At 40.4% G+C, this 72,089-nt stretch overlaps 2 long non-coding RNA genes across 12 annotated transcripts; one reads left to right on the forward strand and one right to left on the reverse strand.

Annotated features, from left to right (window-relative positions):
- Nucleotides 1-3,504: 3,504 nt before the first annotated feature.
- Nucleotides 3,505-42,517, reverse strand: LOC140532690 (uncharacterized). 11 transcript variants are annotated; one of them, XR_011976619.1, is made up of 6 exons: nt 42,470-42,516; nt 40,013-40,099; nt 38,894-39,075; nt 6,854-6,953; nt 4,561-4,646; nt 3,505-3,820 (listed from the first exon to the last, which is right to left on the reverse strand). It is a non-coding gene; the product is annotated as an uncharacterized lncRNA (long non-coding RNA). The 11 variants fall into 11 exon arrangements; XR_011976623.1 differs by lacking the exons at nt 38,894-39,075; nt 40,013-40,099 and adding an exon at nt 7,450-7,633 and having other exon boundaries at nt 42,470-42,515; XR_011976622.1 differs by lacking the exons at nt 38,894-39,075; nt 40,013-40,099 and adding an exon at nt 8,488-8,630 and having other exon boundaries at nt 42,470-42,515.
- LOC140532691 (uncharacterized) lies at nt 42,467-45,501 on the forward strand. The gene is made up of 3 exons (XR_011976628.1): nt 42,467-42,902; nt 44,791-44,895; nt 45,036-45,501. It is a non-coding gene; the product is annotated as an uncharacterized lncRNA (long non-coding RNA).
- The last annotated feature ends 26,588 nt before the right edge of the window (nt 45,502-72,089 follow it).

Genomic DNA, 72,089 nt, shown 5'->3' on the forward strand with positions numbered 1-72,089 from the left:
CTTACCACTTCTTGATCCCCTCCCAGATATTCCCCCCCAGTCTTTTTTTTTTTTTGTATCTAAGTTTGTCTTGTTCCTATCAAATTTGTAGATTTCCTAGAAATCTTGCCTGCCCAGTCCATGTATAATAAAACCTCACTACTTTGACTGAAAGAAATCTTGAGTGGTCAAGCTCTTGAGGCTGACCTGCCCTAGAAACATTAACATAAAACAACACCAACCTTTAGAAACTTAGTTTATGACTTAGAGAGCCACTGAAGTTTAGAAATTAATTTCATTTCTTACATGTGAAGATATAATGCAACCTGAAAAGCTTTTTTAGTAGTGTTTCTATTGCTATCCCCCAGTAGAAGATTCTAAACAACCTTTTTGTTGAGACGTTTTCTACTTTCCACCAAGAATTAGGAGGAACAGACCACAAATGGTCTATTCTTGGTAGATCCACAAAAACAGGTTCACAGTGGAAAGTATTTTGGCAAGTCAGATTTCTCAACTACCAACTTCACAAAAACTGATGTATTACTACTTTAAGTCTTGCTCAGTTGAATGGCACTATTTTTACACTAAAACCTCATACTGAATTCTCCTTCAAGATTTTTGCCATCAAATAGCTCTATCGTTGTTCAGAAGAAAGATGAAGATTATGACAGCGCTGGAAATCCTCTGTGAAAATGAATGCAAAGGTACAGACAGAGAAAGATAAAACCAAATTCACTAGATTCCAGAAATTCCAAGAGGAATATTTTTATCTAGTTGGAAAAGTTTCATGATAGAACTTCTGTTTTCCCTCTGAAAACTATTCTTCACCTTTTATCAAAAGGGATAGTTATTAAAAAATACTTGAAGAGATGATACAATCTTTAGCAAATTCCCCTAGGGAAACCTGTGCAGAGTAATCAATTTATATCATCATCCCGGTCATGAAGGGACATTAATGATGCACGTTCTCTGGGAACTGAAGAATGAATTCCAACATGCAGTGTTGAAAAGCAAGACACCTGACTTTGAAGATACTGGAAGACAGCTGACAACTTCTACTCACTTACTACTCAAAGAATCAACAATGCTACTTGCCTGTGCTCCTGCAGGTAGATGATTTTGAAGAAAAGGAAATTGAGTTAATGTGACTGCACAGATCAGATACAGATATTGAAGAAACATATCCTATAGGAAATATCTTTGGTTATCATTTTAAATTGCATGAGATCCCAGATGCCAGAAAAGGATGTTAAAAACCCTGACAACGTTGCCCTGAAACAAATTCTCTGGCAAACAGCATTTGGTTCCATATTTGAGGAAATTGAAAAGTACCCAGAGTAGAAACTTTTATTCCTTTATGATCGTGAAAGAAAATTGATAGGAAATATATTGAGAACATTGTGAAACACATCCTGAAAGGGTTGAACATTGACTGCAAAGAAACACAATTAATTTATCTCAGCTTAATTTACATTTCTGACATCTGTGGTGCAGCGTGAGAACTTCCTAGGATTAACCAACCCAAGGGAATTTTGGAGCAGAAGGTGCTTAGAAAACAAAACAGGGAATTACTCTAACAATTCTTATCTGGACCTAAGTGGTATATTGTGGAGGTAGGAAGGAGTCCAGATCATTTCACTCCTTGTCAGTCACTGTTGAGAAGAATTAAAACTTACCACCAGAGACAAATATGAATTGTACAGATGCTGCTGCTGAAAAGACAGAAGAGGAATATAGTAAAGAAATGCTGAATCCAAGGAAGGATGTAAATAAATATAAATAAATACTTTATTTTCTGTCATTGTGGGCATCCAGAAACAGTAAAGGGATAATCAGGTTCAGAAAGAAAGTCGTAGGTGAAGGAACTGTCATATTCAAGCATCATGCCTTGATCTGTCAAGTATTAACAAGACATTTTTATGTTAATGAAAATAATTTTGAAGATGCCATTAATTCAGCAGAGAAAAGCAAAGAAGTCCAGAAGAATCTCTTTGTCTCTGATATACTTGGTCAAGTCTACAAAAGCCAGCTTATCTTCCATAAGGATAAAATTTAGTAAAGGAGAATTGTATCTCCTCAGGAACTCAAAGACCTCTAAAGGAAGCCACAAAAGCTTCAAATGCCTTCAGAGAACCTCAGCAACACAATGAATGCAGAGACCACGAAACTGGACAATGCATAGATCTAAAAGGAGGGGTGGGATGTAGAATACATCGTGCTACTTAGGGAGACAAATTTGAATGCAGAAAATTCAGCTTCGGGAGAAAGTCCCCCTTTTCGATGAAAGGAATAATTCCTCTAGAGGGGTCATTGCCCATCTTTTGAGTGGAAAGAATGATCAATTCAGGCAGAATGGAATTACCCAGTAACCAAAAAGCATTTTTTTTTAATTTAAATGCTCTTCAACGCCTTTTTTGAAAATAACTTTCAATACTCTTCAAAAGACTGCTTTTTTCATCTGAAGGTAAGAGATAATGAAAGGGAAAATGTGAAAGAAAAAAGCCAGGCTAAAATGAAAGGGTTACTCAGGATATAAGTACCGTGCTTAGTAAATATGTCTGACTTGTAGTAGGGGTTTAATAAATACGTATTGGCTGAGAATGTTGATTTGAGTACTTCTTTTGCTTATTCCTTACAGAGTAGGAAAGGGAATCAGCTCAGGAAAGGCAAGCAAATTTCCACGTACCTCCCTAAAAAATCCTGGGTTTCTAACAGTTTCTGAACTGTCTGGGAGAGTGGCCAATACTTTGCCCCTTGATCGTATGTAAATTGTTCTTTTATATATTATATACGAGTTATGTCGCATATTAGTTTTGCCATTTCTACATTAAGGGTAAAAATTATATTCAGCAGCAGCATTAATATCCAAAGCACACTTGTCCCTGCCTACCCCTACAAAGTGATGGCAAGCAACTAAAGTTTATCGAAATAGCACCTTGAGAAGAAAATTCAGTTTGGCCAACAAGTGAGAGCTCAGATCCAATTTATGATTGGGCAAATTCAATCTACACCCTCAACAATGAGTCTGCAACATCACCACAGAGAGGCAGAGGTAAGAGTTAGTCACTTACTCTAAGAATTACAGAGAACAACAACATTTAGCATTTCTGCCTAGCAGGCCATGCACGAACTTTCACAGTGCACATGGGACTCAAGTAGATTTTCCTGATGCCAACTTGAGCACTCTATCCAGGGGTGAAGAACCTGCACCTTTAAGGTGACACGTGGCCTTCAACATCCTTGGGTGTGGCCTTTTGACTGCATCCAACTTTTACAGAACAAATCCTTTTGTTGAGGGGATTTTGGTCTGTGAAGTTTGGATTCAGCCAAAGGATCTCACTTGAGGACTTAGAGGGTCTCATGTGGCTTCGAGGCTGCAGGTTCAGACTTGGAGAGGTGGGGAACCAACAGCTATCAAACTTTTTTCCCCCCCCTTACAACACAATATTCAGTCTAGCAAATGATGATTCTAGAAAGACTTCAAGAGCACTCGGACACTCACTTGGGCACAGTTACTTTTCAAACTTTGTGACTTTGATCAAGTTTATTTTTTTTCCTCCCAAATGCAAAATGTTAGTGTGATATGCAAAATTTCCTAAAAATTCCCATTCAGTTTCTTATGCCAAACTGAAACATCAAAATTGCAAGGAAGGAAGTCACTACATGGAAGGGATAACTGTGTGTGATGGCTAAATAGAATTTGTTAAACTGTTTTTATCTGCAACAGCATTCAAAATTCTGCAGAATTCAGGCAACCTCATGGCACGGCATTAGAGAATCACTGCAGTGGTCCACACTGCCTCTCCCAATCACTTCTGCCTCTTGTGGTTCTTGGACAACCCTTTAAAACAAAAACAAAACACGCTGATGGTGAAAAGCTGTATTTGGGAACAAGAACCTGAATATTCATGAGTTTAGTTGGCACCTAGTCCCAATTTACCTGTTATATAAAGAGAGTAACGATGGTATGCTTGAACCATGGCTCCCCAGCCCAAAGATCCCGTCTCTGGCAATAACTCATGAGTGGGCCACCATGAGGCAAACTATCTCCCCATTATAAGAACCAGGTAACCTCTGTAGAACTTCCCTTGTATGAACAGAATTATCATGTATCAGCAGAACTATCATATACTGATTCCCCCAGTTACTGTATACAACCCAGAAGACAAGCTATAGACAACTCCCAAGGCTATCTTGTTACAAACCCCTTAAAAATTCCCCCTTCCCCAAAGACCATGACAGTGGTGAAAGATGTCTATGCTCATGGTACAGAAACTATGTGCCCACCACCTAATTAGCATACTTAGCACACAGTTAACTGAATTTTTCCCATATAAGCTTTAAGTTGCAAGTTCCTGAAAGGAGCTCTGCCTGCCATATTAGTGTTATAAAAAAAACTTTTTGCCACTTGACTGCAAGACTGCTTAAATATGAATTCTTTCCTGACAACTCCATCCTAAGGGGTCCCTGCAACCAGTATTATATCCACTACTACATCAAGATCCTGACATTCTTGGATCTTAAGTCAAGGTTATCAAAATTTAAAGGGGGAAAAACTAATTTGGTTGTTGCTGCTGTTACCTTGAGAAAAAAGGAGCAGAAAGCTTCCTTCCATGTATCAGAATGTTCAGGAGCTTGCTTTGATCTCTATGTTGTCTCCTACAGAGCTGTCAAATTTAGAGAGACCTGAATAAGACTGAGTTGCAAATGTTGTGAAATTCATTCCCTATCCATTTGTAGGCAATTGCAATCATTTCCAAGAGTGACTGTTTTGAGGTGCTTGAGACACACAAGGATACCTTTTCCTCCTCTGCTTTAAGTGACCTACAAAAATAAAAACCCTAAGAACAGCTGTCAGTGGGGCTCAGTATTTAACAACACAGCCTTGTTCTTCTGATTCAATTAAGCAATGACACGACTAAAGTGAAATGGATCCTACCAGGGAGTGCTTACGTTGGAAGTTAATGTGCATTATTTCATTTAGGTTTCACAAGAATTATGCGAGGTAACTGAATTTTGCAGAAAAGAAAGCTGGACCTCAGGGTCTCAAATTGCTTGCCAACTATTCCACAGCTAGTGCTCCAAATCTGAAATAACCCATTATACCATGTATATGCCCAATGGCACAAGGTTTTCAGAGCTTCTTAAACTCCATATGGGTCATGGTCCACACAGTTTAAGAGGCATTGAAAGGGTCACAAGTGGAAAAAGTTTAAGAAGCCCTGGCTTAGAACATTGAACACCTAACTCTCTTCAAAGTCCAACACAACCTGGACAAAGTCAATTAGAAGCAATTTCGAAATAATTTTTTTTCCATAAATATTAAACTAATACCTTCAGGGCCCTTTAGCAACCAAGGTTTCTCCTTCAATTTACCAGAAGGATATCATATACCCTTTTACTTTCAGGTACTCTGCCCCAAAGGAATGTAAACTAGATTTCTTAAGAACCATACCTTAAAAAACCCCAAATCACTCTGGTTCTCATTGATTGGGCAACAATAGGCCCCTGTCCAAGCCTAACTTGGTCATTATTTGGGCCCTGTTGGCTCAGAGTGAATATAAATACAAATTGTTTCTGTTTTGGCCAGAAAGTCTCTCCCAGATTGTCAGTTTTGGAGTTTTTGTTTTTTGTACGAGGTACTCCAAAGGCCATTCTATGCCCCATTTCTTACCTAGCTTTACTCACTGAATAGTTGTTGCCTCAATCAAATAGCGGTCTGGGAAAGACCTTAAGCCTAAAACATGCAAGATATTCCATGGCATCTGGGGCTATCTCCAGTTGTTTTGGTCTATTATCTTAGCACTGGGCCCCAGGTGGCTCTGGAGGAGACTGAGACTGATATAACTTAAATCCAATTCACTTGCATGTCATGGCATCACCTCCCTGACATCTTGGTCCTCTTCAAGAGCCAAGGACAAATAACAACCAGAAGGGTCATGGGTGGGTTAAGGATGTGATTACATTCCTGTTTTCCCTTCCACTTCCTACTTTTGGCTCTTGGGGCTGTGGAGATGTTACCCCTCCTTACACTGCCCTACAATGATGGGTCTGGGCTTTTGCATAATAGCAAAATGGCAAAGTGTAGAGGTGTGCAGGGAGTGGAGTGGAAATCTGTTAAAGAAAACAGAGTTTGCCTTCTCTTCTCTAGATCGAGCAAAATATTGGAGGTAAAGTGCTGAAAGGAAATAAATGATAGTATTTGAAGGGTTATTGCATAGAAGCGTCTTGCCTACGTTGTAATGTATGGGTGCTAGGAACCCTGAAGTTCAAGGGCAAAAGGCACAGATCTTGTCTGGAAAGAATTCAGGTCAAGTCTTCTTTCAGTCAGAGGAAAGATTTATTAAAACACCAATTGGGGTGGGCAAGCTTTCCTAGTCTGTGCTATTGGCCAGATTTTGAGATTCTGAGCAATTTAATGGAGGCAGGATGGACCTTTTATACAGAAAGACCGTGGGAAGATCTGTATGTGATCTAGGAGATAACAAAAGGGGTCTAAGATGGAATTAAGGCTGGGAAGCGACCGGGTGATGCATAGGTAACAGACGATGAAGAACTGGGCTAGGCTAGAGGTAACAGAGAATTGGAGACTGGAGCAGGGTGGAAGTCACAATGCAAGGACAGTTGAAAAAATTATAGAGAGATAAACCTCAGGTGAATGGCAGGGACCTGGGTCACATGGGAAAGTGCAGGGCCTTTTAGAGATCCATCATTAGGCACCCTATCACCTAGACCTATAGGACAGAACTGGGAACCGATAGGTAAAAGGGACAGACAAGGTGATCTTTACCCTTCTTTGGGAAGAGGAGAGAAAAGTGAGGAAGAAATTAAGTCTGTCCCAAAGTGTAATGCAGGGAACCTGGGAAATAAGTACCTCATCACTGGATCCTTCAAAAAGATGGCCATTTGTCCTGGATGCCACAGAAATAATTTCTCAGATGTGAATTGTTTGACTTCTGAGGTCCCTTCCAACTCTGAAACTCAGGGAAAATAGAATCGTATGCAAAAGGGACTAATGCCACACCCTTGATAAAGTTCTCCAGACATATCTTTCCAGGATCCAAGTAATAACTTTTCGTTATTTTTGTTAGCTGGTCAGTCAAAAAGCGAATAAGACCCTTGTAATCAACTGTAGTTCTATTTCTCCTTTAAAAAAAATAGATCTATTGGGGTTTAATAACACAACTTTCCTCATCATACCAAGAAGTTTATTCTTTACTTCTGTTTTTCCCTTGAAATAGAAATTTACTCATTCATGCAAGGCTCTCAGAGACACTCAGGCATCATTCACAGTCAACTTAGTCACTAAGTCAGATGTTACTTGTGGCCAAAGTATTGTTACAACTCACTGTGACAAACTGATATGACCAGCCAACTTCCTTTCAGCATAGCACAAGGGAGTCAAAAAAGTCTACATTTTCCCTCAATTTAAAAATATTCTGAGAAGGGGCCCATAGAGACTTCACCAACCTGATAAAGAGGTCCATGACACCCCAAAAGTTAAGAACATTTGCTGTAATTGAGGCTTTGCCTGTTGGTTTGTCTGACTCAGCATATCTTAGAGGCCACACTAAGCGTTCATTTCCAATAAGCATGTTGTCCATTCATGTTCACAAAACACTTTTACGTATTACTTTTGATCTTCAAAACAATTCTGTAAGGGAGGTGCTGTGGTCATTCCCATTTGACAGATGAAGAAATGGAGAATGCAGCTTAAGTGATTTGCTCAGAATCGCACAGCTATTAAAGTTGTCTGAAGCATGATTAGAAACCAACTTCAAGTACAGTACTAATTCCCAGCACTCCCTTGCCTACCTACAATTTAAGTTTGCCTTGCAAATGTTCTTCCATGGCACTTGGTTTCAATCACTGGATTTGGACTGGACATGATATGGCTGGATCTTGTTCAGATACAACGGTTGACAGGGCTCAGCCCACCAAGACCAAGAATTTCCTCATTTTGAGGAAAATACAGTAGCCCTCTACCTCTCTAGTCTCATTCCATGCTCTGGTGATATTTCTAGTTTAAAGAATATACCCTTTTTCCATTCATTTCTAATGCAGAGATGGTAATATGTCTTCTCAAAAGAGACCCTCATCAGCATTATCAATGCCTTTTTGGCCTAGAATATAAATTATAGTTATGAAATTCATAGAAACAATTCTGAGTATAATTCATTTATTAATTAGGCTAGCAAATAATTCAATAAAATTGAAGTGTGTAATCTCTCTGTGACCAAAGACTCCAAGGAAACATCCCAGGGTAATATAAATCCAGGTCTGCATTCCTGACAGCAAATTACTGGGACCTCCCCCTGACAATTGAAAGATAACCCTGATGGTGAACATTTAGCGAAGAATTAAGGAACAAGACCTGGTCATAAGATTCAGCAGCCTCCAACAATCTGGACAAGGAAACTAAAGCACTCAGGATCTCTCTGGCTTAGTTTCTCTTTGTAGGCAGCAAGTCACTAACTTTGATTTGAAATCAAAGACAAAAAGACTTGCCTTCTTAGTAGCATGGACAATCTCAGGTGGGCTTTCGTAAATGGAACAAACAAACTGAGGGTCCTTGCCCAGACAGGTTTTTTGGGGCTGGGAGTTATTGCCTCCTCAGCTAGGAAGGTCTCTTTTGAGCTAAGAGATGAAGGCTTTAACAGAAAAAGGAATGATACTGGTTAATATCAACAATCAAATGATATAACATTAAAATTGAATTTCCTCAGAATAAAGAAATTTCTAGAGCTTGCATTAGGTAGCAGGTTCTTAATAAACTTCCACAATGGTTTTTGTTTCCTGAAAGATAAAGGTATTGGGACCAGTTGGGCTTCTGTGTGAGATCTATGATGATACAATATGGTTTTGGTAAGAGAGGGCCTAGGTAGAATGCCAACTTCCAAAAGTAGAATCATTCTCATAGAACTAAGGCCAAAATAGGAAAGTTGGCAACTAGGAAGCAAATACAATCAAAGAAAAGGTTCAGTAAGCATCAAAACAGGCAGGAGACAAAGTGTTTCCCTTCACTAAACTAGCCATTATTTGACCATTTTTTAAGGCAAGGAATTTGGAGAATGTTCCCATTTACCCTTTCAATGAGCAGTACACCTTTTGTGTACTGCCTCCTTTTGAATAGGAGACACTTGTATCGTGATTAGCAGAGAATGTCCTGTGTGGACAAAACCATCCCAGAAGCTCATTGTTGCTGAGTCATTCCAATCACTTCCAACTCTGTGACTTCGTTTGGGGTTTTCTTGTCCTGGAGTGGTTTGCTGTTTCTTTCTCCAGCTCATTTTACTGATGAGAAAACTGAGGCAAACAGAGTTAAGTGGCTTTCTCAGGGTCACACAGATAAGTAAGTATCTGAGGCCAGATTTGAACTCAGGAAGATGTGGTTCCTGAACCCAAAGCCCAGGGCTCTATCCACTATAACTGCTAGCTGCCCAAAAAACAATATTCAGAAGAAGTAAAGCTAACATGTATGCAAGCAGCAATATAATCTGAGGTTTTAATCTCTAAGCAATATTTAAAATGCTAGGATACTCTCAGAGAAATTCCATCAATTCCAGCCCCTGTAACTGTATATTCCCATCCACTTGACACCACTTATGAGCATTTTATGGTCTTCATAAGTGTTTCCTTTCCAAGTATTTAGATCTCACATGTGTTTTAAAACCAAATTCAGAGGGAAAAAAAAATCCGTCTTATTAGTGCCACTGAAATTGGGATGACTTAGAGGAAAACAGAGGCAGAAAAAATGATAGGGCAAGATCCTTCTCACCTCATGTGAGGATCAAACTCTCAAAAGCTGAGCACAATTAGTCAAAGTATAGGACCATCATTTTACGATCTAGCTTGGATGTCAGTGGCCATTGAAGTCAACCCCTGACAAGGGCACCAAGATCTGGAAAATTTCAACAACAGCTGCATCTATGTGTACTTTAAGGTGGGCCTTTCAGATAGCCTCAATCTTAACCTCCCAACAACCCTGGGAGACATTGATCCATTTCTTCATCTATAAAATGGAGACAAGAGGCTTAATGCCTTGCTCAAGATTCCACCACTACACCAATTATTGGAGGTGGAATTTTGAAGGCACTCTGACTCCAGTCAGTGCCCTTTTCCCGGGAACCACACTGCTCTCCAAGGTCTTTTCCCTATTTACAGACACATTCATGCATTCTTGGTTATATACCCAAGGAAAATGGAAATAATCTTCATGGCAAGAAAAAAAAATGCGATTTAGTTTCAGAGAGGAAATTAGACTAGCCTGTATGAGCAGTAACCCTTAGTAATGCTAGCTAGCATTTAAGATGGCTCTTTAAAAGTTTACAAAGCACTTTATAACTTATCTCATTTTATCCTTACAACACTGAGAGGTTGATGCTTTTAGTACTATTTTATAGAGGAAGAAATGGATGCAGTGGTTAAGTGACTTACCTAGGGAGATAGAGCTACTAATAAATACCTGAGGATTTGAATTCAGTCTCCTCAACTCTAAGCCCAGTATGATCCCCCCTGGGCCAATTAGTACTATATTTCATAGTCTAGAATTATCATGAAAACAGCAAAGCCGAGCAGCAAATTCATACAAAGCTCCCAATTCATTATCATGGTGCAAGACTAATCACTGTTGCTTCTACTGCCATCTCTTGCCATTAGCTTTTTTTTTTTTTTTTTTTTTTTTTGGCAAATCAGCACTATCCACTTTGCCACTTAGCTGCCTAATATGTAACTATGGCTATTAATAATAGTAGTTACCATTAAAATTCTCATTGCCACGAGAAGTTTATCATTTTGAGAAAAGGGAAAATAATTTCCAGAATTATGAAAAATCCAGTTGGAATTTTCTTATGATGTACTCTCGTCCCCCCTAAACCATTTCTCAACAAAACTTGGGCATGTTTCAGGGAACCCCCCTTCACCCAGGTCAGTTGATTGTATAAAGTCACTTCTACTAGATCAGAGACTTGTCGGTCATTTTCTTTCACAGCATCATAGATGTATGAAAATTCATCAATTTCCAAATATTTTTATTCATGACCCTGGGGTTTTGAAATCTCAATCCACGTGCAAGAGATATGACTTAAACAGCTTGCAGAAGTCCATTTATGCACCAGTCAATTCCAAAATATTGCTATCACATGCATTCATTGACCACATAGTCCAAACAATTATCAGAAGTCCCTCTAATAAAATAGAATATCTACCACCTTCAGGATTAAGGGCATTGGTTAAAATATTCTCTAAATTCTAAAGCAATAAATCATCTGAAACGTGTTTACAGCCAGGCATTTTTAGCATTCTGTAGAAAGCAGGTGCAGTGGATTCAACAGTGAGCTTTCACATAGCACTTTGAGCTTTGCAAAGCTGCATAGATCTCATTTGATCCTCACAATAACCCTATGTGAGCACAATAACTGTTATTCCCATTTTACAGATAAGAAAACTGGATATGTGAAAGTTGTGATTTGTCCAAGGTCACACCTATACACCAAGAGAAAAAAGGGATAGAGTATCTGCCCATGCTGAGCACAACTTCCCATAGTCATGCACCCCCCATGACACTCCCTCCACCCCCCCTTTCCTGCTTGCTTTCTACCCATTTTCCTTATCAGTCATTCCTACCTTTTCCTTGATATGAGGGTAGAGAAGTTAGATTTTGTTTCTGCAATGGTTCCTAGATGGCTTCATTATTCATTTGCCAGAAAGACTGGATCACATTGGGCACTACAAAAGATTAATTCTGGGTCTAATCCTTCAAGAATTGAAAAAAACTTGTAAAATTTCAGGGATAGTGAGGAGATGGCTCCACGGTCTGGCCACTGAAATAGCTCATCTGCCACTGGGCCTCTGCCTACACCCCCAGGCAGCACACCCTTGTTTCACCTGAGTCAGCAACTCCTTCCTGTCAGTAGCCTGGATATGCTGCTCTGGGACTAAGAGGGAGAGGGCTCTCAAGCCCATTCCAATCCATGACAGCCTGTCTTCTCAGTAAGGTGTGAGGAAATATAATCACAAGAGGATGAAAGAACTGATTTGGCGAAGGCAGCCAACAAGGAAACAAAGAAAACTTGAACTCTCATCTCCTAACTCCACACCTCAAAATCCCTTATCCATATCACGATTCATCCTCACCTTTGCCCCAGATGGGGCATTTCTTCAAAGTTAATTCCTCCTCTGCTTGTGCCCTGAACCCATCCTTCCCCCCCCACCCCCTTCTCTCCACAATAATTCCCTCCATTATCTTCACTGCAACCTACAAAATATGCCCAGGTCACCCCTAATCTTTATTTAAAAAAAAAAAAAAAATCGCTGCCCTTTTTCAAGTTATCCTTTTTTCGTGGTTAATCTCCTAGAAAGGTGTCTGCTCTTTATTTTATCTCCCATTCCTTTTTGAAAAATTCACATTTCTGACACTTCCCAAAGACCACATCTATACATAAACCTTTGTTTTCACTAAATGTAGTTGAACAACTTAGTGAACATGTTGAACGTGTCTGGTTTCATTCACATCTCATTCTACACCTACATAGGCCACTAAGAGGAAGGCATAACACAAGTCCTCTGAAGTCAAGATTGTTCATTGCACGAATTAGTTTTTCCATGGTTTTACATCAATTTACATCAATTTCTTTCTAGACCATTTATTTTTCTTCCACTGTTTGAACGTAAACTCCTTAAGTGACCCACCATGTTTGGTTTGTATTCTCCTGTGTCTTTATAGCTACATAGTTAGCGACAATTAACAAAATTACTTGGTACAAATTTCATTCTTAATTTCCCCTCTCCCCATTATTCTCTTTGGAATTGGTCACTTGTTCCTCCAGATGTATATTTTGCTGTTCAGTAGTATATTAGTAACTCCTTGGTAGTCTGATACCAGTCTAGATCAATAAGTGACAATGCCTAAATTTATAACCAATATGGTCCCACCATGAGCAATGTGTCCTATTCCCCAATGATTTCTCTCATCTGTAGGGGATTTTTTTTTTTTTTTTTTTTTTAAAGTGTTGTACTTCAAAGTGCTATGGGCATCTTGGCTTGTTTTATCTCTCACTCAATTTTTTGAGCGTATCTCTGGGAGTCTTTAAGAACATTCATTCCCCATTCAAGCCTTTGAAGTTCGGCCTCTGACTTTACCATCTCACTTATAAAGTGCCCTAAAAGTTAACACTGACCTTTATCAACCCTTGCTCCTCTGGGTTTTTCTCCCCCCCCCTTTTTTGGGGGTGGGGAGGGAGGCGTCAATGGCCATCTGTCTTCCCTTCCCCTAGATATTTTGCTCATTTGACTTGTGACAGCTGTGCTCTTTCCAACCCTGCCATTTCAAGTAATATTAAAGTAAATAACTGTCATCCCTTGGTCTCAGTTTCATCTCTTAAGATAGAAGGTTTGGACCATGTGTCTTCCATCTTTCCAACTATAACACCATTCCTTTCCAGACTCAATCTACCTTTTGATGCTTTGCATTTTACATTCTCTTCCTTTATGAACTAGCTCCTGTGGATTCAATCACTTTTACCAAAAATCTATATAATCACTCATCATTACTCTTCTGAACAACAATACAACTCTGCCATCAGGCTGTTGGACCTTTCCACCTTGTCCTCTCATTTACTTATGTGTACAATGGACTCATCTCTTCAAACCCACCCCCAATTTCCTCCAATATTTTCTACTTCTATTGAGAAAATTTTCTCCCAGTCAGACAAGTTCACTAACTTTTGTCCATCTCCTTTGTGGTAAATGGTCAGGTAGATGAGTGTAGACTTGGCTAACTTCATGGCCATCACACTTTGGTTCCAGCCCTCATCTCTCTTCTGAACAGAGCTTTCCTGTTTCCTCCTCTCTCCCCTTCCCAATTCTATCTCTAGAATCACTGCCAACATAATCTTTGAGCATGGACATTTACTCAAAAGCTTTTGGTCTTCAAATAATACTTTTTGACCCCAAAATATCACTATTCATGCCATACACAGGGATGTGCTAGAGGTAGCTTGAACCAACTCACAAGAAACAATCATTAAATTTTCAACGTGAACTTTTCTACCCTCAAGTCAAAATGCTACAAAAATCAGGGCTTGATCTATTGTTTTATTGTCTAGACTTAAAGTCACGGAGAAAAAGTTAAGCAGCTATAACTAGGCTTTTGTATTTTCTTTCTAGAGAGCTGATTGTTAAAATGCTTACCAGCATGCCTCTGATTATACTCCAAAGATGAGAAGAGGAAAAAGTTGGAAACATGGAGTACCTATTAATTGTGGAAATGATTGCATGGTGGTATGTCAATCTATTTAAGGGCCACATATTTTGTTAAAAACAAAAAGAGGAACTTCCATCACCAAATGCATATGAAGAAAATCAACTTTGAAATACTTAAAGAATTCTGATCAACAGCTTTGACCAACCACAATTCCAGAAGACAGATGAAGCATATTACTTGCCTCGACAGAAAAGGTGATAGATTATGGATGTAAAAAAAAAAAAAAAAAGTTTTGGATATAACCAATATGAAAAATCTATTTTGCTTGAGAAAATATTCACTACTGGGGTGTGGTTTTTCTCTTATTTATCAATAAAAGTAGAGTGGGACGAGAGGAAAGCTAATGATAGGGTTATATCAAAGGTGAGATAATTAGGGTCATTAAAATCATAAATGCACAGTATAGCTTTGTAAACTGAGTTTATTCCTTAAAAGAACAGTTCATAACAGAATGGTTTCATGTATAAACATTTTTTTTCTATTTTACTTTCCTACAGAGAAATGCTCATTTAACTAGTTAAGGCTAAGATAAAAAAAAAAAAAATCTTGTCTCCTTACCCTAAAGCTAACAGGACCTGTGTAGCTAGGTATTTAAATACCTGACTCTACACCTTTTTTTTCCTCCCAAACCTCTATTACTCTTCCCTTCACACAGTTTCCAGGAGAGCTGGACTACTTGCTGCTCCCTTCCCCATAGCCCCCCACCCACTCAAAAAATTGAGCTTCATTTCCTTCCCTCCATGTATTTGCATAAGTGAACCATCTTACCTGGAGCGTACTCTTCCTTTAAGCTTCATTTCTCCAATTCTTATCTTCCTTTAAGACTCAAGTTTAATACTCAGTTGCACTACCTTTCCAGACTCCCCCAATACAGCCCCCCAAGGTATGTCCATTTTGGAGAGTCATAGCCTAGGTGGTGTCAACGAGGGGCAACAGATAGGGCCAGAGGAGCCAAGCAGGGTTGTGATAGGCTCTTTCAGGGCTCTTCTTTCTCCTTCCTGCCTCCCTAGTGGCTACTTTGGGTAGCCAAGAGAAAGCTGGGCAGATACCCCTCTGGGGCATCTACTCAACCTCTGGAATAGCTTCTGAGAAGGGCAAGTGCTGTTCTGGTCCAGAGAGCAGCAAGAATGAGAAACAGATGATGAGCCATCCGTAAGGAGCAGAGCTTTCTACGGCTGAGCTCCTAGAATGGTGACACGTTCTGGCCGAGTCTTCTTGTTTTTACAGAGCATTTATTCTGTTTGTCATTAACAGCACATGCCATTGGTCATTAAAGGTGTACAGCAAGGCAACCGGAGAAAATATGCAACGTTTAGATGATATTTACTTACATATCCAGGGAAATCCCCAAGACAATAAGTTTTCTTCTCACATAGGAAGGGGTTAACCTAGAGTAACACCCCTTCATTGGAATATATATCAGCTACATGATTGTGGTCTCTCAGTTAACATAAGTTGGACTACATTCTTTGCCGAGTGCTTGTAATTGAATAAGATTTTAAAGGATCTGATTCTAGACACAACGTGAGAACTGTTCCCTTTGTACGTAAGAAGCCTCGAGCACTCAGTTAAGGTTGCTTTGTGTTTACTTGTTTGTGGAAGATAGATTCTCTCCACCCTCCAAGAAAGATGTAAATTCCAAGGACTGAAAATGCTCTTTGCACTCTACTTGATCAGGATTTATTAAGCTGAAATGCTAAACTTTCAGCTTGTACAGTAAAGGATTGGTGATCATGAGTGGTCACAGGTTAAGAAGAATGGCATGAGTGTGGATAGGGGAGGGAGGTGCAGGGGAGAAGAAAAAAGAGGAGTGTCCCCTAGCTGAGATCCAGCTTTTGCCTACAAGAGCCAGGAAAAGGTAACATCTGGGCAAAGCAAGAAGGCCACCATTCCCAAGATATGCCTAAAATGCCAAAGCAAGAAGGACGTCATGTGGTAGTACGTGTCCTGGTGCCTTCACAAAAGGGACATTTGTCCGCCTTTGGGAGCAGTAGTGAGAATGCCTAGTCTGAATTATGTAGATTTGGTTTGCAAATTACTGGGTCACTTTAAATGACCCAGTAGTCTGGTTCTCCACAAAGTCAGAGTTTAGACAAGCATGAAATCAGAGGCAAGAAGGGCTTTACACCAGTCATCAACAGGACTAGAAGCCAGGTTACTCAAGAGTATGGAAAACAAGAAAGTTATGACTTGTACAGTCAGGTAAAGGTCAGAAGCTTGTGCGCAGGCTTAATGAGCTATTTGAGGGAAAGCCTATCAGAGAACATAAAGTCACACAGCCAGAGGATGCTAAGTCCAAAATTTGGAACACCACAAGAAGTTTCCATTAATCCGAACATGTTGTAGTCTTCCTGTAGCCCTTACCAGACACTACCCCTGTTCATTCAAGGGAATGAACGTAGAAGGCCCTCCCCTCCTCTGAACTCTATTTTAATAAATTTTCCTTGATACTTTTTTGCGTGTCAAGTTCATCTCCAACAAGAGTCCAGAGAAATAAGTAAAAGTTCCAGGCAACTTCAGGAGCTTGAATACTCTCTGCCATTAAGCCCTATCTCTTGGACCAAACAGGAAAAGCTGTCTTTATAAAATTAGGCCTGCAGTTGTCTGACAATCTAGAGAGGAAAAAAATCAGGAGGAAGGGTGCAGGAGAGAGCTACTGAAAAATCCGGTAATTCTCAGTATCAGAGGTCAGGACCATCAAAGGCTATGGAGTTCAGCATTGCTTTGAGTTTGCCGCCAACAACAACAAAAAAAAGTAAGGGAGTGGGTCTAAGTAAATGCAAATCAGAAACCAATGATCTCATCACAAAGCCACCTTCTCAGAGTAAGGAGACCTCCAAGCCCACAGTATTCCAACACTGACTTCTTCTCATCTAAGTGGGCTATGGCAAAGTTACTTCCTGAATTATATCCAAAACTTACAACTGAATAGCCAATCTATATAACTTGTCCATCTGTCTGAATGGACAAGTTGGATCCCAAGCTTCTCATAAGACAGGGGTCCATTTTTTTTAATATCAAAACGCCACCATTCTACTCATGTGAGGTTATGGCAGAAGGACATGGAATACAATGATCTCTGAAGAACTGACTCCCAGAGGGCAATGGAAAGGTTCATGGTGGATACGAGCAGGCTACATACACAGTCAATGAGGAACTAAAGAAAATGATGCTATCATATAATGAATGGCACAAGAAAATGGGCTGGTTATAGGGTAAGAGCAAAGGGTAGCAGATTGACAGCAAGAACATTTCACTAGTACTGTTGATGGGGTGCTTGGGTCTCAGTTCTAAAAAGTCACATTTCTCCCTAGCCTGAAAACACTATCCCAGGTAGTTTCTCCCCAAGGACACAGCCTGCCTTAGCAAAACTTTTATCTCGAATTTTCCTGATATGGTAGGCCAGCTGTACCTATAGAACTTAGGTCTGAATCAGCTGTGTACTGGTTGAACAGGCTGCATACTGGGGTCATAATGACATTTACTATTCACCGACCAATCGTATGTATCCTAGACTTAGATACAAGTATGGTCCCTTACATTTTATCTTGTCTAACAAGACATTGATGAGAACAACCTGGTATTTTCTCTAGTCAACCATGACGTGTTAGCTGATTTAGTGAAGTTTCAGACCTAAAACCACACCATCATGTAACTCCCCCCCCCCCCCCCCCCACCTTGGGCTATTTACCAATTTTACTTTGAGCAAAATACCTGCACAGTAGAAACCAAAAGTACATGTTCCTTTAAGAACTAACTACTCTCTAATCCTATCTGAATCACCTAGTTAGCATATTTGGCACATATTATACTATGGAATATCCCATATAAACTTTACCTGTACCACCCCCTCTAAGGTTGCAGTTTCCCTAAGAACTCTTGCCTGCTGGAAAGGATAATAAATCTTTAACCTTGACCTCAATAATGCTTGAGTCCACGAATTCTTTCCTAGATGGCCCACACAGGCAACCTCAGTCTTGGAGTTCCTGTACTTCCCCCCCCCCCCCCCCCCAACCCTCATCACTATTATGATATCAGGAAAAATTGATGAAGGCCTCTAAACCTGAAACCATCTATTTGTCTATTGAGAAGATCATTTGAATATTTGAAGTTACCTTTCAAACCCTTTAGGAGAAAACTCTTTAGTAGTCACAGCATCCATTTATGACTTGAAATACCATTAAAAAGAGAAGTCTACATCAACCAAACCTAAGAGCTACACTAGACCTGGTAGATTTTTTTTTGGCTTCAGTTTTGTGTTTCCTGTGACCTCAGACATTGGAATCAATAGACAGTGGCCTCATTACATTACCCAGGCTACCCCAAACAAGTTTTAGACTAGGACTAGATCAATATAAGAAACATAATAGGGCCCAGTAAAAGACTAAAATAAAGACTATGTATGCTGGTACCATAGTACAACAATTTATGACTCTTCAGGGTAAAAATGATTTTGTCATCCTTGCCAGTAGAAACTGACCCTGCCCTTCTTACTCCCAAGGATATTTGACTGAATGTCTCCAGTTCCTTCACTCTACAAGAACCCTTGTTTTTCTGTGTCTCTAGCACAGGTATCATGAACCTCTTCAGTAATATTCCCCCAAGCTTGGATGCCCTAGTTTAGGAGACTGAAAAAAAAAAAAAAAAAAGATGACACCAAGGCCCCAGGCATTGCACCATTTCATGGCACATGCTTGAAAGCTCCTGCAACAAGTATCTAATGGACAACAAGCTAGAATCAGACCTAAAACCCAAGTGGGCAGATGTTGGCATTCCCATGGAGCAAATTCCCCAGGATCAAGCCAAACACCAACCTACATATTGGTGGAAGCGGCACAAGGGAAACTATCACTTAGGCATCCCTAACAAAAAGCTTAGGATCTTCTCTGACTTTTGAGAGCACGACTCTTACTTTTCTCAGGGATGGACACTCTTTATCAGCTTACCACCCAGAAGATAATCCGAAGTCAGCTTGGAGAAGGCAGATTAATTGCCAAAGCCAAATTGAATGACATGGCAATACCATGGGCTCAGTGTCTGAGACTCAAAAGAGCAAACCTTCCATCTGTGATAGGGGGTGGCAGCAACATGAAGTCCCTCAGCTTCTATATCCGTTCATGAAAAGGCACAGACCAGATAAAGCAAAAGAAGGGATCCAGGTGAGGTGTCACCTTTCAATTAGCTGGAAGCTACCAGGTTGGTTGCACAGTAGGTCAACCCAGTGTGTGGTGTAAGTCAGTTCAGGACTGATCTGACATATGGTGTCTGTGTCCTGGTGGACAGAGTTGGAAGGTCTTGACTACCAACTCTGTAAAAGCAGGAGTCATTCTAAACAGGTTTCTTAGTCAAATCAGCCTAGAAGTTTTTGTGTACGTTAATGAGAGCATCAGGGTCCATTTGTTGGGATCTAAGGAGACTTCTTGAAGATGTTAGAATAACTTTCACAAAGAGAGAAAGAGAGTAATGCATCTAATGTATCTGCATGTTCAGCTGTATACCTGAAGCCCAACTCAGCACACTAACATCAACCACGTGTCTCACACTCTGGATTCTCACTCTCCCCTTTGAACTAACCTGTCTTCTAGGTTAGTCAATGCTACACCAAGTTCTGCATCGGATACGGTATGTCTCCAATACAAAAGGGTACCTCCCCCCTTAATGAGTTCAAGGCAACATGCTCAAAGCATAATCAATCCCTGTGTTCTAAAAACCAGGCATGTTCAATGATAGTGCACACACCATCTCATTTAACTCCAAACCTAAAACATTCCTGTTTTTCACTAGTAAAGGTCTTAGAACAAGCCTCTTTCCTGGGAGATTGTCAGGAATGAAATCGTTTATGCTTATTTAAGCTCAGTAATCTCATCTAATCATGCCACATCCTCAACTCAATGGATTTCAGTAGTTCCCTCTTGGTTCTATAATCAAATAGAAACATCCTCTGTTTGGCATTTAAAGCCCTTCCCAGTCACTCCAAACTATTTTTTCCTAGGCTGATTATACATTCTATCACCCTCACTTGGCATTCACCTAGGAGAAGCCGTTCCATTTCCTACACCTCTGTGGCTTTTATTTTGGGAGTGATCTTCTCCTACCCTGAATTCCCTTGAAGGCTCAGTTCCAGCACCAGTTTTTTATGAGACTTTTCCTAATTCTGGTGATATTCCCAAATTACTTTGCCGAATTGTGTATTTAAGTACAGGTCATCTTCCTGGGAGAATATAAACTCTTCAAACGCAGAGAAGCAATTTGTCTTTGTCTCTATCTCCTAGCAGGTGGCTTAAATACTTCTTTAAACACATGGATAAGGAGTCTGTTCAAGTGAATTTGCTCCTTAACTCTTTCGCTTTTCTCTGCCAAAATATCAGAACAGCACACCGATTAGCTGCCTTAAGAAGGCATCTAACTCAGGGGTTATGTCTTGCAGGTTTAGTTTTCTCAATAACTTAAAGACACTTTGTTCTCTCCCTCTAGCCCCACTGCCTTTTATGGGTCAGGCTCAGTGTCCTAAACTTCCCTTATGGACTCCCAAAAGTGCAATGAGTGAGATTCAACATGAAGGTTTAAAAGTCCCTCTAACATGAAAGCTTTCTGTTGGCAGATTAACAGGAAGGATTAAACAAGATATTGCTCAAGAAAGGGGAAGGGATACAACCCTAAGTGCATAATATGGAAGCAACTACAACAGCCTTCTCAATACCTTGACAAGATGGCAAATCATGGCTCAAGATTAGTCTCCTCTAGAGAGCGCCACTGAGAGGCAGCGTGGTGTAGGGGATAGAGAGCTGGCCTTGGAGCCAGGGACACCTACCTCTAACATACTGGCAGGTGACCAGTCACCGCAAAGTCACTCAAGCTCAGTAGTGCTGTAAGAAAATCTAAGGCTATAAATCAGAGAACATATTGATCTGCATTAGTAGAGAAAGTTTCCTCACCTGGGACTTCCCTATATCAGTGAACTCACAAGGAACAGTCCAAGGCACAGGAATTCCAAGGTCTTCTGTTGAACGTAGAACTTTTAGTCACCTGGAGGATCATGAGTTCATCTTTAACTGAACCAGCAAGACCACCTAATTGAACTCTTTGGCAGGGATGAGCCAGAATGAGTAGAGCTTGCTTTAGAGAATTTGGACTATGATTGCCCAATGGTTTTCCTGGTGGCTCTGAGGCACTGCACACCCTCCAATTCCAGGTCTCTTCTAGGTTGGATTAGCTATGATAAAGTGCTATTATTACTACCATTAGATTTACCCTTTCCCAGGGATCCCATAAGATTTGCAACTTGTGTAGCATGCCAATCCACAAAAAGCACTGCGGCCTAGCTTAGGAAAGCTGGACTAGAACACAGAGCCTTAGACCAATTCAGGTAACTGGTCAGTAGAGATCCCATTTGGAAATGTACCAACATCACCCACTTTGAGGATTCCACACCGCCATCCCCACCCCTTAACTCCTCCTTTCTGGGTGAAGAGCTACAGTCGAAGGTGGGGTTGGTGGGGGTGGGCTCTTCACAAAGTCTCTTCTGATTTGTTTTTATTTTATATAACGTTGCTTGAGAACAGTAGTCAAGGAGGATAAGAGCACTTCCCTCTGGGATAGGGGGATGTTAGAGATGACTGACTTCAGCAGAGCCATTGGCCAGAACTGAGCTTAAAAAAAAAAAAAAAAGTTGCCAGTTTCCTAATAGGAAGCACTGGCACAAGCCTAAGCTGGCTTAGCATGCAAATTTCCAAGGGAACCTGATTCGGGCCACACAAAAACTCTGAAAGGGGACTGGCCTTTGCTTATGATGAGGGGTTTAGAGGGGACAGTTTAAACTGATAGGTATAGTAGGGTAAAGCAAGGTTGGGTAAGAATTTGTCACAGGAAATACTCCACTAATTTCAGGTCTAAGTCACTAGAGACTAGAAACACATCTAAGCAGTTATTAACTAGAATGCTAATTATTTGAGACTCTAAAGTAAGCACAAGACAGTAAAGGGTACACCTGGCTTCCCTAACTGACAAAAGGGGGAGGGGGAAGAATCTACGGGTGATGCCTCACAGACAGGGTCTGGATCAGGCCTAGAAGCTTCAACACTGTCAGACTGCACTAGGCAAATAGACAAAGGCAATCAATGCTCAGATTTGAATTACCAAGCTAAGAAACACCTACACAGGAGTTATGGAGTAAAATGGTGTTTAATGGAAGAGCTCCTCAGAAATGTGTCCACTGGCAGCCTCATGTTCTATCAATATGACCACATTAGTGTCTGGGTTGGCAGGCCAGCCAGCCATGAATTACCATGGACCCCAGATTCCAAATCACTGAGCACCAGGCAGGCCTCATATCAAGATGCCAGGGATGCATGGAAGCAGTCAGGACTGTTACCAAACACTGAGTGCCTCCCCTGGGCCTCTGGAGAAAGATCCTATACCCCAAAAGGAAGGCTGCATCCTTGTGCCCTCTCGAGTCTTTACACAAATCTCAAGGAGCTTATGACATAAGGTCCAATGACTTTTCAAAGAGAAGAACCAAGGGAAGCCAGAAAAGCCACTGCCTCTCTCTGTGTAACAGGAATAAGAGCAAGAACTTAGGCACAAGTAGGTGGTTATTATACAGCTAACGATAGAGGTTGGTTCAATCCAACTGCTGCCATCCACAAGGAGGAAAGAAAACTGACTAGAGATCGTTAGGTCTTCACAAGCTGAAGAAAACGAGTAGGTAGCCATCTAATTTGACTATTAGTGTACCAGGTATTCAAGTTGAGGCCTTATGGCTATGTACCCAAAGTCTTGTTTTAATTTTATTTTATCTTGGTTTTTTTCCATTGTGAACTTAAGCACAAACACCTCAATATACAAACAAGAAAGAGGTTTGGCAGAGGTAGAAGGGTCTGGACTAAAACCAGCCTTTCCATAAAGATATCCCCAGGAACCATGAAGACAAGTGGAAGGAAAAAGGATTCAGTGAAAACAAACACCCCTAAAGATAGAGTTTTCTGTATATTAAGTCATAATCAGAATCAGTAGGATGGTAAATAGCTTACTCATGTGGTGATTTCATGTTTACAGAGTCCAGTAAATTCTCATTTGACTCTCATAAGTAGTACAAGTATTATCCAAGTTTCATAGATGAACTGGACTAGAGGTTGGATGATTTGCCCATAGTTATTGAAATAAGTGGTAGAGATGGTAAGGCTAGCCTTAGTTTGGACTCCACATCTGGTTTTCTTTCCACTATACTGCCTCTTCTCAGGCTGAGGACATAAAACTAGAACTTTGAGAAGGTCTTTGACCAGTGATTTCCACAGTCTGTAGAGAATGGTTTCTCTGCAATTCCTTTCTTATGTACAACCTCTCCTTTGGCAATTTTTTTTTTTTTTTTTAACTTGAAAGAACTAGCTCTCCTTCCAAAAACTGTAACCCAGACGGTAGATCAGATCTTCCAATTGGAATTCCAAACCTTCCTTAGGAGGTCGATAATCTGAACGCCTCTGCTTTAGTGGTCAGTGACCAAGTCAGAGAAAGTTGCCCTAATGTCTAGTGCTCATTAAGAATAATGGTTTCTATGGTCTGAAGACAAACAAATACAACCAAATTTCTTCCTAAACTCCTGCGCCTCACAGTGACACTTTCGGCTGTCAAGCTGGGAATACTGACGTTGACCAGTGATATCTGTAAGTTTTACAAGGGGAGTGATTGCTCTAACAACAAAGGTTGATTGACTGATTATCTTCAGAACCCTCAATACCCAGTGCACAATGAGCACCAAGTGCTAACTGAGTTGGAACAATTGTGTCCACCAAATCCTATCATAGTGCTTCATTGTGGCATGAGAGGGCTTGAATATGAGGATAGTCATACATACAAAGCCAGTCCTGCTCCTGAAACCCCCCCCTTTTCCATGTCAGCCCTCCAGAGCTGCAGAGAATGTAGAGGAAGCCTGGATTTATCCAAGTACTTCACTGATCATCTACTGCTCCAGCTAAAGTTATGGATAATGGGTTGGATGAGTACACCCAAACCCCACTCTTCTTATTTGGGGACCTTCTATCATGTATCATTCATCCTTCTACAACCCTTCTCTCTCCTAGGCACCATTCCAATTTCTGCCCTGGAATTATGAGGTCAAGTCATTCACCATAGTTTACATAGTGCTACACATGTGACCAATGTAAATCCAAACTCAATTTCTAAAGGAAGAGCCAAGTTGTCAAGGAACACTGACAATTCAATTTGTTGCAATACCATCACCAAGATAAACTTTTAGCTGCTTCATAGTATTCCAGACTGGAAGAATGTATGGATGCACTCCCTTTGCAGTTCATAGGAAACCAGATGTATCTGACTTACGGAAGGACAAAGGTTCTTACACATAGCTTCTCCTTCACCTTTCCCCACCCCCCCCCCCCCAAATACCTCATTGCAAATGGGCATTGAAGAGTTCACATTTCAAAATAATACTCTAGGCATTCACCATTCAATTTCCCAGTTTAAATGAACTGAGTGAGGTTGTCCTAAGCAACTCCCAAACTTAACATGAAGTTGACAGTTTTTCTCCTTAGCAAGCCTATCTGCTCATATGCCCCAGACAACTACCAATGCCAAGACTCTCCAAAGTCTCCTAAAGTCTCCCTCTTCTCCAGAGCAGCGTTCTTATTCTTCAGCATGTGGTCATGTCTTGCATGATGTAGGTTTCTTCACTGATAAAGTACCTCCCATCCAGTGGGGTACAAGGAAGGGTCTTCATCATAGCCTTGTTAAAGGTATTGATCTCTTATTCTGGGTGATGAAGCTGGGGGAGCTTGCTCAGGGTCAAGCACATCCAGGATCACTAATCTTTCTCCTAGCTCGAGGTACTTTTCTATTCTGCTTTTTCTCACCAAAATTCGATAGGTTTTTAAACTGCTTCCCTCAAGCTTATCAACAAACATCTGTTCAAGAGTAACAGACTGGAGTGGCTCTTCAGAAGGTATACAAATGTTTCACATGCTCAGCTAAATCCTGTCCAGAGGACTCATTATAGCATGGGAGGGGCAACCCTAGTTCTCACCAGTTATTTAGAGGCATACATAATTAGTAAATACTAAAAAGTAACTTTTCTCTTTTGCCCAGGAACCCTGAGGGGGTCCTTCCCCTCCCAGTTTGATTTTTTTTTTTTTAATTAAAGGGGTCATCCCTTGAATAACTACTTAAAGAGGCCTATTCAACAATAAGATCTTAGCCTAAAAATGGCCAGGGTCTTCCATTGCATCCTGGGCCACGTCCAGTCATCCTGATGACTATCTGGCCTCTGGACCCAGATGGCTCAGGAAGAGAAAACGAGGCTGGTGACCTCGAACCACTCTCCCCTCACTCAAATCAAAGTCAATCACTAATCATGTCTTCATCTTGATTTCATGGTCCTCCCTCTTCAAGAACGAAGGACAAACAATGCCAGAGGCCACACTTTGACAGGTCCTACACAAAGCTGGGACAAGACCTCAGTTGTGGGCTGGTTACATTTGCCATTCAAGGACCAATGTAAAATAAGACTGGAGGATGTCTCCAGTTAAATACTAAGAGGTTTTTTTTTGTTTTGTTTTTTTTAACAGGGGGTAAAGTGGGAAACCAAAATGGCTCAAAGATGACTACAACCCCATACTTCTTCCATACTGTTCATTGGATCCTGAAGGGACCTTAAGAATCTATTTCCCTCATTTTGCACATGAGGAAGCAGAGGTTAATTGACTTTGCCCACACTATCACATAGCTAGCAAGTGTCAAAAGCAAGATTTGAACTTAAGTCTTCCCGACTCTTACCAGGAGCCCTATCCACTATGCTGCCCAGCTGCTTGAAGGAAGTAACTATCCACATACAGCCTTAGAATCAGAGCTGGAAGGGAATTGGGAGATCACTTTGCCCAAACCTCTTGTTATACTGATCAGGAAACTAAGGCCCAGAGAAATTAAATGACTTGCCCAAGGTCACACAGGTAGTAAGTGGCAGAAATGAAATTTGAACCTAAGACCCTCCCCTCTCCCTCCCCCCCAAATCCTGAGCAATTATCCTTAGGTATTAAAGTCAGCAAAAGTCTAAATATTTGGGTCTGTTCTTTTAAAGAGATAAGCAAACACACAATTGTAGGTGCAACTTTAGTCAGGTATCCCAATATTGTCTTATAGAGTGGGTTAGAAGTCTGCCTGCCTCTCTGGTCATCTTTTATCATCAGTAATCCAATATCTTCATTCCTCCACTGCTCCAGCTAAAACAAGCCTTGGAAAACTTCTTTGCTTCCTCATGTCACTAGACTTCCTTTGTTTAGGAAGGTCTTTTTATTCGAAAAGGGACTCGCTTCGTGTGGGAGAAGCAGGGAGGACAAGAGCGTACAGAGAACTTAGATTGACACCCCCGCCCCCCACCCACCATCAGAGCTTGTAAAACCAAAAGCTCTGTTACTTCTTCCAACAAGGAGTCTCTCTAGCGGTTGATAGCCAAGATTACCACAACAGTCTACAGAACCTGCCTAGACTGAAGGTAGTGCTCAGAATTTAGAGATAGAGGCAAGATCTTCATCTCTTTTCTGGAAAGCAGAAATGACTTCTGTTCTAGAAGCCTGACAGGGTCCAGAACCAGGGTTTACTGGTCATCTACGTATACCTTCTTTACAGGAATGCTTGAGGGCAGACCTTCAGGACTTCCCTTTTAAAGTTATGGTCTCAGTTTACAAAAGTGATTTAGGGTAGATTTGCACAATGCACTGAACTTGAAATCCCTAGAGCTATGCCATTTTGCCGGCTCTCATTAAAACATCTGCCACAAAGGTGAGTATTCAATGAGTCCAACGCACAGAGTGAGTTATTGCAGATTGCTGATTTTACTAGTTAACTCACCAAGTTTACAGATCATACAAGATTGTGCAATTAAACATAGTATACAGATTGAGCTTTAAGATGCATACCAACCATGTGTATTCCAACTTCCTTCAAAGGACCTGTTCCACATAGATCACTAATGAGAAAGCAATTTCTGGACTAGAAAGTTAGGCTGAAGAGATCTTAACGCCTTCTACAGAACATAAGTGACCCCTAAGATGTCAGAAGATCACATTTTAGCTGAGCTTTCCGAAGCAGGAAGCAATTATTTTTATGCTCCTAGGGCTTAGTAATGTCAAGGATAGCTGTGCCTTCCTAATCCCCTCTGTCCAAATAGTCCTAGGGTCATTAAGTTTGAGGAACTTTCCAGAAATTCAAGCCTATGGAGCAGAAGTTTTAAGGTGCTTTATTTGGTGTGAAACAACCTGTCCAATTGCAAAGAATCAAACATTAGGCTTCCAAGTCACCATTGCTCAAGATTGCTGTGGACAGTAAAAGAAGCAAAAAAAAAAAAAAAAAAAAGTGTCCTGGCACTAGGGCTGGGGCCCCTTGGTTTGATGACATAGTGGGGGAAAGGGAGAATTGCCTCCTGTTCAGAGGGAATTGGTGGGGTGCTTCCCTACATTCCTTATGAAGTGCTGCAACACAGCTACACAGTTCCTGTGCATGAGGTTCCTCCCCCCCCACCACAAAGGAAATGACATGAGGAACCACTGTGGCTAGTGGACAGGGATAATGGGAAAAGCCAGGCACCAAGGGCTGGGGATAGGCAAAGTCAGCTGAGAGTACTACCTAGTGCACCACGAAGTGACTGAGGCAATGCAGGTCTGAGACAATGGCTCACTGGCATGTAGCATTTCCCATGAGCTCCTCAAAGTTTAATTCTGTCTAAAGATCATTTAGTAGGTACCTAGTATACACAAAGTACCTCGTAAGGTGTCAAAGATACAATGACTAATTCAAATACTTGTCCCTCAGAACTTATAATTTAAGAGACAGAAAGGTTATCAATATGTACATGGGCAAACTTCCATAAAGTACAGTTTGTTCAAAGAGAAAAGGCAGAGGGGCCTAGTGTGAGAGGTGGCACCTGAGTTGAGCCTTGAAGGGACTGGAGGAGGAAAAAAGAAAACACCAGAAGAGAGCATTCCAGAGGTGGGATAATCTACCCATAAATAGGAAATAGAACATTGTATGGGCACAATAACCACACCGATTTAACAGAGTACATGGCAGTTATTAAACATGTCATTGTCCTGTAAAGGACTGTAAGCCAACTGTGGCAGGCTTTCAACTAGTTGAAGTTTGTATTGTAGCCTGATGAGAGGCAACTCAGGCTCCTAAGCAAGAGAGAAATGGTCAGACTGAAGACTTAAGAATATTTGGGGAAACTATGTAGGAGAGATTAGAGAAATTAGAGGGGAGGTCATCGAAGAGATGAATGGTGGCCTGCAAAGTGCTATAAGACCATTGATGTACAATATATGGAAAAAGGAGAAACGAAACTGAGCAAAGGGAGTAGATGGGAGCATGGTGAGAGGGAACAGTAATCTGAGAAAGATCTGACAATCTACCAAGTGAGAGGTCATGAGATATTAAGGAGACTCTCTACACATCAATTAAATTTCTGATCCTCAAGAAGTTGATAGGATTTTGAGACTATCCCCCATTGGTTCTCCAAATGTCATTCGTAGGATATTTTGCTAAAATTGCCTCAAGTTCTGGAAGGCTGTAGAGCTTTCTCAGTTAGGTGCCATGACAATGAGAAATGTCTGTTTAATTAACCACCCCAGGAAAATGAAATGGACAGAAGACATACACAGTGCAGATTACCTGTTTAACAAAGCTATGTCAAACTAGTCCAACATATTTCAAAGCAAGTGCTGCATGTGAACAATGAACTTGGGCCCAAAGTTGAGGTGGAAGAAAAGAAATAGTTTTCATCTGAAAAGCAGTTTTCCTGATCCCAGTAGGTTCACTACCTCCCCAAATCCATGTCTAATATCACTCTCCTGGCAACATTACATGGCTAGAATTTGATCAGCACTATATTTTGGGAGAAGTGATGCTCATGCATCAAATGGGGAAAACAAGGTAGATGACATGATGCAATCAGATGCTAGTTTGAGTTATTAGAACATAAACATCGAGAACAGGGAGAGCAGATCATATAATGTAGCAAGGCCAAATGCTAATAATAGCTAGCATTTATGTAAGTGCTTTATAGTTTTTGCAGAACACTTTACAATTATCCTCATTCTATCCTTAAACAACCCTAGGAGGTAGGTACTAAAATTATCCCCATTTTACAGATGGGGAAATGGACAGAGGCCACATGACAGTAAGTGTCTTAAGGTCAGATTTGACTTTGAGTCTTCCTGACTACAAACCCTAGGTGCTATCCCCTTGTACTACCTACAGGGGTAATTCCCAAATATTAAGAAGACTAAGGCACTGTGGTAGGTCTTGAGGGAGAAAATGTACAAGAATCACAGAGGCGCTAGGATCTATTGAAAGACTACCAATGAAATCACAAGTTTAAAGATGAATTCTACAGATGTCTTGCCTCTCAAGGCATTAGTAAACCTTTGGAGATTATCAGGGTATAAAGCATTCCGCATTTCACCCCCCCCCCCCCCCCACTATTGTTTGAGTTTTGAATCTATGAAATCCTAGATTTTATGTAATACTATAGTTTGGGGTTAATTATATAGCTAGCATTTACGTAGTACCTTCAAAGTTTGCAACATGCTTTACAAAATAACTCATCCAATACTTAAAAATCCTGGGAAAGAGGTGCTATTATTATCATCCCCATTTTACAAAGGGGGAAAACTCAGGCAAACACAGGTTAACTGATTTGACCAAAGGTTGCACAAGCTGGTAATTTTCCTGAGGCTTTGAATCCTAATTCAAAACCCTAACCCTAACCCTAAATGCACTCTCTCTCATTGCCCAAAGCCAATCTTAAGGCACTGATATAAAAAGAGAGAAGATATTGACCTCCAAGTATTTGAAGATTATTTAACATAGCAGGCAGCTCTTTCCAAGGTACAGCCTTCAAAACACATGGTGGCAAATCACACCCAGTTGCAAAATCTCTTTACTTATAATGGTAGAGGTTATGACAACATACATGACCACACATAGGTTACAATTTACCGTTTGACCAAGTAGTGTTAGCACTTCGATAGCTAACAGCATCGCCTTCTAAGAGGCGGACTGCATTGGATATACACTTCCAAAGGCCTTCAGTGCTTATGATACATTCTAGCTGATGGACAGGAGGGGTGCTGTTACAAGCCCAGCACAGACTTTGGAGAAGCATCTCTCGTACGTTGGGCCAAACCTTTGCCTGCGGCCACTCAAAAAAAAAAAAAAAAAAAACCTACCCTTTTTCCTCTCTCTGCTCCCCAAACCCTGAAAAAGGGAGTTCCCTATATAGGTTTTTTTTTGTTTTTGGTGGGGTTTTTTTGTTGTTTTTGTTTTGTTTTGTTTTTTAGAGAGTTGCCTGGGGGCACTGAGTTTAATGACTTGCACTGATCACCCAGCCAGTATGTATCAGAGACCCAACTTCTGACTCCAAAGATAACTCTCTATCCACTATGCCAGGTTGCTCCTCAAGGAGGAAACAGTCATTTAAAAAAAAAAAAAAATGAATGAGCTAGCTTAATTTTATAACCTCCTAAATGTGGTCAAGCCTATGGGCTCACACCTCCTACCATTTTCCTTTTTTATTTTAGACTTAAATACTAAAACTTTAAATACACAAGAGAAAAGAAACATTATAAATATCAAAACTTAAATACAAAAAAGTATGTCCTATGCACAGAACATAAGATTCAAAATATAGTAATAGCATTTGGCCCTCCCCCCAGAGAGGATGGAGGGCTAACGTGTTCAATCCCACTTCTGGGATCCTTGGAATATATCTATTATTGTCTAACTGTGAAATTGAGAAAGATTGAACCTAGCATTGACTTCTATGATACCTAAAATGAAACAAAAACGTTGAAGTGCTTACTATGTGCCAGGTGGAAGGAACACAGACATGAGAGCAAAACAACCCCTGCTCTCAAGTGACTTTAAGGGGAGTGGAGGAAGTAGGAGATCATAAATATACCAGGTGTATATATGTGGAGTGGTAGACCAGAAAGGGGAGTTTATATCCGAGTCAGAAGGAATACCAAAACAAGTCACAAGCCAATGACCATAGCAGTATGGTACATGGCAAGAGGCCCAGGTAGGACCAGTCTTCCTGATGGATGAATGGACATTACACCACCTAAGAATGGGGCCCAATTTAATTTAAGCAGTAAGGAGATACCCATAGTGGAGAGATTCTCTACAACAATGAAAGAGATGTTGGTATGAAGGGAAAATAAAGATTACTCCTGCCATAACTAAGAGATGGATCAATAAGGAAAGAGATAGGGGAGAGGGGAAAGAAGCAGGAATAGGAGGGAAACTTTGGTCCTGCCTGAACCCCTTTCGTTACCAAATAAAGGATCATATGGTCAGAAAAAAATTATGCAAAGGTAAGATCAGACATCATCCATGAGCAAGATGCTGATATGAGATCTTGGGGGGGGGGGGAACCTGAAGATTCCAAAATGAAAGGGCCAGCGTTTCAGAAGGGATTCAACCTTTCCAGGGATTTCTGGTCCTTTTCCAAAGGCAAAAATATAAGAGGAAGATAACCACGGTTTTCTTAGTTTCAGTCTATATGATGAGTGGTGAGTACTAACAAGGCACTTAGCTTGAAAGTCTAAGACTGAACAGGGGGGAGGGAGGGGGAGGGTAAGGCACTGTGTAAATTGCCAGGGGGAGGGGGAAAAAAAAAAAAAAAAAAGATGGTTCTTCCTGGAAGAATCTCAACTCTTAGGCATGATGGGGACACTAGGACTAAACTAGTGATTGGCCTAGTGTGCTTTGTCGAAAAATAGCCCCAAGTAAACACTCTCCTGAAGATCAAAGACACTTGTGATTTAGAGAAGAGACTTGGAATAACTAAACTGCCTCAAGCCAGCAGCTTCGAGGGACAAGTAGGAATACAGGTCACATGCAACAAAGAAACACTCAGGAGATCAATAAGATCAGGGATGACCTGAAGCCTCCAGAATTATAGCACCAGGATCAGCCTGTGCCCTCCAATCTGTATTTCAAAAGTAGAGGAGTGACACCAGAGAAAGCACAGCAAAAAGCCAAGCACCTTCCGAGGGGTAATTCCTTTCAATAAAGAATTCTTCAAAGACCACAGCTGAAGGGAAATAAAGATCAATAAAGATTAAAGGAGTCCATGTGGGCCTGTCAGCTTGTATATATCCATCATCTGGGTCGCTGGGTACCCCAGTCACCTTCTCTGATGAAAGAATGGCAATAGTTATAAAGTTCATGTTGATATTTAGATTGAGCATGATTCATTATGATGAAGAAACAGGTCTTTCCCACATGGCAGTTAGAGATAAAAGACTGTCATCCTCCATTATAGGTGAAAAGAATTCTGTGAGCGAATGTGGCAGTTAACAGTCACTGAGGAATGCTGAGAGTATCTGAAGGCTTTTTTTTTTTTTTATATAAAGTCTTACTCTACACTTGGGTATTTCACAGTGGTGCATTAGAGTCAGTCCCCTGGTTCTTTGGCTAAAAGGGAGGGTTGCCCGTTTGAGAGCGGCATGCCTGACTATTCACTGCTAACGGAGCCTTCACCAAAAGATGACTCCTTCAGGGGACTTACCCACAAATTTTAGCCCCTAAGCAGAGAGGGCAAGATGAGGACAGTTTAATTCTCCAACTCTCTCCTTCTAATGGCATCTCCCCCGCCCCTTTCTCCCTTACCCTTCCATGAAAGAGGAAAAAAAAAAAAAAGTTACTCAAAGTTTCTGCCAGGACACATTCCCCACTCTCCTCCTGCCCCCTTCTCTCCCAGTTCTTCAGAGTTCTTTTCTGGGGGGGGGGAGGGGGGGAAGGAGAAAAGGGGAAAAAAGTGCTGACCAAGTTTAAAATATATTTCAATACTGTAATTTTATGAAACTTCACATAATCATCTGAAACATTGGTTTGTTGGGTATGCTTTTTTTGCCTGGTTAAGAGGCAGTATTTTTGCTACATAGACATTTTACATTTTCCAACCCTAAGGATCCAGAAGAAATAATTACTAGGCAGCAGAGAATTTGGGGGCTTAAAAAAAATCTGAATATGGATATGTTAAATTGTCTGTTAGAGTGGACAGATTAGGAATGGGGACAAGAAGGTTCAAGTTTGGCATGGAATAACTTTCTGTCTAAGGTAGCAGTAAAGGGCTCACTTGTATTGCTGTGGCACATAAAATGTTTATGAAGTCAGGTGGAATAGATGTTGCCCTAATATACAGAAGAAGAAATAACTGGATCTCAAACTCAAAGCCAGGTCCCTCTGACTTCAAATCTAGAGATCATGCCATCATATTTTGCAGCAGCTGCAGAACACTGGAAGATGATTGGAGGCAGTTATCAAAACTTGGGGAGATGGAGGAGAGGAAAGGAAGGTCATCTCTACTACTAAGAAAGGATAAAAGACTCAAAAAGAACAAAGCTGCCCACATCAAGTCTACCTTACTGCCAAATCCAGTTCTGGTAACCAAACTATTTGGTTGCTTGGGACTAATGCCCTGTACTTTGTCTAAGTCCCTCAGTATCCAAAAGTCTCAGATTTATCCCACTTCAGGTAAATTGCCCTTTTTCTTGTCTCATCCCAGGTTCCCAAGACTCCCCCCCCCTTCTACATTTGAGCTAGTATTAGGCTCCCCTTCTTCCTGATTTACCTACAGAAGCCTGTGCCCATTACCAAGTTTAGTACAGTTGCTAGACCTTAGGTGCTCAATAAAAATTTACTGACATAGGAGGCTTTAGGCCAAGGCTACCAGTTTTTGCAGGTGTTGACCTGAAAGTCTGGTTAAAAAAAAAAAAAAAAAAAAAAGAGGCAAGCAGGCTGAATGTATATTGTTTATTCCCTTAAAACTAGCAGTTACATGGCCATGGAGCCAGAATGAAACCTGACTGCCTGACAAAAGAATGAACAGGCTTAAATCTGTCTTAGGACAATTCAAGGATGTCTGTGTCCCTCAGACTTATGGTCTGTGTTTAACTATTCCATAAGAAAGGAATCTTCTTAAATAAGTTGTAAACATAAGAGCTGACAAAGTTTGCATTGAAAATCACAACCCAGGATATGTTTTCTTTGCCATTAACATGCTATAACATATGTCCACAAAATGTTAAAATATGGAAAAAGTCCCATAATTCAAGATAGTGTCTTGGAATTAAGGGTCTTAAAGTATGCTATGTTAGCCCTGTCTGGCCTTGTTGACATGAGATATTCTGAGTTTACTTCAGAAAAAAAAAAAAAAAGAAAAGAAAAGAAAAGAAAAGAAAAAAAACCTGTTAGATCCAACCTCTTTCTTCTGATTAATAAGGGCCAGAGCCTGAATTAATCAAAGTTCAAAAATGATAGTAGGTGTTATCATTTCCTCCTTTTGGTCAAAGGTAAGTTGAAACCTTCACCTGTAGACCAAGAAAGGTATGGAAAAACCTCTAAAAGAACCAGTCCTGGGTATGCAAGAGTTCAGGGAGGGAAACGTTCTTCATGCAGGTCCAATCAGGACACCTCTTGGGAGAGCTATCTAGGTCCAATGTCATCTTTTTCAGGCCCCTTTGAAATTGGAGAGCAAAGTCTCCTACGGACTCAGAAGCTCACTCAGGAGAGGCAAGGGCAATGGATGATGATAGAGGGAGCCAAGAATCCATATAATCAGGGCTCCCAGAAAACATAATTTATAATTGAGGAAAGTATGCTAACATAGCTAAAGGCACATAGAAATAGTTCAGTTTCCTAGCCACACAGGGCTAGGTTCAAACCACACAAAGTTTCTCAGTTCACAAAACTGCATTTTTATGTTAAGTCAATCAGGTGAAGATTAAAACTTAGATGGCTCACAATAGACTAGTTTTGAGAAGGGAGATTCACATGTCACCAAGATAAACAAAACTTAAACGTGAACCATACAAGTAAATGTAATCATTATTTCCAATGTTAACTAACGAAGTTCCTCGTTATCCCCAATGTCCATTTAAGCGGTATTTTGAATCCCAGATGTCTCATGTGGTTATCCAATGCTAAAATATCCTTTTTTTTTTTTTTTTTTTGGACAATAGGTTTTATTCTTGGGACGGTTCAAAAAGGGAGTTCTACTTCCTTCTCTGGTTCAGATCTAAAAGTTCCCAGACAATTCTGACAATAAGTTAGAAATCTCTTATAATTGGTTCTCCTTTTTTGAAGCTTCAGAGAATTTCAGTTTATATTATTTGCTGTTTCTGTCTTTACCTAAATCCTATGCAAATCTTTTAAAGTGTGAGGGTTCAAGCCAAAATATTAGTTCATCTGCCTTCAAGATTATCAGGTACTTTAGTAAAGGAGAAAATTTCATCTTTCACTATTTTTCCTATACAATATTTGTGCAAAAATCAAAATTTGAGATATTACCAAAACATAAATGTTTATAAGCCAATCATATACATCTGTATATAATTCTTAGGAATCAGTCTCATCTTGTTGCTTTTCCCCCAAAGTTTTGCTATCCTATTTAGACATCTATCACCTTACAGGTTTGTCTTAACACTTTGTCTAATCATTTCCTCCTTTGGAGGAGGATGTTCTTCTGTATTATAATATTTGGCCATGAATATAGGTTAAAGTTGTAAGCTATTCATTCTTACATCTCGTTACAGTAACTCAAAGATGTTTTAATTTCTATCTATTTAATACTTAGACTGTACTTATCTGTTTGATTCCAGGAATGAGTCATCTGATAGCCAATTTTGTAACTACTAGATGTCGAAAGAAGGACTTAGTAATTGGATGAGGAATTTCCTTTTTCAAAAAGGAAATGACACATTTTGGAAATAGTTAGGAAATCCTACCCAGGTAACATCCAAGGTTGTCTCCAAAACCTTTCCAGGCAAACCGCCATTAAAACTTCTCAGCCTGCAGCACATGCTAATTGGCTTTATGATAACTCAAACAACTATTCCTGTAATCAGAGCTCAAAACAATAGGCAAATTGCAGTCCCATAAAGTCCCAAGTAGCAAATATTGGCTGATATCCCTTCAGACAGGACCATCTCAAATTTGATTGAGCTGTTATCAGATCAAGTTACATAATTTTTCCTGTCTGCTTTAAAGATACTTCCCTCCTCTCACTCTCTAAACATACTTAAAGCCATCTGAAACTGAACCAAAGCATCCAGAACAATCATCTAGGGACAAGAGAGCTTTGGATAACCCCAATTAATTCCCAAACCTTCTTTGCCTTCTACATTTTCAATCAAACCTTTATCTTTCCAAATCTCTCAAACTCCATTATCAAGATTATTCCCCGCTTTCTTTTACCATTCTAACCATAAGAGACAAGATAGCTCAAATTATCTCACTAATAACTGTACTGGAATCCCATTTCCATTTTAAACAAAGCAAAGAGGTTAATGGAGAACCTTACAGGCTGATGCATTTATGTCTGTTTCACAACTTCATTATTCTTCCCCTAATACTCAGCTCTGGAAGAATGACATACTTCAGGGATTTAAGTCTTTTACATATGATTTCAAACACAAATTTTAACTTTTGCTTAGGTCATGGAGTGACTACAAATTCAGATCAAAACAGCAAGATCTCTTCTCCTTTATAGCTCATCACATTAATTTGGCAATAAATTGAAAATTTAGCAGATCTTTAAAAAACAGAATAAAACAAAAACCAAACATGTTTTTAAAAAAACACGTCTTCTAAAAGCCTTTAAAATTGAAATTCATCAGAACTAAGTTGGTGCAAACAAATTCATGAAGTACTATATAACAACACTAAATTCTATTACAGAATTCCCAAATATCACAAAGTTCTTTAGTCAAAAGGTGTTTGTAAATGGAAAGGAAATTTAGTTTTTACAAGTCAAGAATGACATATCCAATTAGTTTAGCATCATAATAACCAATTTTTCCTTAATTTTATCACTAGAAATTAAGTACATTCTGGTATTTAATATAGATAGTCTATAAAACCTTCAAATCAACATAAATATTTTAGATGTAACAGACTTGGGGAAAAAAATCACTTATTTTTTCTTTCAGGATTCTCTCTTTGCTCTATAGGAATCCTACAACAAACTTTTGCACAGAGTTTTATAAAAACTTTAGGTCAATGCATTTCTAAATCACTATGCATAATGTGTGTAAACTATAACTTTAAATCACCATATATTTTCATAATAGCCAAGATTTCAACTGGAAAAATCTGTTATCATAATAAATATTAATTATAATTACACCCTTTTAAAAATCCAATTTGTTTTCAACAAGATCCAAACCAAAATTTGATATTTCTATTCAATGGCCTCCATAGATTTTACAGTCTAAGAATTTTAGGAATACAACCTTGGAAACAGTTTAACACAACAATAATTTCAGATGGCATTGTTTTCCTTTTCAGAAATTATTGATCTTATTACTTTTGGTAATTAAAAAACCACTTCAAAGTTAACAATTACATTTAGAGAAACAGTATTTTACATAACATATGGCAGTCATTATGTTAAGCCTTTTACAATCATATCATTGATCCCATAACCATTAAAATATTTTTACTTTTACCAATCAGGAAATGGGTCAGAAGTACAAACACATTTTTGCAATTGGAACAGAAGTGTGAATTTCACCAGGAGCAGAAAGATTGATATCCCAATGATGATAGTTCTTTGTAGGTAGAGCTAAAGGGAATGTTCAACATAGGCCTGGATCTATCCACCTATCCTTTCCCCCCATAGCTGCAGAATTGCCTGGGGCTGTTTGCAGCTGCTGGGAACAGGATGGGCAGAACATATAGGACCCTAGGTGACATTTCCAAGCTTTACCTAGAAGGGTGGGCTTCAAAGGTGCCAAAGGACACAGGACTGGTTAGACTCACTGCTAGTCTTCAATTGCTGCCTCTATGCTTCTCTTGCATTCTCTTCTCTAATTAGATCTGGGATAAAAGGGGTTAACATGAACCCTTGTGGCTGTTAAAAATTCCCATTCTGAGATATTCTCTTTAACTCTGGGAGGGAAGTGAGGAATGCTAAGTGATCAAAATTGGGAGAGGGTATTTTAGATAGGGGAATTCCTGGAGCTACCCCCACAATCTTAGGAGCTTCTCAGTAATTCTCCAAGTATCAGTAATCCAAACTTTTTAATGATTAATCTCAACCTACAAAATCTGCTAAAATTTTAGCAAAGATGATCTAACTTTCCATTGTAATTACAGGTTGGACAGACCCGAACAAGGAAAAGTCTTAAAGTTTTGTTTGTTTCCCTAGCTGCAAGCCCTTAGAAGTCTCTGGCTAACTGCATTTTAAAATTTTTATAAGATAAGACCCATTCACAAGTACACATGATAGAGATACACACTGACAAATTGACAATTAACAACAGAACAAATACAGAGAAGAACTCACAATTAACAAAGGGGGGGGGGGGGAATTAGAAGCTTGTTAGAAATCCCCATCATGAACTGGCTATTATTATTTCTAGGAGAGAGGCTGCAAGGATTCAAGATCTGACAATAAGGGTGGATCCCGCAAACTTTTGCTTTGGGCATCAGTATGGTTGGGGGGGGGGGGGGGGCAGCGGCTTGGTACCTCCAAAGTTTGACTTTCCATAAACCTTGAGATGGGTCCCCTACGTTCAGATTTCCAATGCCCTGGTTTCTTACAATAGTGACAAATAACCAGGTTTGCGGTCCCTTACTTACCACTTTAGGGGTAGGAGCTGTTCAAAGTTCCCTTTTTGTTTTAAGATCCTCCTCAGCCTGTGTTTTGGCAAGCTGGAAGGCCAACTCAACCATAATCTGCAGGAAATCCTCAAGGAAAGGGGGAGAGGGAGGAATCGAAGAATAGCATAGAAGAAAAGCACAGTTTGGAGAAGAAAGAAGGGCTGGGGTTGTTGGGAAAGAAGGGAGAGTGGGGGTGAAGTGAGTGGGAGTGGTGCTGAAGCAGCTTTGCTAGCCTTTTTCTCCCTCAGTCATTTCAGCAAGCCCAAGATGAAATGTTCCACTCCTGGCTAGATGTTTTGTTGGACTTTAAACTTAGTATGGTTTTAAGATAAAGTAACTTTGACCACTCCAAAAGAGCCCCTATCATGGCAACACAATTTAGTCTTTAGTCTTTAATCTTTAGTCCTAGCAATACTTGTGTTAATTTTTTCTGAGATTGATCTGTACAGAATTATTTGATGGCAGACTCAATCCCTGCTCCCTGAGCTAGCTTTAAAGGGAAATTTCAGACTTCAAACCAAACTAATGGGAGTCCCTTGGAAGCTGGGAATAGGAGGAAACCCCATCGAGGTTTTAGACTTCAGGAAAAATGAATACTGAGGCACCCAAGTCTTCTGGCATTGGCAAGGTAGAGAGCTGTTCTTAATCTATCCATCAGTTCCAATCAGTCACGGCACCGTAATTATTGACTTGAAAGTTTGGTTAAAAGAGGCAAACAGGTTGAATGCATATTGTTTCTTCTCTTAAAGCTAGCAGAGCCAGAGCCAGAATGAAGCCTCTGACTGCCTGATAGAAGAACGACCAGGCTTAAATCTGTTTTAGAACAAACCAAGGAATGTCTGTGTCCCTCAGATTTATGGTGTCTATGTGTTTATTCCATGAGAAAGGATTTTTTTAATTGAATAGGTTGTAAATACAATAAGAGTTGACAAAGTTTCCATTGAAGTTACAACCCAGGACATCTGTGTTTTCTTTACCATTAACTTGCCATGACATAGTATATGTCCAACAAAATATTAAGATACAGAAAAAGTCTCATAATTTGAGATAGTCTCAGATAAAGGGTCTCAAAGTATGCTAAAGTCAACCCCTTCTGACCTTGTTGACATAAGGGATATTCTTCTGAATTCACTTCGGAGAACAAAGACTGTTAAGATCCAGGCTCTTCTAATTCGTTCTCTGATCCTTATTAAAATCCAAAAATGATATTAAATGTTATCGTAGGGAAGCTAGTCAACATCTATACAACAAATCATGGATAAGTCACCTTGGGAAGAATCCCAGAGTAGGATAGATGTTCCAGAAGGCAAGGTGACACTGGGCAGGAGGGGTGGGGAGGGCGAGGGAAATTTCCCCAACCGTTTGCTACAAAAACGACGTTAGCCTTTTCTCAAGCAAATGAGAAATACCTGATCTTCAGTTACAAGACCTTTAAGAAGCCTGCAAACACTGGTATCCCCGTGTATCTTGAGCCTTGCACCTGGTGCTACACCAAAGTCTTTCCCAAGGCAGAGAGAACTTAGAAGATCCTCAGGTATCAGGTGAAAGTGACTTCAAAAATCAGCACCTATGTTTACAGCTGCTGCTTATCAGAACATAACCCTTAACTAGCCTAAGGCAGGTAAGGAGCTGAAGTCACTTCAGAGCTAGTCAAAGTGGCAACTAGAATAAGTCTCTAGGCTAGAGATCTCCCCCGCAACAGAAGAATTATTCCCTTTATAAGATCCTAAACTCAAGGTCATTCTGTCTTCCCTCAAAAGGCATCCATTGAGAACGCTCCCTTCCCCCCAATCTTCAGGGGCAACCCATTGCACTTGGGAAACGCCTCATTTTAAGAGCTCTAAAGGACTTCGTAGTGTGGTTCAATCTTTGAGATTGTGTATTGTTTCCTTAGCTTTTTCCTGTATTTGGCATAGGTGGCAATAGCGCCTGTAGAAAAAGGTATTTATGTAACTTCCCCCAATATGTTGTTTGGGGGTCAGCCTCCACTGCACAGGACACAGACCAAGGACAAACCAAAAGAGAATCTATAGTAACCAAATCATGGGGGGGCGGGGAGAGGCCATTACTACTTAACCACTTAAGCACGGTGATTCAGACTGGAAGGGTTAGAAGCTACGATGGGTTGATTTCTTTGTTCAGTGAGCTCAACAACGTGAGGACTGGGGTGGAAGTACTGTTGCCAAAGGCTCTTCTGCCTAGGGAGCTAGAGAAGTTGGTTCAAGGTCAGATCACGAGGGCGCAAGTCTGGGCGGCTGAGGCCGGACGCCACAGCAAGGTAGTATCGGCCTCAAGCCCTCCTCGTTCGGGGAACGGAGGAAAGCTAGAAGGGAATTTTTGTGGTTTGGGTGCTCGGAATCCTGAAATGCAAGGGGTATAACAAGGGCGGGGCTGCCAGGAAAGAATTCCACCTTCCTTCAGTCAGACTACGGAGGGTTCTATTATAACCCCGATTAATTGAGCGAGATTCCTAAACAAACCTACGCAATTTGATGGGCATATAAAGAGCGCGTTTATACAGAAAGACTGAAAAAATACTGGGTGAGATCGAGGAGTAGCAGGTAGCCGGGAGGGGGAAGGATTGCAGACGTAAAGAAAAAGGGGCCAGAATGGGATCTACTGTGCATCTCAGGGCAGCCGCGGCCGGGCGGGACCTGCGCGCGTGTGCAATGAGGCCGCAGCTGCAGGTACAGGGATGAAGCCCCCGTGCAAGAACCGCCTGGGCTAGAAAGAAGGTGCGTGTGAAGCGCTGCCCTGGGGGGCACCCGCCGATGCAGGCTAGTGAAGGAGGAGCACGCGGTCTTGGAGAACTACGTCCCCCTAGCAGACTAGGAGGTCCAGGATGGGATGAGCCTGGAGTCCTCTCACGGTGGGAGGGCGCGTGCCTCTCCTGTTTCAAATAAAACTACAAGACACCCCCAAAGACAGAAGTCAATAGAGCAATTCTTTCATCTGCCATGAGTATAGAGGTTTGGGCTTGCTTTTTCGGTCTCTAAATCAGTAATTAATCAGTCGTTGGGGTCAGAGGAGCTGGAAAGGAGAACTCCCCCCCTTCCCCCTCGCAACCCCCTCCAGCCCCCGGCTCTCCCGGAGCAGAGATCCTGCCTACCTCCCTGCCAACCCTAGAGAAGGCAGGGGAACCAGAGAATCGGGGCGGCCCGAGAGAGGCAGCCCCTCCCAAAGGAAGAAAGAGAAGGCGTCTGGAACCGGGCTCGAATCCAGCCTCCCCTCCAGACAGGCGACCGAGCCTTGGGCTCCCAACCCTAGGGTCTTCTCCGGTGAATTTAGTGACCGGGCTCTGGCTCCTGTTCCAGCTCCAAAGAAGCCCTCCCCAATTTGAGCAGGTAGACTATAGAAAGAAAGCTAAGAAGGAAAGCTGAGCGATGAGAGACTGACCCCGAAACTAAGCCTTGCTTTGTGTTTCCCTAAAGGTTTTTGGGGGTTCTTCAGCTCAACCCCTGACCCTGGACATCTTTGCCCTGGGTATTCCCATTGTCTTTTATGTTTCCTTTCTACCACTGAAAAGAAAAAAACCTCCCCACTTGGTAACACAACCTTTTCCGCATCAACCTCTCTCAAGCTGTCAGAATAAACAAGTCCCAGGATGCCCCTCTCCCGACGGGTTTTTATCTCCGGCTGCTCATCAATTCCCAATTGTCTCCAGCTGGGCCACCCTTCCCCACCCCCAGCAATTCCCCAGATTTTTTGTTTTAAGAGTTTCGCCTGAGTTCCCAAAGCTTCAGCACAGAGAAGTGTTTAGATTTACGTGGGTTTCAGTAGGTAGAAAAAAAAAGGGCAGAGTTGGGTAGCTGTGGATTCCAACTCAGATGATGGAAATCCTCGGCTGGGGCACTGGGATTCTCTGCCTCTAACTGTCCTACAGCACTGTGGGTCTCCCCTTTGTCCTCAGCACCTTTCTGTTTAACTTACCTGTGTGCCTATCCTACCCTTCTCTGCTCCCCACCTGGAGGTTATAGACTCCTCTAAGGTAAGGACCGCATCATTTTTCATCTTTACATATGTCTTGTCTCATGCAATTTGGGAAAGACCTAATTTCTTATTTCATTGGTATTGAGGGAGTTTAGATGAAGAAACTCCTCCCTACCAAAACTGCTTAGCACCTATTTCACTGCAGATGGTAGCAGGTTGCCCTGAGTCAGGAAGGACTCTTCAGATGCCAGCGAAGACACTGAGAAGCTGTATAACCACAACCACCCCTGCAGATCACTCCATTCCCTTGATCTCCTCCTTCTATAAAATGGAATGGTTGGACTCAGTGGCCTCCACCATTTCCTTCAAGTTCTAAATCTACAATCCCACACAATTGAGAATGCTAGGGGACTGAGTAGCTAAGGAGCAGGAATGTGGTACGTGCTTAATAAAATATTTGTTGGCATTTTTAGTTTTCTCACTGGAAGTCCATGTTCTGTCCTCCCTTTCAACTCAGCTGCATCCTGTAATTTTATCATGTATGCAGGTATAAAACCCCTGCAGTCAGCCAATAAACGTTTAGTAAGCACCTACTATCTACCAGGCACTATACTAAACTCTTGAAATACAATGAAATGTAATAGTCTGTTCTCACAGACTAAGGGAATAGAGGACATTCAAACAACCATGTAAAAAATAGAGGAATACAGAATAAACTGGTAATGTTATTTAAGCAGGATTGGGAAGGGCTTTTCAAAGAAGGTATAACCTTATCTGGGACTTGAAAGAAGCCAAAGAAACTTAGAGTTAGAGATGAGAAGGGGGAGCATTCCAGGCATGGGGGGTGCTACCAGTGAAAAAGCCCAGAGCTGAGAAATGAAGTGTCTTGTACAAGGAATAGCATGGAAGCTGGGGTCATTGGATTACAAGGTATATGACGGTGGGGAGTATGAAGTGGAAAGGTGGTGTGCAGGGTATGAAGAGCTGTGAACACCAGAGGATTTCATATTTGTTAAACTCCTAGAGTTGAAACAGATCTTAGAAATCTGCCATTCCAGTGTCCTCACTTTACAGATGAGGCCAGTGAAGCTCAGAGAGTGGAGGTGCTTTGCCCAAAGGCACATAGCTAATCATCGGAACCTACATCCTCTGGTCCCTAGCACGTGTTTTTTCCACACCATGCCATGTCCCTCCAGACTCAAGGAGTCTGGAGTCAGAGGGCTTGGCTTGGGACTCCAGATCCGTGACTTCTTAGTTGTATAACATCAAGCAAGTCACCTTCTAAGCCTGAGTTTTCTTATCTGAACTCAACAGGATATTCATAAAACGAAGGGACTGGATTAGTCAATCTCTAAGGTTCCTGCTGGACAGTTAAGTGGCTCAGTGCTAGAGTCAGGAAGATTCCTCTTCCTGAGTTCAAATCTGGCCTCAGACAAGTCACTTAACCCCGTTTGCCTCAGTTTCTTCATCTGTAAAATAAGCTGGAGAAGGAAATGGCAAACCACTCCATTATCTTTGTCAAGAAAACTCCAAGTGGGGTCACAAAGAGTTGGACACAACTGAATAATAATAACAGTTCCCTTATAGGTCTAAATCTTTGTAGATAAGTCAGTGTCCACATCTTTCAGAAGTTCACTGCTTTAATTCAAGAAATATTTATTTACTGAGATATAAATGACATCCATCCCTGTGCCAAGGCACAGTGAAGACATAAAAGAAGTGTACCCTAGGCTTCCATTAGGAAACTTAGAAGCAGGTCTGCTTTGGCTACAGACATATGAAAATTAGAACAACACAGAGATCAGCCAGGCCTTGGATATGATGAAATGTCAGTTTCTGAAAGATTCCAAATGCATAAACACAAAATGGAAAAGGCTATAGCCTATAGCTTTCCCACATATTCTTATACACATTATTTAATTTTGCATTTTACCTCAATTATTCAGGCCCAACAAATGCACTTTGCTATGATAAACATAAGTCAGAGAAGTAGGATACAGAACCCAGGATTTCTTGAGCATGGAGTAAATCAGTCATCCCTAACTTAATAGGTAAGTGCAGAGACTTTTGCCTGAAGTGAAATGCCTTGTTAAAGGATGACCTAATAAAAGTCAGAAATGGTACTTGAACTCATGTCTTCCCAACACCAAGTCTAATGTATTCTCCACTATGTGTCTCTACCTCTTCACAGGAACAACATCTATTACTTGGGTTGAATGATACCTACAAAAACCCTCTCATAAATAAACAAAATATAAATAAATAAATGAAATATGGTGTCAGAGAAATCAGGGAAGACTCCTATGAACTGATGAGAAGTGAAGTGAGGAGAACAATGTATACAATAACAAACAATGTTGCAAAGTCAAACAACTCCAGGACTTAGACGTTTTCATTGATACCGTGACCAACCACAGTTCTAGAGGACTTCATGGTAAAATATGCATCTCACCTCCAGGAAGAGAGGTGATGAACTCAGTGTGGAGTAAGAGGCTTAGTTCTTCTTTTAACATGACTGATGCAGAAATTTGTTTTATTTGACCATAAGTGTTTGCAACTTGGTTTTGTTTTCCTTGATTTCTCAATGAGGGAAGAAAGGGAGGTGAGGGGGGAAATCAGAGCTGAAAATAAAATAAAACTGAATTTTAAAAAATCAATTCAACTGTTTATTGTGTCTGTGCTAAGTACGGGAGCTACCCAACAGGAACCAACAACTAGATTTCTTACAAACCAGAGTATGACTCCTTCCCACAAATTTGCTGCTGGGTTTTTCCCCCAAAAAGAACATTGGCCCAGGTAAGTGATCAAGTGATTTCTGGGAGGAGAGCACTACCAACGGAATGGATCAGGATAGGAATCTTGCAGCAAATGATGCTTGACCTGAGTTTTGAGTGAAGCTCAAAGTCCTACAAGGGAGAGATGACAAAATAGCGGCCGTGTAAAGATACTGAGATGGGAAATAGAAGATTTCATCCCAGGCATAGAAAGTATAGATCCATTTGGCTGGAATGTTAAGTACATAAAGTAAAATAATGTGCAACAAGCCTGGGAAAATAGGCTAGAAGTCCAATTATGAAGGCCCTTAATAGTTAAATAGAAGTATTTCTATTTTATCCAAGAAGCAAGAGGGAGAGAGACATGGTGTTCTTTGAGCAAGAGAGTCTACCTTCTGAGAAAACTCATTCCTTTTCTGAACAGCACTAATTATTGGGAGTTTTCCTTATTTCATGGGGAGTTTAGGAGTAGCAGAAATTTGCTTCCCAATAATTTCTATCAATGAATCCTAGTTCTACCCATAATCAATCACTAAACATTTATTAAGCACTTATTATGTGCCAACCTCTTCGCTAAGCTCCAGCAATACCCAAAAAAAGGCAAGAGATTGGGGAGAGATCTCACTAGAAAACAAGAGTATTATGGAAGATAAGGGAAGGAGAGAAGGGAACAAGCATTTACATAGCAGCTGCTATGTGGTAGGCATTGGGTGAAGTGCTTTGTACAACTATCTCAAGATGAAATAGACAATTTTATGACATAAAACTGAAAAACTCTGCACAAGCAAAATCAATGCAGCTGAAATTAGAAGGCAAACAATTAATTGGCAGAAGGATCTTTGCAGAAAATTGCTCTGATAAAGGTTTGATATCCAGATATCATAAATATATATATATATACCCCAATATATATATAGATGATATACTGTTTCAAATAGAAATGAGTCATTCCCTAATACATAAAAGATTATTAACAGATACTTCTCCAAGGAAGAATGCAAGCTATCAATAGCTGTGTGAAAAAAAATGCTCCAAATTGCTAATGATAAGTGAAAATCAAATTTAAAGTGCTCTGAGGGATTAGACTTTATACCCATCAGCCTGGCAAAGATGACAGAAGTGGATAATGAGAAAGGTTGGAGAGATTGTGAGAAGAAAGCAATCTTAATGCATTGTTGATAGAGTGAATCAGTTCATTCTGAAAAGGAATCTTGAACTATATCCATAAAGTTACTAAACTGTATGTTTGTCAAGTTCAGGATAACAACAAAAAATAAAAATTACATACACACATCTGTGTGTGTGTGTGTGTGTGTGTATGTATGCGTGTGTGTGTATAAACAAAGGCAAAAATAATCCTGGCCTGTAAGGAGTTTACATTCTGATGGGGTAGGCACCATGTAAATAAATAGTCCCATACAAAATACATATAAGAGTAGATGGAAAGTAAATTTTAGAGGGTGAGGCCCTAGCAGCTGGAGAGACTTTTGCCGCATGCAGAAGTGGCAAATTCAAAAGACTAACTCCCCTTTCCCATTGCAAGCTTTCTCTGTGAAGACAACTATTAATATCCCACCTAAATTTTTTTATCCTAATTTAAAAAAAATATTAAATGCATTCTGAGTACAAGGCACTGTGTTAAGACACAAAAATAAAATGACAGAACCATAGAGTAAGGATAGGGACTGAACCTGTGATTTCATTAATATAGAGAACTTCGTGGTGAGGAGCTCCCTCTGCCAATGCAGGTCAGCCTCTTCTCTGCAAATTATAGTCTTAGACAGTTGTTTGGGGCACTGAGTAGGCAGTTCTCAAGAATTTATAAGGTATTACTGTGTGCTGGTATAGATAAGAAATAGAACTTGAACCCAAATCTCCTGGCTCTGAGCTAGCTCTCTTTCCACTATTGAAGTGAAAGAAGCTAACTAGGCAATTTCCCCATCTGTACAATGAAGCCAAACGACCTCTAAGGTCCCTACCAACTCTCTAAATCTATAGAAAGCAGTTAATAAATAAATATTTATTCAATTGAATTGAGTTGAATTTGCCTAGTAAGGAATCCATAAGAGATCAACAAAACCCTTGAACCCACTAAGATTTGGAGGCATTAGGTAATCCCCAAAATATATAATTTCAATTGTACACCAAATCAAGTTGTCATGTCCTAAATAAAAGATAGGAAGATCCTTGCTATAATAAGAAAGAGACTCTCTCAAGTCACAAGACCCTAAGAGCTGGAAAAAATCTTAGAGGTTTCCAGTCTTCAGGAGCCCTAGATACAGGGTAAACTTCAATTTTGAGGCAAAGGAATTCAGACTTGCGGTTAGCGTTTGGACTCCTGAGGCCCCCCATGGGAGATGACAGAATGTAAGCTATCCTTGCAGATGAGGAAAATGAGGCACATGAAGGTTGGATGATTTGCCCAAAGTCACACAAGCAGTAGATTTCAGAGATGGAATTTGAATCCAGATCCTCAGAATCAGAGGACCAAAGCTGCTGTGCTTTCCAGTGTACCACATGGGCTTTCCCTCTTCCCTATTAGCATAAATAACATTATATTTTCACCCAGTAAAAATCTGGCCTCAGAGAAGGATTTGAAACACTTTCATACAGATAGAAACACCTACTATTTAAATTGTTTCCATACACTTCCTAGGAGATATGATTTCATTAACTGATTATTATTACTATACTAGAAAATAGGGTTTAAATTTTACCCAAATATAGGTATAAAGGTTGTCTCACATATACGCCATCACCTAACATGGACACCCTGTAGCCCCTGTAACCCAGGATAGGTGTAGCCTCCTTTGATTGCCTGCACAGCTGAAAATGCTGTATCTTTTTATATATGTGTGTGTATGTATGTATGTATACACATATACATATGTGTATGTATAAATATATATGTATGCGCACACACACACACAATTTATTTTTAACAAGAAAGAAAGGGTTCTGAGAGAGAAGTCGAGGGAGGTGATCTTGGGGTCACAATCCCAGGAAAGAGACCCAAGTCCATGACACATTGAAATTGAAGAGTTTACCCATGTTCCTTTGATCAGCACATTCTGCTCTCATTCTGTCCTGTGGTTCCCTATTCAGAATTGGATTAGCCAGTCCAGCATGGAGCCCCTGATGTTACCCATTCAATCAACTCCAAAGGATACTGCTCTAGGAAGTCTGGCCCTGCTTCCTATTTCTTAGAATTATTTTCAGTCTTGGCCCTTTTGTTATATCCTCTGACCATGGCTGACTCTGACAGCTGCCTCAGGCCTATCTCCCCTTAGCTCCCCAGAGCCAGCATCCAGGCTTCCTGCTTCCCACGAAAACTGACCAGAAGCGTGCCATTTCTGTGGTATTAGGCCCCTCTATGCATCTCTGGGGCATGCCCTGTCCAGGGCAGTAGTTGTCCAGGTACAGCTAGAATTTTTCTTCAGCTCCTCCCATGTCAGGTGCTCCAAGTGCTGAACCAGGTTGTAGAAGTGCCAGGCCTAGAGGCCTGTGTGGGCTACCCGAGTCTTCTTACCTCACCTCCGAGGTCTTCGGTTAGCCAAAACCGGATGCTCATATGAGAGAAAGGACGTTCCAGAGTCGAACAAGGGTTGAGCTTTATTTCAGGGTCTCGGTTACAAGTGCAGGGGGGTCTTCCTTACGAGGAAGAGGGGGAGATTTCCTAAGGAGGCTAGGATCTTAAGGGATTGGAAGTAGAAGTACAAGCGGGGAGAGAGGGGGAGGGGAGAGAGGAAAGAAGAGAAGCGGAGCCTACTGTCCTCTTGGCTCCTCACGTGCTAAGAGCGCTTTCAGGCTTCCTCAATCCTGCTTAACCTTCAGCCGCATAGTTTGCATCTGAATACCGTGCTGTTAGATAACTAGGTGTGCCCAGATCCGGGACAATCTCGAGGGCGGGGAGATCTCTCTCCCATCACGTTTCTCACGGGAAGAGGCGGAATTACTCGAGATAGCTCGGTTCACCTCGATCCCCTGCCGTTTCCTGGGGGGGTCTCGTGAGAGCTCTAAGATTTAGAAGCTCCCACCTTTACCCGCCCGAGACTGTCCACACGGAATTGAGCTTCCAATCCCAACATAGAAGACCATCTTAGACCTCACTGCCCCTTCCTCAGCTGTTCCCCAAGCTCTGGTTTCTCACAGGGCTGCTAAGAAAGCATGTTTAAAACTGACCAGATTAAAACAGTCATTGCCTTTTTATACCTCTAATAACTTAATAGTTCAAGTCTTGTGGTAGTAGAAAGTCAAACCATTAGAAGCATCCTTTCTTTGCTCAGACAAGATCTTCACATTCCTAGTTCACATGGATAATCCTCTAAAAAATTCTATCTCACTCTTTCTTTCATGATCTGCTCAGCTGCTAGCATCTTCCTACACAATTATCTTCTGTTTGGCATAGGTAACCCATACATGTGTATGTATGTTTTGACTCCCTATCCACTTTCCTAGGTGGAATGTAAGATCCTTGATCCTATTTTAACTTTGTCTTTTTAACTCCAGAGCCTTGCACAGTGCTAGGCACATAATAAGTACTTAAGATATGTCTGTTCCCTGATTAATTGACTTGATTGAGCTGGGAAAATCGACTTCAGTAGCATTGTGTGTTTTTAAAGAGTTTCCTATTAGACATCCATTTTTTTCTGGGAATCTGGGGGATGACCAAGAATGTTATTTGAGAAGAAATCACAAATAATAGGATATAGAAATTTGGTGTTTAGTTTCACAATATTTAGTAGCACAGCAGGAAAATAGATCTTCTGCCACAATATCAAGGCCGTGCTTAAGGAGGTCGAAGCTGAATTTTCTACTGAGTTGCTTTTTGTCTGGGACACCAAGGAAGTATCTTAAGTACAAGCTTTCATTGTAAACCTTGATTCCTTTTTCTTCCTTCCCCTTCCCCTTGACATGTGAGGAAGAAAAGGGGAGTGTTTCCTAAGTAACCTCTACCTGTAGATTTGAGGCAATGATTTTTGCGCTATTCAGAGAAAGAGAATTGTCACCTTGGCAACCAGCACACCATGATGTCAGAATGGCTGATGCCCCAGCTCCTCTGATAGGAAGGACAGACATTTCACTCAGTAGATGAGGGCTCCCTCCTGTTGGTCCCCTCAGCAAAAATGTAGCTGAGATCTGCCCTAGCAGAATCCTACAAAGAAGAACCACCCCTCTTGGATCCAACAGAGTTGCTAATGGTTTCCTGACTATCCCAGGATAACCCAACAATTCAAACTCTGACCCCAGAGCAGTGGAAACACATTAGCAGAGCCTCAAATCCTTATTTTTCCTACCACTGATTCACTGTCAGAAAATGGAACCTAGAAGTCTCAAAGATTCAGGCCACAGTACTTGTGTTCTACCTAGGATTAGCTATAGACAGAGAATGTGGAGTACAAGGTAGAAACCCCAGCCTAATTGGGAAGTAAGCCAAGTTTGTTTGGTTTTTTTCCCCTAGATTTTCTGTCTGGGCTCCTTTTCCCTAGGATCATAGATCCAAAACTAGAAAAGATTTCAGAAGTTATCCAATCTGTCATTTTGCAGATGAGGAAACTGAGACTCATGGAGATTAAAGAATTTGCCTGAGATCACACAGGCAGTAGATATCAGAGGTGGGATCTGAACCCAGGACCTCAGGATTAGAGGACTATTCTTTGCACCACATGGGTCCCTCCATTCCCACCACCAGCACCACCACCACCACCAGCACCGATACCAATCAGTGACATGATACTCTCACCCAATCACAACTGGTCTCAGGAAAGGAATTAAAACTCTTTCCTATAGATAGAAACACCTACTATTGAAAGTGTTTCCATACACTTCCTAGGAGGAGTGTGAATTCTTTAACCGATTAATTCATTTAACAAACTTTTTTTGAAGTTCTAACTGTGCTCCATGTGCTGCTGGGGAATGGGGGGGTAGGGTTCCACATGGGAATAAAGGCTGTGTCCTGCCCATCCATCATTTAATGTGGATACCATACATCCCCTACCATTGAGGGAGGCAGGGTGGGTAGCCTCCTGTGACCAGACTGAGACAGCTACTCTCTTTTTTCTGCTTGCGTTTTTCCCAGTTTGCTCTTTTTTAGTTTCATCCAGAAGGTGAGGATCATAGTTCACCCATAGCTCCAGAGCCATGAATGAAGGAGAGGGGCCACCTTCCCTTTCCTCCTTTTATCCTCCTCTGAGAAACGGTCCCATGGTGTGTTTGTCTCTGTTCTGTGTCCTTTGTCTTAGTTTCAGGTGCTGCCAATGATCCCTGATGTACCCACGGCACAGAAGTTCGAGCCGTGGTGACCTTGGAGGACCTTGGAGCCCCCAGACAGCCTAGCAGGGAAGCCCAGAGAAATGACGGTGCCTGGGACTCGAGACCAAGAAGGGTTTCAGACTTGGAAATGGGTCTGTGCTCTATAGGAACGGAGGTGAGCTATGAACCTAATCCCCTTCCTCTCCCCAGAGACAAAGCAAAGCTGGGGAGAGGGACAAAGCAGGAAGATTATGCTCCACATGTTGGAGAGCATGTTAGCATATTTGTTATTATAGCTTTGAAGTAAATATTCCTTTATAAAAAAGCAAGCCCAATGTTAGTGGCTAAATGGGGACCACCCCTACAATTGAGGGACACTATCAGTGGGAGATGGAGCCAATGGCAGGGAGCTCGGATGACCCAAAACTTCTTCAGGGTACCAGAGAATCTTGGGGGAAGAATGAGGTAATCAGGACCCCAGGTGGTCAGTGTTACATAGATAATAACAAGCCCTTTCATTGACAAGCTCACAATCTACTAAGGTTTTTTAGACATGTCCACAGATAAACATTTATCATATTTTAATTTGTACTGTAAGTAAGTACAAAGTGTTATGATATCAGATAAAAGAAAAGTAACTTCTAGTTGGAGTAGGGGCAGGCAGGGAATCAAAAAAGTTTTCCCAAATGAAGGGTGTTTTAGGAAAAGAAAGAGCATGAATCAATGAGTTCAATTCAACAGATATTGAGGGCCTACAATGTGCAGGGCACTATATTAGGGATGCCAAGGGACAAAATAATCCCTGTTCCATATCCAAAGAGCTTAAATGGAGGGGTGGAGGGAAGCAGAGTTACAGTACCCATATAGGTAAGTATAATACAAGGAAGGGGAGTGGTGGGTGAAGGCCAAAGGAGAAATCAGAATCTTGGAATATTTAGGAAGAAGCGGAGCATAGAGCACTCCCAACTGAGAGGATCAGGAACTGAAAAATGGAGGTGTCAGCTGATTTGAGATTTGAAGAAAGATAAGGATTCTGAATGGGAGAAGTGAGAAAGGGAACGCATTCCCAATAATGCACATGACAAGTGGGCAAAGGTGAGAGCTGGTTATCAAGTTTGGGCAACAACCAGAACAAAAGGTGCATGAAGGGGAGTCAACTGTCAACTAAAGCTGAAAAGGTAAATGGGAGCTAGATTGTAGAGGGCCTTAGATGGAAGAGCAAGTTATATTCTAGTCTATCAGGTCAAAATCATCAAGTTAGCTAGAATTGTAAAAGATGGACAAACCTGATCATCGGGGGGCTATGGGGACAACCTCATGGTAGTCACTACTAGTAGAGCTTTGAGTTGTAACTATGATTCTGTTCTGAAGAACTATTTGGAATTATTCAAGAAAAGTAACTCAATGGTTTGTACCCTTTGACCCCAGAGATTACACTATCAGAGTCTTCCCCAATGAGGCTCTGGTAAAAGATTCATATGTACAAAATATTGATAGTAGATTATTTGTGGTAACAAAAACCTGGAAATAAATATATGCCCAATGATTGGGGAAGAGCTGAAGAGATTGATAGAAGAAGAATGTCATGAAATATTATTATAACCCATGGAAGTCAGAAAAATATGGGAAAACATAGACTATGTGATGCAAAGCGAGGGAAACAGTCAAAAGAAAAATACAAATAACTATAACAACGTGTCTTTTTTTCTTAAAAAAGAAAAGCAACCAGGCTCTATAAAATATTACAATTATATTAATACCAGATTACCAGAGTAAAAGGAGGCATCCTCTTAGCAATTCTTAAGTAAACTGTTTTGATGGAATGTTCTTTGAAGAAGTAGGTGTTTTGTTGTGAAGCATCTGTTGTGCCAAAATCTATCCGTTAGTTTAAACCAACAGAAAGAGAAAAGACAAATGTTGCTCTTGGGATACGTTCTAGGCCAACAGGATGAAGATGAACTCCTGGGCAGAAGGAGCCATCTTGAAAAGCTAGTGTGTTTCCAATTTGACAAACTACCTGTGTAAGTACTCAAACCGTGCTGACCACTTAGAACAAATGAAGATATTGTCCAAATGGAACTCATCTTCCCACCTCACATCCCTTCTCCAAATTTCTTAGTTTCTGTTGAGGGTACCACCATCCTTCTAGTCAACCAGGTTCCCAACACTGGAATCATCCTAAATTTTTCTCCTCCCACTAGTCCAGTCTTGATAAATCTTCTTCTGTATCTCTTGCATCAATTTCCTTCTTTTCATTTATATGATACCCCAACTGCTAGTAGACTCCACTACCCCTAAAAAAAAAAAGAGCTTATATACTTGTGTATATGTGTGTACATATGTATGTATATAGTATATATTCCTGTTATATAGGTATATATGTACATTGTGTGTACATATACATGCTTATGTGTATACATGTACATACATTTATATATTGTATATAGAGAGATGTTTATGTATAGATATGTGTATATATACATATATAATACATATGTATGTATATGTGTAGGTATATATACACACACATAAAATTCAATTTTATGTTGTTTCCCCTGATAGGATCTTCTGTGAGATCAGGAAATGTTTTATTTTGTCATTATATCCCATGTGCCTAGTACAGTGCTTTAAACATAATGTTTAACAAATGCCTGTTGATTTGGTTGATTCAAACCCTTGCCACCTCTCACCTGAGTCATATCTGCAATACATTCTCCACTAATGGAATCATCTTCCTACAGCATAAATCTGATCTTGTCACTCCATCACTCAAGAGGCCTCAAGAGGTCCCTATTCCCTCTATGAAAATATACACTCATTGTTTGACATTTAAAGCCTTTCACAGTCTAGCTCCAATCTATGTTTTCCTACTTATTGTGCATTATTCCTTCACTTAGTCCACAGTGAAACCAACCTACTTGCTGTTATCTGTACTTGGTCTTTCATCTCTTGCCTATGTGTTTTTACACAAGCTATTACATAAACCAGGAATGTACTCCTTCCTCACATCTGTCTCTAAGAATCCCTACCTTCAAGACTCAGCTCATGCGAAGGAAGAAAGAAAACAAGCATTTACTTAGTGCCTAGTGTGTGCTGAACACTGTGCTAGCCACTTAACAAATATTAACCTATTTTGTTCTCCCAGTAATGCTGAGAAGTCGGTGCTATTGTTATCCCTATCTTGCAGATACAGAAACTGAGGCAGACAGTTCAAGTTATTTGCCCAAATAACTTCCTGTTGGAATTTTTTCCTGATTCTTTTAGCGCTTAGTGTTCTCTCCCTTCATCATCATCTCGTGTGTGTGTGTGTGTGTGTGTGTGTGTGTGTGTGTGTGTATGTGTATCAAGCATTTAGTAGATACCTGTTGGATTGGATTGTCTTCATGGGCATCATTACCAATGGTTTTTTGGGGAAAATTTGATATATCAATAGGAGCCCACCACAGTCACCATAATTAGGAATATAGGACATTTGAAGAGGAGTAATATGAAATAAGGCTGAAGGTGTGACCAAAAAAGAAGTGAGCACCAACTTTTACTGTTCCAAAAAAAATGTATGGCAGGAGAGCTAAATTTACAATAGTTTGTTTCTATGAATTCATGGAAGGCCTGGGTTTGTTTTGTTTTGTTTTTTAGAGGGTGGAGGTGAGGCAATGGAGGTTAAGTGACTTGCCCAAGATCACACAGTAAGTGTCAAGTGTCTGAGGTCATATTTGAACTCAGATCCTCTTGACTCTAGGGCCAGTGCTCTAGTCACTGTGCTACCTAGCTGCCCCAAGACCTGGGTTTTATTGTAATGACAGACTGGCCAATGAGATGACCATCCTTAAAAGCATCCAACACACAAACTTCAAAGCATAATCAGATATTTTGTGCTTATTTCCTCTAGGACTACCCTGCGATAAAAAAAAAAAAAACAAAACAGGACTTTTAGTTACCTCCTGAGAACTGAGTGTGTATTAAAAAGGATATTAAATGGTCAAAGAGCGTCTTCTCCCTGCTGGCTAGTGAGGTAAGGATTGCTGTTGTAAGCCTCTGGGTAGGAAAGACCTAGTATCAGTGGTGGTCAGTGGCAACTTCCTCCAGCAAACCACCTTTCTCCCCACTTGGATCCATATGTGGCCAAGAACATGGCCCCTTTTTTCCTTTGCCTTCTTTTTGTTTGTTATTTCATGCTCTTAGGTGAATGAGTGTTGGAAATGAAACACACTAGGTAATAGTGTTGTGAGATCTCAGAAGTCCCTGTCAACCATTCAATCATATCTACTAGTTTTTTCAGTACTCAAGTAGAGGGTTTATTTGTACTTCCTATTGTGAACACATCAAGTGTAATTAAATGTTCCCTTACTATTCCCTCTACTTAAGTACCAGTTCACTACTAGCTTTTCAGTCCAAAAATGATCCCCCTTGGAAGAAAGCAGATGGATGATAAAAACTGAGCAGCTTTGCCTTCTTTCCAGTATGGCATCCTTGTTATATCCATTCCCAAGCAGTGGTCTTATTTTTTTAAAAAATATATCTTTTCCCAAATAGAAAAACCCCCAAATGACATTTTTGCTTCCTTTAGATTTCGTCACTGTACATAGATTGTTCTGAGGTTTCACACTCCTAAAAATTTTTAGGACCACCTCAAGCTTTCGTATTCACCTTCTATTACCTGTTTTTGCTTACATTTTCTATAGATGACCTTTCATATCAGTTCCTTATGCATCTGCATTGGTCTGTTTAGACTATTTCTCTTCTTATTCTCTATCAGACTCATTACACAATTTTTTTTTGGAGTGAGAAATAGACGATGACCGCTGAAAAGATACTAAGAAAGGAACTAGTTGGCTAGCTTAGGAAAACCAGGTAAGAGTAATGTCATAAAAGCTAAGGTGGGAGAGAGTATCCAGAAATCCAGAATGATCAATAAAATGTATCAACTTCCTTGAAATGAAAATTTGCTTTGTTTTATATTGAATCTTCTCTTATGTTCTGCTATATACATGGAAATATTGTTTTCTTTTCTCATGTTGTATTTGAGTTTAAAATAAACTTTAAAAATGACCAGTTTCATTTTATGCTCACAGCTATACTTAGGAGATACTCCAAGTATTAATGTCCCCATTTTACAGAATGGGAAACTCAGGCTCACAATAGTTAATTAGTTCATAATGATCCAAATAGTGTCAAAAATATAATTAGAACCCCAATTCTCTTCTCATCAAAACATAGCACTCATTCCAGTCTACCAGGACAGGGTGTGTTGACCACAGCTGGGGTCTCTAGGTAGCATGAAGGGGAGCACTGGTGTCTTCAGTGGAAGGGGTGTCATTATTGTATGGTTTCATTAATTGTCAGTTAAAAACCATTTATTGGTCACTCACTATGCATCAGGAACTGAGTTAAACTCTGGAGATACAAAGAAAGATAAAGATCCTGATCTCAAAGAGTCACATTCTAATAGGGAAGATGATGGGAAATAGAAAAGTATTAACATTTATATAGTACTTACTATATGCCAGGCATTATGCTAAGTGCTTTACAAATATTATCTCATTTGATTCTCACCCAATCCTGTGAGGTAGCTGACTTTATTATGTCCATGTTATAGCCAGAGAAACTGAGGCAAACAGAGGTTAAGTTACTTGCCTAAGATCACACAGCTAGTAAGTGTCTGAAGCCGGATTTGAACTCAGGTCTTCCTGACTCCAAGTCCAGTGCCTTAACCACTATACCATATTGCTTTGTCAGTTCACATATTTCTGTTGAGTTTCCTCAACAAAAATTGCAAGGACCTCGGAGAACCATGTGTTCTTTTGTACGCTCTTCTCATAGGGCCTTGTACAGGGTTCTTTGTCAATAAATGCTGATTGGTGGCTCACCTCCTGCTTGCCTCATCATTATTCTTTCAGTCTCAAAAGTCCTTATGTTTAATTTTAAAACTGTTGATTCAAAAGCTCAACCGTTCTTTCTAAGGAACATAATTCATTGTAAAGTAATAACAGGTGACAATCACACAGTTCCCAAAGTGCTCCTCCAAAGCAGCTCCTCACAGCAGCCAGTGCAAATATGGTATCCCACTTTGTGGATGAAGGAACTAATGCCCAGAGTGGTTAAATGGACTTGTTTATGGCATGGGGTTCCCAAGTGTCAGAAGTAGAAACTGGACCTCAGGTCTTCTCAAATAATATTTGTTCCATTAAATCACGATATCCCTTCAATGGCCTTGAAAGACATCTATTCACATCCCCCTCATTCCATTTCCTAACAGGAGGCATAAGAAATGGAAACAGGCTATCTTGAACAAACAATACTATGTGCTTTGATATTCTAATTTCCTGTTCAAATAGCCATAGATACATTTTCTGGTGCCACTAGCTCTCAGTGACTCATGAAAATAGGGACCAGGCATGGCAAATAAAATTGAAACATGGGAACTCTCCTGACCCTTTTTTAGTGTTTGATTTCAAACACCTATTAGGAAACTAGTCTGACAAGCTTCCAATCATTCTCTCCTCTGCAAGGTCTTGTGGCAGAAGGAAAGGCTGTTGGAGGCCTGAGTTTGGTGTTGGAGGCAGGAGAGCCTGGGCTCAAGTCCTGCCCCTGACATGTATCAACTTTATGGCCCTGGGCACATGGCTCATTCTTGGTGTTCTCAAGCAACTCTCCAAGACCCTAAATTGCCAGTCTGCTTTTATAGGAAATAATGAACTGGTTGATTTAGAAAAGACATGGAAAGACTTGGATTTATGAAAGAAGATGCTATCCACCTTCAAAGAAACAGATGATAAGTAGAAATAAACATACTATGGTCTTACATATATCTGTATGAGTGTATATGTGTATGTTTATAGAGATCTCTGTGGGTATATATGTATGTATACACACATATGTATATACATATACATATATATGAACTGAATTGTAGCCCTCTTTAGGGTGGGGAGGGAAGGGAAAAATAAAGCAAAAAGTACGTAGAGAATAAAAGCAAATCTACAAGGAAGCAAAGAAAAGCTGGACAGCTCCAAAACCAATGTATAGTATTATTATAGCTATAATATATAATGTAACATATACTACATAAGCATATACAGTATATTTATATAATAGATATATTTGGTATATATATATATTTGATAAAGATATATGTATGTATTTGTAGTACCTACCTCACAGGGTTGGCATGAAGCTTAGTTGAATTAACGTTTGTAAAGTGTTTTGTGAACCCTAAAGCACTGCATGCATTTTAGTTAGTATTATCCTATGAAATGTCATTTTGAACTACTCCACTTTATAGATGAGAACACTGAGGCCCAAAGAGGTGAGGATCCTGCCCAACATCATGCATTTCCCTTCTGATTCATTTCTATTCTGTCCCAACTTCTATTCTTGAGTTTTAGAATTTCTTGTTGACCCTAAATGAAACTTTCATTTCCAAGGGAAAAATGTTACACTGAGGCATGAAGAAACAAGCTCTATATTAGTCCATATGAAAGGCTGCATTGTACATGTTTGAAAGGCCTGGCCGGAGGTGAGTTGTTTATAAAATGATCTATCATGTGGAAGATAGGTATAGAAATGACATTCACCTTATTTTTTGTTTCTTGCGAAATAGTAGCAGCAACCTGGGAAAACTGTATTAAAAAACATAGTTGTTTATTTTTGCTTCAGGGTGGGACCGTAAAAAGACATTACTGATGAATGGAGGGAAACAACCACAGGGAACTAACCCCCTTGGATCACAAACCCTGTGCTTGCAGAGAATGAAAGGATGCCTCCTTTCCTAATGACCTTCACAATCCCTTATGCAAAGCCAAGAGTGTGTTTGGTTGGGTTTGGACTGTATCACATTAAAGAGAAATATTTTCTACAGCTTCAGATTTTTCTCCCTGCTCAAAACAATCCTACTTTCCTGCAGAGCATATGTATTATCTACAGTTTTATGACAATCTTCTAATATAATGGAGACCTAGCCACACAAAGCTGTTTCCATGACACTGGCCTCCGGAAAGCTGTGCTCTGATGAGGCTTATGGAGTAACCTTCTTTCCATCTTTCCCTGCTTGCCCCTCCTTTGTATACAGGACCTAGCTGCTTCAATTTGCTCCTGAAGCATTGATGTTTGATAGATGTGGTTTTTGGCCAGACCAATGAGACCATGCCTCGATGAGCCAGAGCTCGCTTTTGACCTCCTGGTGTACCTGGGATTGAACAGGAAGAAAGACAGCTGGAAATTGCAAGGTTTCATTTGCTTGGGCCTGATATGTAGTCCGTGCCACACTGAGGAAGGGAGCAGGATCATGGCAAAATAAAGAGGAGACAACTAAATGTGTGTTGCCTTGGTGAGAACCCAGGAGGCATCATAATCATTTCCCAGAAGAAGAAAATAGAATGGGGGGAGGGGCATGGCAGAGATTTACCCTTAAGGGCTTATCTACAAAGATAAGAAAGGTTTTCTTGGTTTTTTTAAATCATATACTTGAAAAGAATGAATAAAATATTTAGAAACACAGAGTGGTGAGAATTTTATTTCTGTGATAACACCAGTAGCTGAGTAACAATCTAAGATAAAAAAGTAAAGACAAGTCAGAAAGTGTGAAAAGCCTGGGTATATTTACCAGGGAACCTCATGGGAAGGGATTGTAAATCTTTAGAAAAAGAAAGTTCTGCCAGAAAAGTAGGCATTGTGTCTTTGTGTGCAGTTAGAGTGACAAAGAGGACACTTCTGTGCTTCTCTATATGTGCATGTGTAGGTTGACATTATATATAATTTATAACATGTTTGTATATAATATAAATGCCCCTGTGTTTGGAGGGTGGGGCAAAGAGCTCCCCAAACCTCCCTTTGAAGAAGGTGCCTAGGTCAGTCATCTCTTCTGTTCCTCCCCATTCACAGTCCTCCAGATTTCTCCATCACGTCCTGAGGGTTGGATCTCTGTCCCCTCTCCTTGTCCTGCCCTCTGCTTTTCAGCTTCCTTTTGTGTCGGCTTCCTCCATCTGATTTAAGGTTCCTTGAAGTCAGGGACCGTTTTGTCTTTTGTATATGTATTCTCAGTGCTTAGCACAGGGTCTGGCACAGAGTAAGTGTGTGCCACTAATCAATTTCTATTGACTGACTGATTGAATGATAATAATCATGATGGCGGCAATGTTATCAATGAACAAAACAAGCACGATTACAGTGGATTCAACAAAAGGCATAACATGGGTGTTACGATTATATACTAGCAATTAGTCCTTCAATGAATGTTGATAGGTGAATGAATACAACACACAATAAGGGAAAACTGAAGAATATCTTTTTGAAAGTAATTATGGCAAGATGAACTGGGGAAGAGTCATAATAATAGATGAACAAATGCTAAAAAATAAACCAGGCATTCCATTGTTTGGTAAAAGAAAGAATCCATAAATCACAGACATTGTTATCCCACTTTCTGATGGGATCATAGGACTTAAGAGCCAGAAAGTACTTGTGGAATCAAATCCCTGACATTTGACATATGAAAAAATAGCAGCTCAAAGATGGTAAGGAACCTACTTGAGGTTATATTAAAATCCAGGTCCAATGACTCCCTACTCTGTGCTCCTTACTTTCCTACCCCAGAAAGTTTTGCTCTGGTAAAAACAATCTTTAAAAATCTTAAAAACCATTTTCAACCTCCTGCATCCTCTGACATGAGATCTCATTAAAGTCAAATTTGTGTGTGTCCTCTTGACATAAAATCTCATGACATCCAGCTTCTGACTTAGTGCCCTGCATTTAATTTCATGACTTAGATTGAGTCTGTTACATTTCATTTGTCATAAACAAACAATCATTTTAGGAAGAGAACACCCATCCATTGTTTCTTATATGAACCAGTTAGAAAAGTTATGGCAATTCTGGACAGCACACTAAAAAGTAGAGATATCACCTTGCTAATTAAGTTCTGTATGTTCAACTCTGTGGTTTTTCCAGGACCAAGGCTGTGAGAGTTGGCCTGTAGGTACAGCTGAGCACCAGAGAATTGATGCTTTCTAATTGTGGTGCTGGAAAACCCTCTTGGGAGTCCCTTGGACAACAAAGAGATCAAATCAGTCAATATTTAAAGAAATTAATTCAGATCATGAGCTGGAAGGTCAAGTACTGAAGCTAAAGCTTAAAGACTTTGGCCACATAAGGAGGAGACTGGACTCACCGGAAAAGAGCCAGATATTGGGAATGATTGAAGGCAAAAAGAGAAGGGGGCAGTAGAGGATGAGATGGATGTCATGGAAGACATGAAGAGTGTCATGGAAGCGATGAACATGAGGTTGGACAGACTTGGGAAATAATGGAGGATAGAAGGACCTGGCATACTATGGTGGATGGGGTCATGAAGAGTTGCACATGTGAATGACTGAACAAAGGGAAAGCACTGGGTATACAAATTGAACAGAAAGTTCTTGTTCTCAAGGAACTAACATTCTAGTGGGGGAGGTAACATATATAGAAACACAGAGGTGCCACAGTTTCATCCAGAGGGATCAGGAGATTGTAAGTTTCTTGAGGGCTTGCCCATTTTTCTCTCTCCTCTAGCACCTAGCTTCACGCTATGAACTCATATTTCAATCATTTAAAGGATCCATGATTTCATCATTATGGGAAATTCCTTCGCCAACAAAGATTGCAAGATGAATAAATGTGTTTTTTGTTGCTTTTACTGTAGTCATTAAAAATTCATCCTCTTCTGGCCATGAGGTGATGTACATGGCAACATGGAAGGTGGAAAGTCTTTGATTTGGAGACAAGAAGATCTATATTCCTGATGCAAAGCTCTGAGCACATAATTCATCACATAACTGCTAGACAAAAAACATCAACCATTCTTTAGTTGCTTATACCCATGGAATCTTCATGAGATTCAGGGCTCTTCAACTGTCTTTCTCTAACCTACCTTTCCTACTAGGTCTCATATACTCCGAACTCTAATTAACTAGCACTATTCATGGTCAGGTGTTCTGCTAGCTTTGTGCCTCCCTCTCCCTGAACTAGCATGCCTATCAAGCTCAGTCCTGCTTCTCTCTGGTTTCAATTTTCCCCTGCCACACTCTCTTCTGCTATAACCTTTGAGATTCCTGCTCTATGATTGAAAAATTCCCTTTTGTCCAAGACCAATGTGCTTCGATCACCTTTCCATTTTGGGGACCTCCTAATGGCTAAATCTGATTTTTTCCCTTTAGGCCTCATTCTCCTTGATCTTCCCCCAGCTTTCAAGGTAATAAATACTACACATTGTTTTCAGAGCTGTCCAGCTTTTCTTTGCTTCCTTGTAGGCTTTCTTTTGTTCCTTGTTGTGTACCATTTTACACTTCAACAATGTTCTCACCTTATAATATAGTTTAAGGTCTGATACTACTTGAATCTACGTCCTTTATATCTTTTTTCCCCTGGTTTCTTTGAAGTTCCTGACCTTTTGTTCTTCCAAATTAACTTTGTTATTTTTTTTCTAACTCAGGTAATTTTTTAGTCATTTGATTGGCATGGCATTAAATAAATAGATTAGTTGGGTAAAATTGTCATGTTTCATTATTTTGGCTTTACCTACCCATGTACAATAAATATCACTTCAATTACTTAGATCTGACTTTTATTTGTACAAAAAGTATTTTGTTTATGTTCATATAGTTCCTGTGTCTGTTTTGGCAGGCATTTTATACTACCGAGTTATTTCAAATAGTCTCAAACAATGCTGAGTAATATTGTTGACACATAGTGCAGATGCTCTGGAAATCTTAAAGCATATGTGTGTTTGCAACTGTTCTTATGCTCTATTTTTCTCCCTTCCCACTTCCATCCATTCAAGTTTCTTCTGTACCTATCCCTTCAGGTTCTTACCATTGACAGGAGTGAATGTGGTGGATAAATTGGGATTAATATTAGTGGCTGTTAACTGGTTAACGTGTTACCCTCTCTAGGGAACATATTTACCCTTAGGCAATATATATAAGATGCCCTGATGGAGAGATTCCAATAGCAATTATTTCAAGCACTCCTACAGGCAGGTGTGAAGACAGATGGCCTTTCAATGAATCCATCCATCAACCCCCAAGCATTAAGTGTTGTGTGTCACGTACTGTGCCTGGTACTTCTGAAACTAGGTGAGAGAGATACCAAGACAAGAGCTACACAGTCCTCACCCTCAGGGAGCATCTCTAATTACCTTTGATTTTAGCAAGAAAAGCTGCATTTATCCCTCTTCCCAGGAAAGCAGGTTTTGGGAAGCTTGTTTGTCAGGTAACCATGTCCACATTTTCAGGGAAGAGCACATTTTATTAAAGGGTGGTTTGTTTTTGTTTTTAAAGAAAAAGGAAAAGAAAATGCTGCAACCATGATCTATTCTTCTGGTTCTCTAATTGAGTGTTTGGAATGGAAAGACATTTCTCCTTCTACGCTCTAGAGAGATGAAGTATTCAATCCATCAGTATGCAACTGACAGCAGCTTGACCAGCTGAATTTGTTGTTAGCTTAGATGACTTTTCCATCTAGTTAGAGGTGCAAGCCTGGAAGAATTTGTTTGAGTATTTTTTTCCTTGTCCTAACTTAAAGACTGCATTTTCTTTTCAGCATGCAAACCTGTAAATTAGTCAAAATACCCTTTTCCCTTAGTGCATTCTTAACTACATACTATAATAATGTTAATGATAATTTTGCAACGTACTTTACAAATATTATCCCATTTTTATCCTCACAATAACTTTTAGAAATAGATGCTTTTATTATTCCCATTTTAAAAATGAAGAAACTGGCAGAAAGTAAAGTGACTTGCCTAAGGTCACATAGCTGGTAGGTGTCTGAAGCTGGATCTTCCTAATTCCATATCCAGTGCTCCAACAGCTAGCAGCCTAATTTGACAAATTTCTTCTGCTCTTTGGAGGAATTCTCCTAATACGCAAGAAGGGCAATGGTGTCCTTGTCCAGAAGGATGCCAGTCTGGGGTGTTCTTGGACATTAAAATGGGGAAGATCCAACCCTTAACCTCTCCACTCAGCTTCATTCTTATATCCTCACCTCCAGTTAGGCTCGTGAATAAAGGAATAAGATTATCAAAAAAAAAAAACTGCTCAAGGAAGAACATGACTTTTCCCATTATGGTAACTGAGTCAGAAAAGTAAAGGTCAGACAGAAGCCTGCCACACATGAGGCAAACCTGCATTAGAGAATGAGAAAGGATTGGCTATTTGGAAGTGACCAGTCTCTGCATCACTGCCACAATCCAGCTCCCCAGGTACTTTCAAGATGGTAAGGGAGACAGTAAGCAACAGTGTTAAAAATCCAACAGTATCTGGTGTTCTTTGTATATTTCTGGAACAGTACCATATATTTTCTTCTTCTATTGAATGACTGGAGAGACAGAAAGAGGAAGGCTAGTGCTCCCTGTCTCTGACTATATGGGCTGAATATATAGTCTGACTATATGACTATATCAACCTTCAAAAAATTGAGCATGTAATAATTAAGTGTATTGACTTCTTCCATGCATGTCAGATTGATAAAGAATGGGGACAACTCAAAGCCACATTCTCAAATAGGTGCTAAAATCGCCCAGTCTGAGGCCAGTCTCACCAGTAGTGACTCCCCCCACCCAATTTGGCCAAGAGGCCAACATCTCAGTTTCCTCCTTTTTCATCCACAAATAGGGATCCTTCCCTATATTCCTGGGAAATATACAAATGAATCAATGCTCCAGAGACTTGGATCTAAATAGGCAGCTTCTAAAGGAAACCAATTCACACAAGTTGCCAGTAGAGAATGAACTTCCAATATAACTGTTCTGGAAATTCCTAATTTGTAGAGTTCTATATTACAGTTGAGTCCACCTATGATATGCCTCACATGAGAGGTCAATAACAAGGGCTGCCGGTGTACAAATTTAGATACTCACATCTCCCTCCAAAGGGACATGGAGCCAGCTAGCTAACAAAATTGGAATGTACTCCTTGATCAAATGATCAAGAAGACAACATTTATCTCCAGCACACAGACAACCTATTCCAACCTAATTTCTGAAAATTCAACTCTCCTAAATCTACCAGTCCTATCTTCTGTCAGTAGCTTCATCCTCCCTCAATTCAGCAGCTTCTCTCCTTTGCAAATCCTGCTAATGCCTTCCAATACAGAAATCCAAGTCTGTGTTTTTCACTTTCCCTGCTTCCCTCCTCTGGATCACACCTCCCAGAAACTCTTTTGAAAGGATTATCTGGTTGTCTTCTCTGGACTACATCCCCTAGGACTATACCCAAGGGGAAATTTTTACTGATGCCCACTTGTGGGCAGGCAAAAATCAGATCCCCAGCATCAACCCTGTCTACCCATTGATCTCTAGGATTTTGACAAAGAGGGAGCAGCAAGTGTCAGTTAATGAGAACGATTTGCAGCAATGAGGTCATGGCCCATATAATTGTGCTTACTCCTGCCCTCAACACCTAAATAGCCACATCAAGGGACCCATGAGTACTTCATCAATGATGACCAAGTTATGTGGTGTGCAGCAGCTTGAATGCCTAGAGCAGGGGTGGGGAACCTGTCACCTCAAGGCCACATGTGGCCCCTCTACATCCTCAAGTGTGACCCTTTGATTGAGTTCAAACTTCACAGAACAAATTCCCTCAATAAAAGCATTTGTTCTGTAAAACTTGGACTCGGTCAAAAAACTGCACCCAAGGACCTAAAAGGTCACTTGTGACCTTGAGGCCGCAGGTTATCCACCTCTGATCTAGAGCCTACATTGTCTCTATCTGTCCTCTGGAATGGGTAGGAATGTTTTTCAGGACTACTGATCATCTGCCTGATCATATGTGTCCTTCAACATAAGTCTCAAATTTCATCTAAGTTACTTCCATCATCTAGTAATTCAAACCTAAGAACCAATGGGCTAGTTTGTCAGTCTAATATAGCTGAATTGAGGTAGTTTCCACGTTATTACTAATGATGCTGAAAGTGATTACCAGCTTGAGTCACACGGCTGTCTAAGTGGATAGAATATGGAGCCCAGAGTCAAGAAGACATCTCTTCCTAAGTTCAAATCTAGCCTTAGACACTAGTTGTGTGATCCTGGGCAAATTAATTAACCCTGTTTGCCTCAGTTTCTTCATCTGAAAAATGAGCTAGGGAAGGAAATGGCAAACTACTCCAGTCTCTTCGCCAAGAAAACCCCAAGTGGGATGAGGAAGAGTCAGACACAACCAAAGCAAATGAACAGTAACAAAAACAGAGCCAAAGATCCTATAGGAAAATGCCCAGTGTTTCTTCCCTTACTTCTTACAGGGAGGAAAGAGAAGGAAAGGGAAGGGAAGAAAGAGTATTAAAAGGAAGAGAAAGATGTGACCCCCTAAAATCAGATTTATCACAGAACACTACAAAAGAGTACTAAAAGACTTGAGGCCTAGTTCCCATTTTTCAGATTTAACTAGAAAAGGAGCCTAGAAAGCAGAGCCACAAATTAATTCAGACTCCACAGGGGGAGTATCAATCAGAGTCTATCACCTTGGTTTCAAAAGACTACAAACTCCTCTCATTGCCCTTTAAAGCCTTCTACATAATGGGGAAAGAACCCACATTGTACAAAAATTATTTATAGCAGCTCTTTTGGTGGATAGGCAAGAACTGGAAATTGAGCGGATGCCCATCAATTGGGGGATCACTGAACAAGTTGTGGTATATAAATGTAATAGAATACTGTTGTGCAATAAGAAATGATGAGCAGATTTCAGAAAAATCTGGAAAGACTTACATGAACTGATACTGAGTGAAGTGAGCAGAACCAGGAGAAAATTGTACACAGTAACAGCCACAGTGTACGATGACTTAACTTTGAGAGACTTGGTTCTTCTCAGCAATGCAAGAACCTAAAACAACTCCAAGACTCATGATGGAAAATTCCATCCACATCCAGAGAAAGAAATACAAAGTCTGAATGCAGATCAAAGCATGCTATTTGTTCTCTGTTTTGTTTTTCTTTGTTTTTCTTTCTCATGGTTCCTCACACTCATTCTAATTCTTCACAGCATGACTAATGTGGAAATATGTTTGATATGTTTGTACATGTATGGTCTATATCAGATTGCATACCATCCTGGGGAGGGAGGTGGGAAAAATTTAAAACTTATGGGAGTGAATGTTGAAAACTAAAAATATTTTTTTAAGTCTTTTACAACTCATCTCTGGCATCCTTTTCCAGGTTCTGTGCACATTATTCTTTAATGTTCAACATTCCAGTCACACTGACCTGCCTACCTTTCCCTCTCTCTATACTCCATCTTCCATCTATATTTTGTCTGCTCCCCGCCCATCCCCCCCCACCCCCATGCCTGGAATAAGGTCCCTTATTCCTTCAAAACTCAGCTCATGTCGTCTTCTACAGGAGGCATATCCTGATCTCCACCCACGCCCCATCCCCAATTGCTAGTACCCTCTCCATGGAAATATCTTTAATATATTTTGTATTTTATTTGTTTGAGGGATAATAGCACCTTCTCCCTGGATTGTTGTTAGAATAAAATGAGATAATATTTCTACAGTGCTTTGCAAACTTTAAAATGCCTATGAAAGCTTGCTATTCTCATCTGACTGGCAAAGAATACAATGCATCATTCTGGACACCTTGCCTCTCTTAATGTAGCCTAAGAGAGTATCATTAGCACTTTTTTAGCTGGCTAACATACTGAGTTTGTAGTCCCCTAGAAACATCATATCTGTTCTAAAAATGTCATTGAAGGGTTTATTATATATACCTTGGTCATTTTCACCATCTTTAAACAGGAACAAACAGCAACAAAGCATTTGTGTAAGCCGTGCATGAGTCAACCAAAGACCTCAGGTAACTTTTGGAGACCTCTCACTTTTCTGATAGAACCTGGACATGTCAGGGTAGTACACTCCCACCTCCAAGGACAAAATATATAATGTTATTTTATTTATACATTAAAGGACATGGAAAGAACTCACATCTTATTCCATTAAGTGTCAAGTGTCAGGATAATAAAATACAGTGTAGCATTTATTAAGCACCTACTATGTGTAAGTTCTGGGAATATAAATAAGAAAAATAAATATGGTTCCTGCCCTCAAGGAGCTTATAATCTAATAGGGAAAGACAATACACCAAAGGAAACTGGAAAGCTAAAAGGGTTGGTGCTAGGGATATTCAGTCTGGAGACCTAATTTTGATGAAGTCAAAACCAAATGAAGAGGCTGATGACAAATGAGATATGACTGGAAACTCTTGAGTCTTCTATCAAGGGGAGCTTTGGGAACAATCCTTCAGTTGTCCAGTCAGAATGGTAGAGGCAACTGTGGGTGCAGATGAGGCATTGGGTACCAACTCGGAGACAATCCCCCATAGGCTGAGATTTCTGGTGATGAGTTTATTCTGGGGCAAGTATCATGTCAGTGAAGTTGATGCTTAAGCATATGACTCTCTCAGGGGCCCCTAGAAACCATACAGTCTCTGTAACTAACAGTCTTTCCTGAACTGGGCCCCAGCAAGGGGAGAGGCCAAGGTTTGCTCCTCCAAGTTGGTGCCCTCTCCCTTTCCCAAGGGCCCTTCATCTGCACTTTGGTGCTCTTCGCAGGCTGCTCATCCCCATTTGCTGCCCCCTCTATATGCTCCCATCCTGCGCTACAGCTTGCCTTCTCTTCTACCACATCTCCTTGACCTCTTAGGTTTCGCTATTTTCTGCAGACATCCTGATGGACAATTCCCCTCTCACCAATACCATCGCTCAGATGTGCTACTCCCCAATCTCCTCCAGCAGATGGTGTTTATTACAGCCTCTCCAGAGGACCAACTCTATCACCATTTATTTGCCTTTCCATCTCTCATCTTCTGGGACATCTGGGCCAGATTATACAAATTATTCCAGGTCTTTAAAAATAAAACCAGACCCTGCTATTCCTGATACATCAGGGACAGAGGCAAAAGGTCTCAAAGACACATTTGTAGGATGTGCTACATTTGAATTCAGAAAACAAGATAAACCCCTGCACTGCTATACAAATATGTACTAATATTTGGAGGATCGTTTCTATCTGCCCACATATATGTCAATAAAGATTTTACGCTCATCTCTGAAAGGGAATCATTTAAATTCACTGAGCTACAAAGAGCTGAAATCCTTCTCTTGCTACATAATTCATGGGCTGTTTAAAAATCATATTTAAAAGCTTCCCTCCTCTTGCTCAGCTCAACACCTAATGCAGGTCCATTTGGTCTTTTGTTTCAATGTTACCTGAACTTGAAAAGTTCTTTAAATTAACGAGTGCTAGTAAGGCCATGATTAGATTATCAGTATTATCTTTGATTAATAGAGGGGTGTGTTACCAAGACATGGCTTTGGTAGCTTTCTTTTGCATTCTTGAAATGGAAAATCCAGATTGAGAATCATTCACGATGGGAAATGAACTACTAGAGAAGAATTGGCATTTGCAACAATGGCTATGAATGAAGTTCTCCTCTTTATGTCTCTTCCTTGTCTTTATTTCTTTAGAAACAACAATTACAAAGAGGGGTATGAGAGTGATGGTCATGCAGCTCAGAGCAGCTCACCAGAAGCAATGGGTTTTGTACTGAAAAGAGCAGTGAACAGTCAAAAAAAGAGGGAAGAGGGCAAGGAAAGGGGTAAAAGCAGCAGGGTTGTATCCTAGGAAGAATACTGAAATGGGAGCCAATAGATCTGAATTGTGGTGTTGGCTATCTTCCTAATGAGCTATGGACTTGAGAAGATTCTTTCCTTTCTCTAGACCTCAACTTTTTTCATCTGCAAAAAGATGAGAGAGGTGGGCAAGATGATTTCTAAGGTTGCTATCAGCTCTAAAATTCTGTAACTCTATGATTTCTCAAAGGATTTTTCTCTCTTCCTTCCTCCCTCCCTCTTGTTCTATCCATACTAGAGTACAGTGAAATAACTATAGTTATGAAAAAACACTGCTGCTGTTTCCCAGAAGTTCCCAATGTCATCTGCAGATCTGGTGATATCATCAGGATATGAACTACTATAAACTGCTTGATGAAATTAGTAACTTTTATCTTTATTTCTCACCAGCAACAAAGTTGTAGGTCCTCCCTCCCTCAATTATCCACATTCATAGGACAATAGAAGAAAAAACTGAAGAAGGAGAAAGAAGTAAACAATTAAAAAATTATTTGTTTCAATCTGCATTATAGTTGTCACTGTGTATTCCCTTCCTCTAGCTCTGTTGTCTTTACTCTGTATCAGTTAATAGACATCTTCTTAGGTTTCTTTTTTCCTCATTCACTGTTTTATCGCAGTACAATTGTATTCTATTGCATGCTACATTCCACCACTTGTTCAACTGTTCTGATAATAGGAGCTCACTTTCTTTCTAGTATTTTTTTTCATATTTTTGCTGTAACAAAAAGCATAGCTATGAATTGCTTATGGTGTCCACAAGCAATCCTTTTATAGTGCTATCTTTTCTAAGGATGTGGCTTATAAGATATCCGAGGTGACTCTTGCTAATCCTTGAGTCATGTGATACTCTTGCCCACCTCTGCCCCTACCCTTTAAAGACCTATGAAAGAGAAAGTCCCTCTATTATCAGATGATTTACCATCATCATTAGCCAGACTTTAGAAGTGTCTTCCTTGTTCCCATATAATTCATGGGAATGAGTTGAAATGCCAAGGAAAGAGTAGGGAGAGACTCAGACTCTCCCCACTCTTCCACATACACCCCATTGGGTTGACAGATGGATGAAAGTAAGCAGTCTAAACCTGGCCATATTTGATTAAACTATAGTAATTCAAAGAATTTTGGAAATAGAGCTAGAAGGGTCAGATAACGGAGGAGAAATATTTGTTCATCATGAACCTGGGTTAACATTGCCCCCCATTAAAACCCCAAATTGGGGCACAAAGAGTTGAACACAGCTAAAATGACTGAACAACAACATAAAAGCATGCTTTTAAGACGAGAGAGAGAGAGAGAGAGAGAGAGGGGTGGAGATGATAATGTAAACTAAAAGACAGAAAGCTGAGTAGTTTTCCAACCAGCAATTGATTTGTAAAGGAAAAACACTTTCAATAATTCTCTGGCTCAACAGAATACATCCTTCTCTCTCCTTTATATGCTTTTCTGTTGTTTCACATTAATCAGCTGCTCTCACAAGGCGGCCAGTATTTTTCCTTCCCAGAACACTTCCAAACAGCTTCATAAACTGACTACCTCCCCACGCATCTCCTGAAATCAGTA

Source organism: Notamacropus eugenii, chromosome 3 (genome assembly GCF_028372415.1).
Source record: "Notamacropus eugenii isolate mMacEug1 chromosome 3, mMacEug1.pri_v2, whole genome shotgun sequence".
NCBI lineage: Eukaryota > Metazoa > Chordata > Mammalia > Diprotodontia > Macropodidae > Notamacropus > Notamacropus eugenii.